Source organism: Urocampus carinirostris, chromosome 17 (genome assembly GCF_059441175.1).
Source record: "Urocampus carinirostris isolate Australia breed hairy pipefish chromosome 17, RoL_Ucar_1.0, whole genome shotgun sequence".
Lineage (NCBI taxonomy): Eukaryota > Metazoa > Chordata > Actinopteri > Syngnathiformes > Syngnathidae > Urocampus > Urocampus carinirostris.
In genome coordinates, this window is record NC_142365.1 from 3,423,030 (window position 1) to 3,495,118 (window position 72,089).

Sequence of the window (72,089 nt, forward strand, 5' to 3'; positions counted from 1 at the left end):
ATGTTAAATATGACAGAACTAGTGAACAATATTCTGATCTCTTGATCCCAAGACGAGCGCTATAAAACAACTGCGGTTTGAATCCGGCACAGAGCTCTTTTTGTGTGCCACAGAGGTACCAGAAAAAAAAGAGGGACAAATCCTGCTTTATTTCTCGAGTTTGTGCTGTATGGGGTTACAGTTCGGCTCCATTTATTTCCAGGGTTGGGTAGGGTTACTTGAACTGGATTACTTTCAATGACTTTAGGATTACTCCAATACCAAATATGCTCATAAAAGACAAAATAAACTCAATAGGAATCAAATGATGACTCACAACACGTGGTAAGCTTTCTCTCCTGGCTTTGATCTCTTTGATCTCCGGCAAAACTAACATCAAATGCCACAGAAACAAAATGAAAATAAATCCAAACCTCATTTTTGCCGTTCCATGTATTCCGTTACTCCCCAAGCCTGCACAAAATTGTATTCATTTTATGGTATTGGAGTAATCCAAAAGTAATTGAAAGTAATCGAAAGTAATCCAGTTAAAGTAACCCTACCCAACCCTGTTTATTTCATTGACTTTATCCAGTGGTCAGAGCGAGGCAGAGCCATGAGGTGGATCCCTAGGACTCTTGCGCCCCCTGCTGTCCATTTGTAGTATTGACTCTAGGCCGGGACACACAGTTTGCAAGCCGTCAGGTGGCGCCGTTCATAAAGAGACAGTGAGTGAAAAAACGTGAGACCCATTCAATGACATTGGCTCAAAGCGTTTTTCGAATTGGAGCCTGCAGAACCGTTGAAAACCGTCAGGTGACGCCATTCATGAAGGGACAACGTGTGAAAAAAAATCATACCTGTCATGCTTGCAAACTGTCGTATTTTCCCTTACAAAATACAAAATCATCTTACACCATATTTTTTTTTGCAAACGTGTTTATTTATGTAGTTTAACATGTTATGTCGTACATGTGTTTTCTTATATCATATATATTGTTAATGAACATTTTGTTGTGAGATACTGAGTTGCTCGACATGAATGAGCTTTTTTATCAAAAAAGTTCAAAAATGAAGTCGCTTGGACGTTCACTGTAGAAGGAAAAAAGACATGCAAATAGAATTAAGAAGAATAATACATTTTCTTATTCAAATTATGAATTCATTTTCTGCATTCAATTATTGTTGGTAACATACTGATTCAAGGGATAACTTTTTTCCTTTTTTCCTTTTATACTTTTTTTTAACTTCTTTATACAACATCATCATTCATAATATAATGCATCAAAGCAAGTGAGCCGTTTGAGAGCCGGCTCTCTTTAATGAGATGAGCCGAAAAAGCCGGTTCTCTAAAAAGAGACGGACTTCCTTTCATTACACAATGAAATGGTCTGCATTTATATAGCCCTTTTCAAGTCAATGACTTCCCAAAGCGCTTTACAATGTGCTCCACATTTCCCAATAGCGGCCTTGTATTGCAACCATGTAAGACGCTAACCTGCTTATTGGGGGTTCAGTGTCTTACCCAAGGACACTTCGACATGTAACACGGACGAGCCGGGATTCGAACTGGGATCCCTTGATCCCAAGACGAGCGCTCTACCTCCTGAGCGACTGCCGCCCCCAAACTACCACGGAATGATGCATGATGGGAAATCCCCAGGCGGCAGACGCATGCGCACAGTAACATCAAACCGCTCGCTTCGTTTGCAGCGAAAAAAAACCGATACCGAGATAGAGGCTACCGCGGCCAACTCGTTTGACTTGATGGATTTGCCGTTTGGTGATAGTCGGTGTATACCGGATGCTACCCATAATTGACAAATTTGCGTTTTTCTCTACGTATTTTCTTGTACATCGTGCATGTCTTAAAATGCGTAATAAATGTACTTTGTACGGCAAAAACATACACGTTAACAGGTATGACTACAAAATAACTACAAAACGAAATATCAAATATACTGCTTAAAAACAGAGACCTCATATATTTTTTTGCTTTCGTTCTGAAGATTAAGATATACTATAGATTTACTACAATTAGAATAGAATTACTAGATTACAAAATACTCATATATGAAATATACTGCTTAAAAACAGGGACCTCGTTTTTTTTTTTTTCTTTCATTCTGAAAATTAAAATACACTATAGAATTACTACAATTAGAATAGAATTACTCGATTACAAAATACTACTAAAGAATGATTAACTCCAAAATTACTACGATGGAAATACTACAAAAAAATTTAAAAATACTACTAAAATACTGCTTTGGAAATACTCTGCAGCACTTATACTTCCACTGAAATACAAAAAAAAATACCAATATATAATACTATAATATAAAGAACTCCTAGAGAAATATTACTAAAATAAATACTACTACAAGAGGATTACAACAGAAATACTGCAAACTACATCTATAGCGATACTACAAAAATTCTCCCATGGAAACATCACAGAAATACTTCAAAAATAAAACTACAGTAAACCTTTACTGTACTACAGAAATACTACAGATCTGCAGCAAACATTCTTAAATGGCAATACTACAAAATACAACTGAAATACAAAAAAATACTACAATGGAAATACTACGTAAAATGACTGCAGAAATACTACAAAAATACTATAATCATAAACTACTGTAATAATACAAAAATACCACACATACAACAAAAATCTTCTTTCGAAATACAACAAAAGTATTTCAGAAATACAAAAAAAATACTACTATGGAAATACTACGTAAAAATTACCTCGAAAATACTACAAAAACACTATAATTATAAAACTACTGTAATAATACAAAAATACCACATGTATACAACAAAAATCTTCTTTTGAAATACAACAAAAGTATTTAAAAAATACAAAAGAAATACTACTATGGAAATACTACGTAAAATTACTTCATAAATACGACAAAAATGGTACAAAAATAAAACTACTCCAACACTACAAAAACACTTCAGAACTTCACTAAAAATCTGCCTTTAGAAATACTAAAAAACCACAGTAATACTTCAAAAGTAAATAACAAATAAAGTTCTTAAAACAGGGACTCAATATACTATATTGCTCTTATGTAAAGTGAAGGAGAAGACACAAAACGGGGCTAATTCAAACTGCGTCCCTCCTGCAAGACTAAAATCAGGGATTGATTTCAAATATTATCAAAGAGCCCAGAATGCATTGCGGAAATGGTCGTTATCCTAACTTTCTATTTAGTTGTCAAGAGGAAGCGTCTTTCAAAGTGCACTTTTGCACATTTTTTGTGAAAGTTTATCGTGAAAACTTAAAAATGGCCACACTTTAGGGGAATGACTGGAATGGTGGCACATTTTACCACTTTACAACCAACGGAAGATTTTGAAAATGGACGAAAACGATAGCGGCAAAGAAAAGCTTAACATTCCTGCCGATTTTCTTCCAAAACAATCCGGTAAGTTGACACATTCGGTGTTAATAATACTTTTCCCCCCAAGAAATAACTATTTTTTAACTTTTTATTGCCTAATTGTACATACAAAAGGTATAAGTAGCTAAGCACCTGTTGGGCTATACCTCTGTATATTGTTCTCGCTCACCCCGGATAACCTCTAAAAGTGGAGAAATATTTACGAATAAAGTTTAAATACCAATCCAAATATTTTATATTTCGTGTCTAAAGTAAAAAAGGATATAAATAGTTTGACAGGATGTTGCATCTTCAAGTGTCCTAATGCCCTTTCCATGGTTATCATTATTTTTTACTTCTCCCGTCAGCATCACCGCAAGTCATGGGACCCCTAGCTAATTAATACGGTATAAAAAATACTGTATTCTATATCACTAACCTGCAAAGTCCTATCAAATGAAAACACGATTCTGAACTGAATAAACAGAGAGGCATTGTGGGCTGTAGTTCAGCCAATAGCATAAGTATTTTTACGATGCCACAAACCATTAGCCGACCTGCATTTTTTATGACTTCGGCCAATAGCAGACTGATTTCTTGGGGACGTATTTCATCAAATGCACAAATACTGTAAAGTTTACATTTCACGTAGCTAAGTACCTGTTGGACTATACCTCTGTATACTGTTCTCGCTCACCCCGGATAACCTCTTAAAATGGAGAAATATTTACGAATAAACACCAATGCAAACATTTAGGAAGTATTTTATATTCCATTTCGTGTCTAAAGTTAAAAAGGATAGAAATAGTTTGACAGGATGATGCAGCTTTATGTGTCCTAATGCCGATTCCATGGTTATCATTATTTTATACTCCTCTCGTCAGCATCACTGCAAGTCTTGGGACCCCTAGCTAATTAATACATTATAAAAAATACAGTGTTTTATCTCACTAACCTGCAAAGTCATAACGAAGTAAACACGATGCTGAACTGAATAAACAGAGAGGCATTGTGGGCGGTAGTTCAGGCAATAGCATAAGTGTATTTTCACGTAAGCCACTCAGTCGTTTTTACCCAACACCTTATGGCACAGGTGTCAAACAGGCGGCCCGCGGGCCAGATCAGGCACACCAATAGTTTAACTCCGGCCCGCAAGACAACAGTAAGAGAAGCGCAAGAGGAAAATGAGCCGCAGTTTTAAATATTTCCACCAGATGTCACCCTAGCCAGTTAACACTTGCAAAACAATTGTGGTCGTATTTCTCTATTTCTTTCTCACTCTCTTTCTATCTATCTTTCTCCTGTTCATTTTCTCTTTTTCTCTCTTCTCTTTCTCTTTCTTTTTCCTCTCTGTAACATACGCTGTAATTGTCTTTCTTTCTTTCTATTTTTCTCTTTCCTTCTCACCCTCTCTTTCTCTCCCCTTTTTTGATCCCTCTCTCACCTCACTTTGTCCCTTTTTCCCCTGCTCACTCTTTCACTTCTTTCATTCTCTTTATCTTTCTCTTTTTCTTTCTCTCTTGATTTCTTTCTTTTTTTTCTTTATTTCTCTCTTTATTTCTCAAGTATTATATCTCAATTCTGCTATCGTTTTCTTGATGAGTGTGAATGCAAGATTAAAAAACGGAAATCACAGATACTGTGGTACCTCTACTTACGAATTGAATTGGTTCTGGTTGTAGCTTTGTAACCTGAAACATTTCTAAGTAGAGACACTTTTAAATGTAAATGCGCTAATCCGTTCCAGGCCTTCAAAAAATATGATGTTTTTCTAATAATTTGTAATAGGGCATCCGAACATGAAACAAATACAAATTGAAATTAGATTACTGCACGAAAAACATAAAATGAGAGGCTTTGCCTGGCATTTGTTGAAAAACTGATTCAATGACGTCTGCTTTTATTAGTCTAAACTGCGTAAGGCAGACATCATCATAGTGAGCAGCAGCCCGACCTCTCAACACTTTTTCTTGGGGATTTCTTTTCATAAATTCTGAGACTTCATGGAATTTTGCCAACATATCTTTAATTTGGCCTGATGGAAAGATAGCTGCGTCCTCCTCCGTGTTGTCTCTGAACTCCTCCCGCACAGCAGTATGTTTCCATACCTTTCTATAATCTCTTGCTTTGTTTGGATGGCCAGAAATAGTCTCTTCCTCTTCTTTTCTCCTGTCAAATCATGTTTACTTGTATAGCCCTTAATTCAAGATCTCAAAGTGCTGCACAGATTAAAGACTTTTGGAAACTACAGACTATTATGACACCAACCCCTGATCTAAAACCTACATGAGGGCAAATAATGCACAGATCTTGTCAACATAAAATATTGGTTATTCATATACTATAGAATAGAAGTGTGTTTTAAGCTTAGATTTAAACATTTCCACTGAGGTTGCAGATCCAATCTCAGGGGGAAGAATTGAGAACGCTCAAGAACCTGCGGATTTCTTCTTGGCTCTTGGGATCACTAGTAGACCCCCTCTCCACTTTTTTGCATGTCCTTAATGAAGTCCATCAAAAATGATAGCTCCTCGTGGCGTTAGCAAACAGTAGACCGTTTACAGCACGGGAAGGGGACACGAAGAGCATGCCGGGATTCACGCGTTGCCAGGTAGAACTCTGGAAGCAGTGAAGGGCAACGCATACTGTACTGTATTTTTGACGTTGTATCCTGAAACACCTTTGTAACTAGAGGCAATAGCTTTACTGTTCAGGTACTTTGTAACCTGAAACTTTTGTATGTAGAGTGCTGGGAATTAAATATCAAAATGTACCGTTTACCAAATTGTTTGAATTAGTTATCTGACTCCGTTAACCAAACACAACCTACATTCACTCAACAATTTATGCGCGCTCGTTTCTTGATAGAAAAGATGAACAAGAAAGCCGACATTTCCACACGGGGGCAGATTTAATTAAATTAATTAATTAAAACAATTGAACTAAGTGTACTCCATCGAAAACGGACGAATTAGTGTCGTTGGAGTCTCTGGGAAGCCCTCTTCTGAAGTCCTTTAGCTCTCTCCTATTGGCCATCTTCTCCCCGCATAATGGCGTGCTGACTCCTCCCATGGGCGTGCCAAGGAAGCCCCCCTCTGGGCTTCACCATCTCGTCGAAGAGCGTCGCGATTTCTGGAATACTCAAAGCCACACCGAGCGTTTCTAATCCATCAGTGCCTTTTTCTCAAAACAACGCCTGCCGTCCTCCGTCTGGATGTGCCGATTATCTTATCAGCAGTACGTCCCGTTCTGTAAACACCACTCATGCCTGCCCTGAACTTTGACTGCTCATTGAATAAAGGCACAGTCCGTAAATAACTACAGCATTAAACTCAATAAATGTAACTTGTATTCAATCATATAAAATCCTTTATAGTCAAATGTATAAAATCCTTTTGTAAGTAGAGGTACCACTGTGAAATGAAATGAAATAATCTGCATTTCTATAGCGCTTTTCAAGTCAATGACTTCCCAAAGCGCTTTACAACGTGCTCCACATTTCCCAATAGCAGCCTTGCAGCCATGTAAGGCGCTAACCTGCTTTTTGGGGGTATTAGGGGTTCAGTGTCTTACCCAAGGACACTTCGACATGTAACACCGACAAGCCGGGATTCGAACCGGGATCCCTTGATTCCAAGACGAGCGCTCTACGTCCTGAGCTACTGTCTATTTGGGGCTCTGCAAAATAAATTGCACTGGAGAAATTGGAAGATAGGCTTTGAAAAATCCTTAAAAGTGTTGTTGTGGAAAATAGACTTGCATTTGTAGAATAGAGTTGCATACATTTAGAAATGTAGAAAGACTTGCTTACAGTAGTGAGGGAATGTTGACATCATTTCGAGAAGATCCTTGGCAAGACAGTTGTTTCCCTAAAAGGGCATGAGACCTGCAAGGTCCCTCTGTGCAAGGTCCCACTGAGCAAACTGAGGCGAACAACATGTCCTAATAAGGGCACGACAACATCTTCCTTGTTGAGACGTCAGATCTCCTCCGCCTCTTGGGTTGTACTCAAATTGAAGCTATAAAAGCATTGTTATGTCTGGAGTTCTCTGAGTTCTTTGGGATGACGAAATAAAGAGCTCCCCCTCATGGCAAGCCTCGGTGTACTTGATTAAATCACGTAAGAAGACTTAAAAGATATCGAACCTGCATTTTCTCCTACAGTGTTTGAATTTGTCCACGAAAAAGGTGTACAAACCATGAAAGATCCATATATGAGTGTTTTTTAGTTAAGTCAGAAATCATTTTCCTTTCCTGTCACTTAGGAAATTCCTGGAACGACCTTGTGCCTCCGTCCCATTTCGATTCGAGCGTTCAACCAGCCACCTCAGCCGCAAACCCACTCCCATTTATTTCCACGGTGAACTCAAATGACCCGACAGCTCCACCAAAGCATCCCTGGCTCTGTTTCTCTAGCGCCCAACCAGAAATCTTAACACAAAGAAGCGAAAATCAATGCGAGGAGACGTCCCGTTTTTGCTCCCGTCAGGGGACGAACGCAAGAGGAAAGACACCGGAGGAAAACGCGCAAGACTTGAGGACGAGGTAGCTCGCCGCGAAAATACCATCGACCGGGGGCATGCTAGGTACACTAATAACTCCATTTGCTCTGACGCAGATCCAAAGAGTGGTCCAGATGGGAAGACGAGTGCTATCTGGAGGCAGAAAAACACAAAGCGGAGGCTGAGTGGTTCAAGAAGCAGATGGAGGCCCTGAAGGACAGCGTGCGGAGATACAAGGCTGAGATTCAAGTCAAGAACGACACCATAAGCAGGTAGTTGCTATTTGCTATTTGGAGGTACTAAACCAGGGGTGTCCAACTCATTTGAACTCGGGGGCCACACCATAGAACAAATATTCTGTCGGGGGCCGGACTAGTAGATTAAAGACAAAGAAAAAGAGAAAGAAAGAAATAAGGGAAGATGGAGGGAAAAGAAGAAAGAGGGCGGGACAAAGAAAGAAAAAGAGGGAGAGAGCGTGAGAAACAAAAGATAAAAAGTCGTAAGAGAGGTTGAAAAAAAGGCAAAGGAAGAAAAATTCAAAGAGAAATAGAAAGACAGAAGGAGAGAAAAGAGAAAAGAAAGCGCGAAGGGTATGAAGAGAGAAAGCGAAAAAAGTCGTGAGAGAGAGGGAAAGGAAAGGGAAGAAAGTAATCCAAAGAGAAATAGAAAGACAGAAGGAGAGAAAAGAAAGTGCGAAGGGTAGGAAGAGAGAAAGCGAAAAAAGAGAAAAGGAAAAAAGGAAGTTAAAGCAAAAGAGGTTAAAAAAAAGCGAGAGAAAGAAACAAAGAACAACAAAGGAAGAGAAAAAGACACGGAGAGTGAAAATGACAGAGTGGGAGAAAGGGAGTGGAAGAGAGATAACCTCTTAAAGAGAGAGAAAAGGGGTGGAAGAGAGAGAGAGTGAGAGAGAAAAGGGGTGAAAGAGAGAGAGACTAAGAGAGAAAAGGGGTGGAAGAGAGAGAAATAGAGAGAGAGAAGGGGTGGAAAAGAGAGCGAAAGAGAGAGAAAAGGGGTGGAAGAGAGTGAGAGAGAAGGGGTGACAGAGAGAGAGACTAAGAGAGAGAAAAGGGGTGGAAGAGAGTGAGAGAGAAAAGGGGTGAAAGAGAGAGAGACTAAGAGAGAGAAAAGGGGTGGAAGAGAGAGAGAGAAATAGAGAGAGAGAAGGGGTGGAAAAGAGAGAGAGAGAGAAAGAGAAAAGGGGTGAAAGAGAGAGACTAAGAGAGAGAAAAGGGGTGGAAGAGAGAAAGAGAAATAGAGAGAGAGAAGGGGTGGAAAAGACAGAGAGAAAGCAAGAGAAAAGGGGTGGAAAAGAGAGAGAGAGAGAGAGGCACCTGGCTTTGGCAACATCAAGTGGACATATTTCAACCTGCAGCTTGTTTTTCTCTTGCGCTTCTCTGAGTGTTGTCTCGCGGGCCGGATTCAATCCCTTAAGGGGCCTGATCTGGCCCGCGGGCCGCCTGTTTGACACCTGTGTACTCAACGATACATGCTGTCCCTATGAATACATTTTTTCTCTCTTTTTTCTTTTAAAGCGATTTTAACCGGTATCGTTTGTAATGACTGATGTAACCATGATTTTTTTTTGTATATCGCCCAGCTTTAGGATTGAATCTTCTTCCTTAACATGATTTTAGTAATTAAATATTAAAATATATATTTTTTACCAAATTGTTCGAATGAGTTATTTGTCTACGTTAACCAAACACAACCTGCATTCTCCTAACAATGCGCGCTCATTTCTTGATGGGGAAAATATGGACAAGAGACCGGCATTTCCACACAGGGGCAGATTTAATTTCTTAAAGAATTTAGCTAAGTGAACTCCATCGAATTAGCCGAATTAGTGTCGCTGGAGTCTCTGACAAGCCTCCCCTCTCGATCTTCTGCCTTTCTCTCTCGACCCACGCCTTTTTGCAAGCCGGTGTGCCGGCTCCTCCCATGGGCGTGCCAGGAAAACCCCCCACGTGGGGTCCAAACACCTCGCCTTGATGTCTGGAGAAACTCAAAACAACACCGAACATTTATCAAAACGATGCCTGACGTCTTTCGTCAGAGTCCTGTTATCAAAATTCCCCAGCCAAAACATTCCGAATTTGGAACAGCGTGACCTGAAGCCCACTCAGTGAAAGTCTTCATCGCACTCGATAAATGCAACTTGTATTTAATCGTATAAAACCCTTCAATGACATATTTATTGTTGAAATCTCAGGCAATGTCACAATTTGGAGACGATTAATGAAGAAATGAGCAAAGTGAGAGCTGAACAGAACCAGCGAGAGGAGGAACTCCGGCACTGCTGCACACAGAAAGACCAAATAAGCTCACAGGTAATAACATGTGGCAAACATTCATTCGTTTTTAAAGGGACAGTGTATATCTTTTGACTTTTATGTCACCGTGTCGTGGAAATGAAAACAAGTGCTAAAAGCACAAAGAAGATAACAAACCCCGGCCATTCAAATGACAAAAGCCCAGTTTTTTTTTGTCATTTTTCATTTCTCACGTTGTAGTTAACTTCTGGACTTTGGAATTTCCAAGAAGCCGTATGTTTCACACGCTTGTGTTTTCCAGCTGGAGAGATTGCAGAAAGAGTCCGAAGAAGAAATTGCAAAACTCAAGGGTGAAGGTGAAGCGAGGGAGCTGGAGCTCAAGGCCAAAATCAGTGAGCGGCAAGCTGAGCATTCTTCTCTAATGGCGGAAAAAATGCAGCAGCTTCAGAAGAAGCAGGAGGAAGAGGTATCGTCAAATAGGTCAAGAATATTTAATAACGCATCCATATAATGCATTCTTTTACTGATACAGTAGACCCTCCGAACATTCGAGATACGAAAATACATTTTCAGGATGTCGAAAAATACCCGGACATCGCTGTAAGTTAGATTTTGTATCGTGTGCACCTTTTTTTGAGTATAGGACATGACTGTAGTGCTTCTTTCCGCCACTACCGGTGCGTGGCGCTGTGAGAGCTCACCCAGCATCCACCCCGAAGAAGAAATCCAGCTTCCTCTTTCTAGTTTGTGTGTAAACACACTGCACTATATCTCTATCGCGCTTAGAAATTTGACATTTGTTTTGTTTAAAATCTCCATTCAATATGGTTGGTGTAAAGTGTAAAGAGGCGAGCCGTTTCTTTTGAAATGAAAGTGGAATAAGAAAGCTCGATGCGGTTGAGAAAACGGTCGGAGCGCTTTTTTTCGGCCACGGAGGAGGACCTCTTGAAGCGCATCTTCCAAAAGTGAGTTAAAATCAACTTTATTTATCTTTATAGAGCATAATATTTTAGGAAATGTTTATTTTTTAGTACAAAACAATACAGGTTACCCATACGGTACTGTCTATATTATGTCTATACTATCTCCAGCACGCTAAGAACTATGTCATTTTCATTGTTAGTTTAATATCTCGTGCATCCATTCAATATAATTGGTGTAAAGTGTAAAGAAGAGGCGAGCCGTTTCTGAAAGTGGAATAAGAAAGCTTGATGCGGTTGAGAAAACGGTCGGATCGCTTTTTTTCGGCCACTTTTTAACCCTTGAAGCTCATCTTCCAAAAGTATGTTAAAATCAACTATCTTTATAGAGCATAATATTTTATTTAATTGTATATTTTTTAGTACAAAACAATACAGGTTACTTATACAGTACTGTCTATATTATGTCTACTATCTCCAGCGCGCTAAGGACTTTGACATTTTTATTGTTTAATATCTCGTGCATCCATTCAATATGATTGGTGTAAAGTTTAAAGAAGAGGCGAGCCGTTTCTTTTGAAATAAAAGTGGAATAAGAAAGTTTGATGCGGTTGAGAAAACGGTCGGATCGCTTTTTTCCAGCCACTTTTTAACCCTTGAAGCTCATCTTCCAAAAGTAAGTTTAACTCAACTTTATTTATCTGTATAGCGCATATTATTTTATGAAATGTTTATTTTTTTAGTACAAAACAATGCAGGTTACTTTTTCGAGCCTCAAACATACATTCCATCCGAAATATAGCACTGAAGCAACTTACGAACAAATCCAACTTACGAACGATCGTCCGAAACCCATCTTGTTCTTAAGTAGGGAAAAGTCTTGCACGAAGTACACAGTGCCTCGTACACATTTCTCATTAAATGTACACTTTCCGTAAACCTTTCCGTCCTGGATAGGGATGGGCGCCACCAGGCTGTAATTGCCAAAGACACACCACAGGAAATGGTGCCCCTACACCCATGGTTAAGGGATCCAACCAACCATGACTAGAGACCAGGTGGAAACATATGTTTGCCTGGATAGGGATAGGCGCCACCAGGCTGTAATTGCCAAAGACACACCACAGGAAATGGTGCCCCTACGACTTTTGTGGTTAAGGAATCCAACGAGCCATAACGAGAGACCAAGTGGAAACATATGTTTGCCTGGATAGGGATGGGCGCCACCAGGTTGTAATTGCCCAAGACACACCACAGGAAATGGTGCCCCTATGACCGTTGTGGTTAGGGAATCCAACCAACCATAACTAGGGACCAGGTGGAAACATATGTTTCCCGGAATAGGGATGGGTGCCTCCAGGTTGTAATCGCCCAAGACACACCACAGGAAATGGTGCCCTACAACCCTTGTGGTTAAGTAATCCAACGAGCCATAACGAGAGACCAAGTGGAAACATATGTTTGCCTGGATAGGGATGGGCATCACCAGGCTGTAATTGTCAAAGACACACCACAGGAAATGGTGCCCCTACGACCGTTGTGGTTAGGGAATCCAACCAACCATAACTAGAGACCAGGTGGAAACATATGTTTGCCTGGATAGAGATGGGCGCCACCAGGCTGTAATTGCCAAAGACACACCACAGGAAATGGTGCCCCTAAACCCTTCTGGTTAAGGGATCCAACCAACCATAACTAGAGACCGAGTGGAAACATATGTTTGCCTGGATAGGGATGGGCACCACCAGGCTGTACTTGCCCAAGACAAACCACAGGAAATTGTGCCCCTACGACCCTTGTGGTAAAGGAATCCAACCAACCATAACGAGAGACCAAGTGGAAACATATTTTTGCCTGGATAGGGATGGGCGTCACCAGGCTGTAATTGCCCAAGACAAACCACAGGAAATTGTGCCCCTTCGACCCTTGTGGTTAGGGAATCCAACCCACCAACCATAACTAGAGACCGAGTGGAAACATATGTTTGCCTGAAAAGGGATGGGCGTCACCAGGCTGTAATTGCCCAAAGACACGCCACAGGAAATGGTGCCCCTAAACCCATGGTTAAAGAATCCAACCATCGCTGACTTCAAGGTCTTTAAAGGGACAGCGTGTAATATTTAGTGCCTCCTAGTGGTACAAAAAACTTGCATTTAGTAAAAATAAAATAAAACATTGATTTGAATACCAAAATACATGATAGCAGGCTTTAAGAAAGCACACCAGATTCTGAATATAATGTGGAACGAGAATGGCATTGTGGGACGTAGTTCAGGCTAGAGCACAGGTGTCAAAAAGGCGGCCCGCGGGCCAGATCAGGCCCGCTCAGGGATTGAATCCGGCCCGCGAGACAACACTCAGAGAAGCGCAAGAGAAAAACGAGCTGCAGGTTGAAATAGGTCAACTTGATGTTGCCAAAGCCAGGTGCCTCTCACAAAGACACTCTACTTGTATTTATTTATCTCTCTCTCCCTCTCTCTCTCTCTTTCTCTCTTTCTTTACCCACCCCTTTTCTCCCACTCTGTCTCTTTCACTTTCTGTGTCTCTTTTTCTCTTCCTTTGTTGCTCTCTGTCTCTTTCTCTCTCTGTGTTTTTAACCTCTTTTGCTCTCACTTCCTTTTTTCCTTTTCTCTTTTTTCGCTTTCTCTCTTCATACCCTTCGTGGTTTCTTTTCTCTTTTCTCTCCTTCTGTCTTTCTATTTCTCTTTGGATTTCTTTCTTCCCTTTCTTTTCCCCCTCTCTCACAACTTTTTATCTTTTGTTTCTCACGCTCTCTCCCTCTCACTCTTTTTCTTTCTTTGTCCCGCTCTCTCTCCTTTTCCCTCCCTCTTTCTCTTATTTCTTTATCTCTCTTTTTATTTTTCTTGAATCTACTCGTCCGGCCCCCGACAGAATGTTTGTTCTATCGTGTGGCCCCCGAGTGTTAGGTTCATGTCCCCAACATTTTTAATAAAACGCTCTGCAATATAGGACAAAGAGAATCGGTTCTTTATAATTAGTTACTTTATTAATCATCATATTGAGAGCCGCCGACATTCCGTTGTTAGACATCTTTTCGCTCGCTCTGCCCTGCTTGCTGCGCTCTGGCTCGGCTCGGCTCTGGCTCTGAGAGTCTCCTCGAAAAACCTCCCTTCTAATATTCAGTTTTTGCCTTTGCTACGTAGAGTTGATTAGTCTTCTTTCGAAGGTCTGCTTTCCATCCAATGATGACAGGTGACCTTGGTCCTGGGAAACTCCTTTTTCCCAGGCTCTTTGGTGAAAAACAATCTTGAGTTATGGCATGAAGAGGTCATAGGTCAGGGTACATCCGTTGGTATGTGAGAACAAAACACAGTCTGTAAAAACACAACTCATGGCCCTGGAGTTTAGTTTACGGGCTGAGAACTCTTCAAAAATGGCTGAGAACACACATAACATATTAAATGTCAACTGTAGGATAAATACAACTCCATCATTCCCTCCTCTTTATCCTACAGGTGATATAATACTTCATTCAACTGTCACTTCGCAATACGATTTTCAACAGAGAAATCATGAACACAACAACAGTTGTTACACTTAGAGGTTGTCGTCATAATGACCAGGATCTGAGTAAAAATCATGAAAATGCAGAGACAGGCAATCATCATCAACATTTGTGTCATTACAATTTTCACCATTGTCATTTTTATGGTAATTGCCAGAGTCATCGTCAGCATCGGTGTCCGAGGGCAACAGAGCATACAAAGGTACCATCTTTGCCTGCATTGGGGCAAGAGCTGTTGTAATTAGTCTCATTAGCAATGTTCTTATGCACGGAATACAACAACATCCACACAATGTGAGAATTGCCGCAAAAACGGCTATAGCCATATATTAATATTTTTTATATTTCCCAAACGTATCTCCAAAACCATCCCACATTGATGTGTCAACTCCTGAGTGGTCTTTCATCTTGTTGTTAAGTGACCTGAGGCCTTCCAGGGCCTTTGTCAGACTTCCGTCTGCTGCCGTGTTGTTCGGTATGAACGTGCAACATTGGTCACCAAAGATAGAACAGACCCCTCCCTTTTCAGCCAGTAGCATATCAACAGCAATCCGGTTCTGGAAAGCCATGAGGGAGGTAGCAGAGAGTTGCTCGTGTATGGCGGAGAAACCTTGTTCTGTTTTGTTTCCTAACTTCTGCACATTGAAATGGATATAGTTTATTCTGTCAACATTTTTATTAATTGTACACCAATAACAAATCAAAGATTCAAAACCCGCTGCTACTTGATCTGCTAATTTGTATTCATCTGGTACGCCTCTTGGAACACCGATACTGTCGATGTATGTAGGATCATTGTCACTCCAGGCATAGGTAGACCTTTACTTTTCCATGCATGTGATAACAAGCTCTTCACAGATGTTAGCAATTCAGGGATTGTGGTGGCGGTTATAGACACAGGTAAAATAAGAGACACAGATGCACACAATCCCGTGGTATTGTACGGTAGTCTATCATACAACTTGTCTTCTCCACACCACCACCAGATGTCACTCCGGGAGAGTGGTTTAAATGTTATATTGACTGTCAACATTCGGTGACATTGTATATCATTCAGACTACACACAACACAATCATTCATGACAGCATGTGCCGCCTGCTCAGCCATTAGCAACCAGTTGTTATCTATCCTTGAAATTCCTGTGGTAACTTTGAACCACCCATTAATGTCTTCGACTGACATGCTTACTGATGTGATATTTGTTGTTACAGAGTAATTACTTAATTTTGGCTGATCAGTCGATTTCATACTGTCATTTACACACACTACGACCGGGAAAAAAGGGGTCCATGCCCGAGGACCAGGCCCATAACGTGAAACCCCAGCACGTGCTGTTAAAAAAAAATCTGATCCCGGAGGTCGAATTGTCTGGTTTGTAACGGTTATAGTCAGTTGTAAATTGCTTCCTTGATGCTGCAATTTAACCCGATTTTTTGAAATACTGGGCCTCAGAGCTGTCCCCTGGGGTCCAGTACTCCCCTGCTTCCGTTATAACCAAATACTCCCACCCTTGGAACGCTCCGTGTCCAAACACGTACCACCAGTACTCCTCCTACCCTTGCCCAGTAATATGTGTTGGCTGTCTCCCTAGACTGCCTCACTGGAACCCTTTTAAAGAGGTTATCGGTATGGACATCACAATGGTGGCATTTGGTGGCACAGTCACTGTCACAGAGTTGTTATAGGTCCACGATATTAACCAAGAGTGCATGTTGTGGCGTGTTTACTGGGGAGTCGGCACATTCCACTAACACCCCTGCTTATATTAAATTTTCAATCACTGGTTGTATCCCAGCCATAGCATCTGGCTTGAGTGGATATTGTTTTATTCTAGGGCGATGCTCTGTTTTTGGTCTGACTACTACAGGGGATGCCCCTTTTACAAGGCCCACGTCAGTAGGCCCCTGAGACCATAATTTCTCGGGAATCTGGTCAACAATTCCTCGTTCCTTTCCGGTTAAAAAGATTTGTCATTCTTGTTCTTCTATTAAGTGTACTTCTGACTGCACTGTCACCGACCAGAAAAGAGCCTTTCTCCTTTGTACACTAATTTTTCCAAGTCTTGCCATTTGATGCTCTTCTTTTTGCACAACGAGATATGCGGTACGCATCTATCCATAAGCCAGTTATGCTGTTTAAACAGTGACTTGAGTGGGTCAGGTAAGAATACTGCTGCTATGGCATACATTATTTTGTACACACAGTTACCATAAACACAAATCATTATTCAAGTAAGCACAATCAGTTTCATACTTATGAACAATTATTTTCCAAAGCAAAAACGCAACAGGATTTGCAATGAGCGTTCAAAAATTGGCATCTGAGCGTCCATTGAAGTTCCATGATTTTCATTTGTTTCCAAGAGGGCACTCGAAAACCACTCTATATTTTGCTCGAAAAAAGAACTGCTACCATATGCAATAATATTTTGTTTGTTTGTTTGTACATGATTCAAATTGAATCGTTTCTTCCGGCGCCGTCACGAATGGCAGCCACTCCAGCAGCTCCCGTGTTATTTTCGATTGTTCTCGATTGTTTGTTCTCAGCTCAGGGATGCTGCTGGAAATGTGAATTTCCCTTCGGGGATGAACAAAGTATCTATCTATCTATCTATCTATCTATTTGACTTTATGTCTGAATACTATCTTGGCCTAGTCACGCTGTTTGGTGTTGCTCAGCAGAGCTTTCTTCTTCACATTCAAAGGACATGTGACCTTTCGACCGCAGGCCCAACACTTTACGTCTCGCCGTGTGTGTTACCCCCACACTCCCGTGAGCTCGTTGTTTATGAGCGTAGCTGGGATGTGCTCCATATCACTCCCTTGGCCTCGCTGTTGATAAGCGGCACAGACAATGGATGACTGATGTCTTTGGCTCTTTCAGCAAATTAGTCCATGGCCTCTTTTTGACAGATTTATATGTCCTTTGGAGACTTAGAAAGAGTCTTTTTTGCGGAATTCACTGGCACTTGAGAGTCTCGTTAATTCCACTGTGCTTACGTAGTGGGATTTTTTGTAAATTAACCGGATTATTCAAATTTTTCTCAATTTAACTACTAGTAGACATTATCTTAGTTTAATTAATTTCTATTCATTTATTTCCCATGCAATTATTCTTAAATTAGCCCGATATGTCTCAAAATCAACTAATCCGTTTTTTCCTATGGCCCTCTTCAAGATTGATCAGTTTCTCATTGTCTTCTAAAAATGCTCTTCCATAGAAACCGTTCCCTTATTAACTTAACCAAACCATAAGTCAGTATTTGTTACACATTTGTTTATCACTTGTCAATCGTAACACTCATTCTAAAAAAATTCAGTGTGTAATCAATTGTCCTCCCAATTGTCCTTTGGGCTAAACTTGTCAAAATTCCAAACCCTCACACTAAACATCAAAAATCTCAAAAGATCAACAAAAATTTCTCAAAAAATGCCAAATCGAACTTAATGTCATAACTTCTCTAATTGTATTTTCTTCTCTCTGTAACCATAATCAATCTTTTATTGATTCAATATAGAACAATACATACTCGTCACTTATGTCTTGTTGAGTGTATTTATTTTATTTTCATAATCTTTATTCCGCGCAACAATCTTTGTCTTTACGCATTAGTCTTTGTTTTAAGCAGCCCTTCAAGATCCCCCGTGACCAAGGCTATACAGATCAACATGATCTGGTCCGACTATTAATACGTTTCTTTTTTCCTTTGTTTAAAGGAAACATTTCATTCATTGACTGAAATAGCTTCAGCTACGTTATTAATGATTTCTAATCTCGAATTTTCCTTTCTGTGTTAGTTTGTCGTCATTTTCAAACTTCTTTCAAAATTTTGATTATTTTATTGAGAGTAATGTATTATTTAATACGAGAACAACTAAGGAAATAATCTTTTTACGTCTTACGCCTCTTTTGAATTTGTCCATTTACGAACAAGAAGATTGACACTAAAATTATGGACCATTTTTAGTCAGCTTCATTGCTTTAATCGTCCTTTCTTTATTAAGAGCAAAACTACACGTCTTAAAGTTATTACCCTTTGCTATTCGCATTTTCAACGAAAAATGATTAGTTGTTCACTCAAATATTCTTTCTTTTTATACTATTCTGTATAATTATCTTGTATTATACAGTCAGTGTTTTCATTTTCCCGCTTACCTGTCCAAGACGCATCATTTATGCTGGGTACGCAACCTTTTTTTTTCCTTTAAATTTTCATTATCATTTAGTTTACTCTTTAACAAAGATTTAACGCATTTTTGAATTTGCTGTACGAGTTTTTATTTTCCTGCACGCCGATCTTAGCTAATGAGATCTCGTCGCTTCGAGATTACGTCATTGTTGTTGGTAATTCTTGTCGAGCGAAGGTCAGTCTTTTTATTAGACAAACGGCTTTTTTCCTTGTTCAATTCATCAAAGAGAGCTTACTTTTACGGCTCATTTGCTTTGATGATTGACATCACGAATTATGTTGTACTAAGATGTTAAAGAAAGAAGTACAGAAAGTAGAAAAATGGAAAAAGACAAGCCCGTTATTCGCAATCACCATCAACAAATGCAGAAAATAAATTAATAATTCGATGATCAAAACTGAATGAATACGCAGATATCTACTATATTTGTCACCGATTTATAAGTTCGATCTTTGTATCACTAAATTTCAGGGGTTCTGCCAAGATCTATAAATCTTTTAGCAAGCTAGTACACGGAATTCAAAATTCCTATCATATTATCATTATTGATAGTTCAGTTAAAAAAAATCATATATATCAGGGTGTCTCTTGCCCACTGCCTGATGATTGCTGGGATGGGCTCCAGCACCCCCGCGACCCTACTGAGGATAAGCGGTGCAGCTGCTGAGATGAGATGAGATATATATTATATATGTGTGTGCAGCACGGTGGCGCAGTGGCCAGCACGTGTGCGGCATTACTAAGGACCTGGGAACAGGTGTGTGTGTTCCAAGCCAGCCTGCATGCTCTCATTGTTACGGTTTACTTACCTCTTTCAAAAAAAAAACCATGCATTTCAAGTGGACTGACTGGTCCAAATTGTCCCTATGTGTGAATGAGCTAGTGAATTGTCTATCTTTGTGTGCCCTGCAATTGGCTTGCAACCAGTTCAGGGTGTCCTCCAATCGCTGCTCGATGATCGCTGTGATGGATTCCAACAAGATGAGATCTACTTATCATAGTTATGGTTCATACCGGCCGAATATGAACACAAAACTTTTCTGGTTCTCACCTGTAACGCCTTTATTGTTGACATATTCCTTTAATATCATAAAAATTGGTGTTTCACTTACCATCGTTCATCCCATTCAAATATCTTCATCATCGTTAGTAATGCTACTTTTTTTCCTCACCGTTCCTCCATTTTCTCCTCAGCGGATTATTGAGTCCAAATGAGACAAGAACCAAAATTCTGAAACTCAAAAACATCGTTAGAGCAACACTTTTGCTGTAAAATCAAACGTTTCCTTCCTTTGCAGTGTTTTCACGATAGTTCACTAATATATATATATATATATATATATATATATATATATATATATATATTTTTTTTTTTTAGTCTATAATATTTCTCATTATGGCAACAAAATAGTGTAGTTTTTGTATCACTACAGTATTTTTGTAGTCGAATTTATTATTGTAATACTTTGCAATTCTCTCATTTCTTGTTCTAAAGCAAAACAATATGTTATGTCTATGTTCATTTGCCTTCAAATAGATTTTCATCCTTTATATAATTTTCTTTTATTTTTATAGCTTATCTATAAAATTACTGTCACATGTTTTGACTATTTTTCACCAAATGCATATTACACAAATCTCAACTGTATGTAACATCTTACATGCAAATATTTCTGTGTAAATATTGTTTCACTATAACTTTATCTTCTCCTCAATTTAGTGTCCACTTAATTCCTGCGTCCTCATATTCACCTCTTTTTTTTTTTTTTTTTTTTTTTTTTTTTAATTATTCACAGCTTGCTCGGTGTCACGTGTGAATCCCCCTTCTAGATTTAAAACCATTATTCAACCCAGAAAAATAACTCCCTTTTTAATTAATCACTGCCAAGGCCGTGCTATGACCCATGATCTGACCTACTCAGGATTAATCAGTTTCTCGTTATCTATATCTATGTTTTACTCTGTCAATAAGGGGGTCCACTTGGCCTTTTAGCCATTGAGAATCGGGCGGTAAAACCCTACCCTCTTCACGGCTTCTCCTCGGAAGTGGGTAAATGGCCTGGGGGGTATTAGCGCATGTGAATGATATTTGGCATATTGTGGGGGCGGCGTGGAGCAAGGCGTATTACTGTGTGCCTGCTCTTCCTTCCTCAGTAAAGAGGCAGCAGCCATTAATCGACGCGGTTCACTATATGGCCCTGTATATTCGTTATCCTCCTTTTTAGGATACATTACGGTATTTCCACAAAGGTAATGCCATAAATCGCAAATGGTTTGCATCTAAACAACGCATTTCAAGTCAATGAAGATCTTCAAAAGCACTCTATAATGTGCTCCACTCTACCCATTTACTTACTCTAGATTTAAAACAGTTCAATATTGAAAAAGTTTTTTTTTTTCCAATCTATTGTATTAAGGTTAGTCTCACTTAATTTTCACCAAATTATCTCTCTTAATATTTAATTAACTTTCCCCTTTATGTTTCTCTCTCCCTTTTTTTTTTTTTTTTTTTTCTCTTTAAACCAATTAAATCTACTATTTTAGCTTCACCTATTTAATGTGAGAATGGCATCTATTTATTTATGAGTTATCTTACTCATTTGAATTTCACTCAATCCATTTTTTCCATTTTAATTGAAAGAGAAAAAAAAAGTATTTATAAACAATTTTTCCAATATTTTTTTGGTATAAAAATGCCCTTATCTCAAATTAGTGTATTTCAATTCACTCAATTAGATTTTTCCTATTCTTCCCAGTCCTTTTTTTACCAATTTTTTGAACTGAAAACAGGAATATTTTATCTTTTTCGGTATTATTCTGGCATTATTTTGATTTAACGCATCTAAATAGCTCATTTATATTTTTGTCTCTCCTTACTCTGTCCTTTCCCCATTTTAAGTCTGCAATTTAGTCTTGGTGGGTGTTAATACATAGGGTATTCTAACACCGGGTTATTTTCAACAAGACAACGATTAATTACTCATGTGGTAAGGCTCGCTCCTACCTTTTCAAGTGGAGCTTTCTTGCCTAGAAGCATCCACAGAAGCTCACTGTTGTTTTTGTCGGTGTTTTTTTTTTTTTTTTTTTATTAAATACAATTGCCTAGTGGCAACTTTATTTTCATTCGCTCTCTCTCAATCACACAGACGTCTTGTTTTTTATCGTGATCACGCTCTTACATCGCTTGTTCTTATTTTTTTTTTTTTTCCACTTATTTTCAGTTGACAGAGGACTCCGCACATCCTTGTGAAATTTAACTAACTTTAAAGCGCTGGGTTAGGGGAGTCCACGCCTCCCGCGGAATTTTAACTGTCTGAAAACTATTTACCTGATAGAGTCTAGAATTGTCAGGGTTTTTCTGTTAAGAATCTGCCCACCGTAATTTTCGTTTTCAACGGAGGATTCTTTAATCTTTGTCTCTGTTAAGATTTTATTCTTAATCTTTTCGACGGAGGATTCTTAAACCTTAAGAATCTACCCCCCCCCCCGCTCGCGAGTCAATTTCTTTTACCGGTTATCTACATGCACACAATGTTACGAATAAATTTTACTCACGATTCTCTAAGTCCTTGGCTTTCCGTCAACCGTCAGATCCCAGCCCGCGAGGGAAGGTCCAGTCCCGGAAAAAGGGTCTTTATGCTGTGGCCACAGTCTTTCCTGGATTTTCCTCTCGCGTCCTGGAATCATCTGGTATCTTGGAATCCGGTTTCGAAGGACCAATTAAATGTTAGGTTCATGTCCCCAACATTTTTAATAAAACGCTCTGCAATATAGGACAAAGAGAATCGGTTCTTTATAATTAGTTACTTTATTAATCATCATATTGAGAGCCGCCGACATTCCGTTGTTAGACATCTTTTCGCTCGCTCTGCCCTGCTTGCTGCGCTCTGGCTCGGCTCGGCTCTGGCTCTGAGAGTCTCCTCGAAAAACCTCCCTTCTAATATTCAGTTTTTGCCTTTGCTACGTAGAGTTGATTAGTCTTCTTTCGAAGGTCTGCTTTCCATCCAATGATGACAGGTGACCTTGGTCCTGGGAAACTCCTTTTTCCCAGGCTCTTTGGTGAAAAACAATCTTGAGTTATGGCATGAAGAGGTCATAGGTCAGGGTACATCCGTTGGTATGTGAGAACAAAACACAGTCTGTAAAAACACAACTCATGGCCCTGGAGTTTAGTTTACGGGCTGAGAACTCTTCAAAAATGGCTGAGAACACATATAACATATTAAATGTCAACTGTAGGATAAATACAACTCCATCACCGAGTTCAAATGAGTTTGACACCACTGGCCTAGAGCAAAGCTGTATTTTTACAAGGCCTCCCAAACCATGACTTAGCAGACAAGCATCCAGAGATGTAACTCGTCATACGCACAAACACAGCAAAATGTGATTTTTAGTGGAGAAAATGCCCTAAAGAATGACTAAAATAACATCTCCGTATCTCTCTGATTTCCTTTATCAGTTGCAACGACTGAACACCGAGCACTTTGTGGATTTATGCGGCGCCAGGAAATTAAATTGCGAACTGCAGTGTAAACTTGAGTCAGTCACCCGGGAAGTTCAGCAACTCAAAAGCGATTTCATCACGACATCCAATGAGAGAGATGAGTTGAAGCAACATCTCAGGTTTGCTAAAACTTTATTTAACCGGAGGACGTAACACTTCAATTTATCATTTAAAAGTTTTTGGTGGGGTGTGAATTGTTTTGCAGAAAAATGGAGACGGCGTACGACACTCAATCGGCAACCCTGCACAGTCTCCGGAATTACATCGGCCGGATCGTCTCGGACAAGGGAGAGACGGAGCAATTGAATGAAGCGGTCGAGGTTAGAAAAAAAACTGGCAATTTGGGCATTAAAATCGATTATTCACACATAGCCATCATTTCCGCTGTCAAGGTTAAACCCTGAGAAAATCGGAAATCAGGTAGTCGTTCCATCAGAGGCGCGTGCTTCCAAGATCGGCTCAGGAAGAAACCGCCCTCCCCGGATATTTGGGAACACAAACATAAAACAAAACATCTGATTGGTTTAAGCGAGGTCACATGAATACATGGAATGAAAATGTCAGGACCAGGACAGGAAGCAGAGAGCAGAACCCACTCGCGTGACGTAACTCACAGTTTATTGGGGAGAAGGGAAAGAAGTGCACACTCGATCCGCAGATTGTTAGTCTCGGGGAGTAGATTGCTCGAAACGCGGAAGTGGTCAAAATCAAACCGATCGTGGCGAGAGCAAAACAGAAGCAAAAACACAGGAAAAAAACGGAGATTCACAGGGCTTGGCAAATCAAGAGCAAAAACACAGGAAAAACGGAGATTCTCAGGGCTTGACGTGTCAAAACAGAGTTCCGCAGACACTCCGACCAAAAGGCGACTCACAGGACAGCATTTAAGTAGTGACAGGGAGCAATCTGTCAATGAGTTTCAGCTGGTTTACATGGGCGGGGCCAATTGGGCGCCATGGCAACCGAGGCAATATGATTGATTTAGACTGAAATCACATGTTTTATTGAAGTGAATAATGCTGGTCACAAGATGGCGTGTGAGCATAATAAATGAGCAGTAAGGAATCTTTGTCACACAAAAGGTACAATGCGTCACTGTGGAAGGAATGTTGGGTGAAAAGCTCTTCCCAGCACCAAAGCGAAGGCCATCTTGATTAACAGTGAGCGGACCCCAAGAGGATAAAATTGCTTCCCCGGACTTCCCAGCACCAAAACGAAGGCCATCTTGATTAACACTTAGCGGACCCTCGTTTTGCAGACAAATGGAGACAGCGTACGACACTCAATCGGCAACGTTTTGAGAGAGAAAATGACCAGGAGCACACGACGGGTTGTTTATTATTATTACTAACAGCAGATCGAAGTGTAACCAACAGGAGACGACCCCCATCCGAGTTGCCCCGGATCATTTTTACATTTCAACAAACAAATCAAAGACATCCTACTATTCCCCTATTGGCTATGTGTCATCTGCAGCTAACTTTAGCTTTCTCTCATTGGTTATCTTCTCCCCGCATGATGGCGTGTCGGCTCCTCCCCTGGGCGTGCCAAGGCAGTTGTTTTGTGCCCTACAATCTCTGGTCGTCCTACGTCAGCACACCCAGGCATCCTGTTATCAGAAATGTCCTACACAAAACATTTGCCATATACGCATTCCACACAGCCTGCCCTGACCTTTTATTGTACATTGAATTAAAGCACAGTCAGTAAATATCTTTATGACATTAAACTGAATATAATATAATAGTATATACCTTACCTTATTGTCATTGTTACAAAATGGGTTGAACATATTGTGACAACAAAATTGGACATGGCGCTCCAGTTTCACATTTTACAGTGAGGATAAAAGAAAACAGAGATCAAGGAACAAAGAAGATAAGGTCATAATTTACACAATATAAAGGAACAAAGAAGATAAAGGTTATAATTTACACAATGTATACACAAGAAATATGGGCATGTAGGATGTTACATACAGTTTTGGGATCGTATTAGTGCATGTTGTACATGTAACTTGTAGTCAATCGTATAAAATCCTTTACTGCCAATACGCCCTTTACGCATAAAAACAATCAATATGAAAATGTTATGCCTAATATTGTTTCTTTTTTTGTAGAGGCTCAACAAAGAGAAAGTAGCTTTGCAGAAAACTGCAGAGCTTTTAACCGTGAGACTCGACTCCATGAGCGAGATTGTCTCCCTTCAAGAAGAGAGGATGCTGAAGAAAGTAAGCATTTAGACATTTAGGTTACCGTTTTTTTAACACACGAAGCACGAATTTGTCATTTTAGGTTTCTTTCGATCCACTCACGGCCAACAAAGCTGAGGGTCTTCTTGTGCTTCACCTCTGGAGAGAGAAGGTCTTCAAACTATGCGTCCGGCTCCGTCTGAAAGACATCGAACAGCGAGATGAGAGGGAAAAACTTTTGTCGGAGGTGTCCAAAACAAAAGCAGGCTTGTTGAAAGTTGTGTGGTTTGGAAATTGAGGAACTTTCTTGGTTTTTAGATCGGACTCAGGGAGCAACAACTGCAAGAGGAGAAGCATCACGCGACCGTGCTCCAGCGCAGTCTTGATGCTAGGATGGCAGAGCTGGAGCAGGAGAAAGTGGGAAAGGAGGTGAGCTCCTCTGGTGGTACTGTGATTAGCGTGTTTAAATTGTGCGGCGCCCCCTATCGTGCAGTGTTCACTGTCTCTCATGCAGAGAAGCAGAAGGAGAACAACTCGGTGGCCTTAGGGTTGGCCACAGGTTCAATCATTGGCTGATAGATAGATAGATAGATAGATAGATAGATATTTTATTTATCCCCGTAGGGAAATTCATACTTCCAGTAGTATCCTTGTGTTGTTTATTAACAGGATGCCTCGGGGTGCTGTGTTGTAGTTTAGCAACAGCGGAGTGGATGACCTCACACGCTAGGCCAAAAGTTCGACGTCCCTGCAGCAGATGGAAATCTTTGTGCCCAGGGTTACACCACCTCGTGTTCACGTAGATAGCGAGTCCACCTCCTCTCCGCTTCTCGCAGGTTTTTGTGTCTCTGTCTGTCCTAATAGCGCTGAAGCTGCACATTTGTGTCCGGGATGCTAGACGTGAGCCACGTTTCCGTAAAACACAGCAAACTGCACTCCCTGTATACTTTGATGTTTTTCACCAGCACAGCCAGTTCGTCTGTCTTATTTGGTAGAGAGTTCACATTTACCATGATTATGGACGATACCAAAGGCTTACAACGCCGCTAGCCGCTTAGCTAGCTCCAGGTCTGCAGCCACGATAGGCCCCCTCATCACGCCGGCACGAGAATTCTTCAGGGCAAGGAGTTGATTCCTCGAATAAACGCATTTTTGTGCGTTAAAACCCATAACGATAGGATAGAAAGTCATCCAAAGTGTAGTTGTCAAACAGGACAAAAAACAAGATGGAAGCAGACACTTAAAACAATAAATCACGTGGCTGTGTCGAGCCTTACAACATTTTAGGGTGAAATCTCATGTCTATGAGTCTCTTGTGACTTTTAAGCATCTCTTGTTTGATTGCATCATATCTTGCTCGCGCGGAAGAAGACACGTGACGTCACACCCGATGCATTGTTTGCGGAAGTGCTCATGGATGCAAACTGCGTAGCGTATCTAGTGATTTGAAAGTGATTGTGCTACCGAAGGCAGAACAGTTTTCCCTCAAATATGACTGAAAACCAAAAGCCCACTTTCCCTCCATTGAAAGTTTTCCTCTGCAATGGTGTGTTGATGTCTACGTTACGCGAAAGAAAATGGAACCTGAGCAGCCGCTTTTGGAAAGGACGTCATTGGGCGTCGCCCCAAAATATACGCAGAGACAGAAATATGACAGAGAGGGAACGTCCTTTATTCAGCAATATTCGAGCCACGTTCAAAATTCGTCCAAGCGATGCTGGGCTTTTTATACTGTGTTCAACAAGATCTCGTGATGTTTTTCTCGGAATCTAAAGTATTTTTTCCGACCTCGGCTCGCTTAGTCAACAACTTGTGATTTCTTGCAATAACATCCTGCCAGACTTCCTGCAATAACATCCTGCCAGATGTCTGCACACAGTAGGCTATTGTCAACTCCTAGGCTGCTGATTTACAGTTAATCCACAACACCACAGGAGAATTAAGTATGAATAAATCGAAGATTCGCAAGTGGAGGAAGCTGAAAAACCAACTCGAGTTTTTATCTCTGTGTTTTACTTTGTAATCAATACTTGAAAATACGTTTTTTTTTTTTTCACATTTTTTGTAGCTGTAAATGTGTGTTTTCTTCTCAGATTTTGAAACAGGACTTGGCTCAGGCTGTCAAGGAGAACCAACAACTGAAAGATATGAGTCTCGGCTTGAAGGCTGTTCTCAAAAGTGCAACAGAGGCTTTGCATGGGTAAAAACGCTTTCCTGAAGATTTTACCGATACAGTTGTTGGCTTTAGAAAGCCTATTTTGGAATATGCTTGCTTTATTGTATCACCTACTTAAAAAGTAAACAAAATTCTGAACTGAATGAAGAGAAAGTCATTGTGGGAGGTAGTTCAGCGAATAGCATCTCAACATGTCCATGATACAGTGACGCAAATCAATAGCAGACTAGACTTTAATATAACGTCAACCAATAGCAGGAAACCAATCAACGTAACACTGCAAAGTTTGAATTTTATACCTTTTAGGTTACCTTATTTGTTAATGTCGTATATTGGGGGAATTGCCCTAACAAGGGGCCGAAAAAACATCTTATTCCACACCATGAAATGAAAATGACATAACGTGGGGTCTCTGTATCCCAGGGTTCCACTGTATCGGGCCAATATGTGATAATATTTAGAGTATTTACAATAACCCCTATGGTTGTAGGATCAAAAACTACAAATTGAAAATAATTTTAACCCCTAACATTTCTTTTAAAACCCAATCCAAGAAGTACCCAAAGTAATTTGAATGCTGTTTGTGAACTGTTTGGAGGATATGGTTCTAGTCTCTTGAAGGGTAACACTCTGAATTTTTGTCCCAAACTGAAATAATCACTGCAAATGCGAATAATATTGAGTAATCTGAGTAGGAACACCGGACATAGAAGGTTTTTATTCTCGCCTGAATCTTTTTGGGGCAATTAAATGCCAGCAGATGAGTGTAGCATGGGCATCTTAGCTGGGAAATTGGTGAGACAATAGCTTGAAGCCTTACCTGGTACATTGTCAAATATGATCATAATCTGAAAAACGAAACATTGTATTTTACACAATTTTCTATGGGCAGGCGTTTCCAAAATTGGCCATATGGATGATCAATTTACAGCGCTAAAACCTCTGTAACTTTGTATTTTACTTTGGCATTTTTTTTTAGACATTTTGATAGTTGTAAATGTCTGACTTCTCTTTGCAGAACTCAATCAATGATTGTGTACACTTGCGCGCAAAATATTATAAATATTACACTACTACTTTCTTGTTTTGGAATTTTTCAGCATGGGAATTGTATTGTTGAAGGCAATAATGTTAATGTGCTAAATTCCTTTATAGTGGTGCTGGATTATTTGACTATTAATTCCGCTATATTATATCTATGTGGATGTATTTATTTATGTTTGTATATTTTAGCACTATTTACATGAAAAATTTAAATCAGAAAATCATAGCATCACCTTGATCTCTTTAAACAGATGTATAAAACTAACTACTTATCTAACTGCCCAACTAACTACTACCTACCCACCTAAACGCTAAGAAACAAATTTGGACACCAATAGAATCATGGACACATTTTTGAGTTGTAACTGACTTGTTGTCCACTCGGCACGCTTTTCTGCGGGGATTTCGAACTAAGCCAAACAATCATCATTTGAACCGGTTACTAGTTTTCAGAGCTAAAGGAGGCAATGTTTGTGTTATTAATACAGGCCCTTAAAGGCTAATGCGGGCTATACACTATGAAAAAAAGCCTGCTTTTGGTCGAGAGTGGTGTCAATCAAAAGCTGAGAGGCTAACGGCCATGTTGGAAATAATTTTACGAGTCTGTTTATTTGTAAACGGTAATTATCTGGCGAAACAGCTTGATTGCAACAATGATGCAGAAATGCTTTCAGGCGAATTTCTTTTGTCTGTTGGCATTATCGTGTGTTTTGGAGTCACTATTTCACACGGTCTTAGATGTAACAAGTCCATGTTTGTGAAGAATCGTTTCATGAGTGGAATTCTACGTCGTTATAGTTTTCAAGTATCTTATTTCAGACAGATGTTGATGTTTCTGTGATGAGTACATTTTGGAATGGTCATTATATCTTGAATCCCAAGAGATTTCCAATGACATCTGGCATGACGTATTTCAGTGACCGGTGACATTGTGAAGACACCACCTTGCTTCTTAACAGTTGGTGGAGGGGTTATTAATCAATTGCGATTATTTTATTAGACAACTTAGTATAAAAATGTTGATATTATTAGTAGCATGACATTATAATCACCGGTCTGGACATCAAACCTCGGACTTATGCCAAGGCTGTGGCAAATAATAGTATTACAACGAATGTTGATCAAGTATCTGCTGAGCAACAGGTCATTGCTTTTATGCGTCTTAAAGGGATATCTATCAATGCTGAGGACATGGAAGCATTCCATTATCAAGAGTGTAGAACCAGCCTAAAGCTACCATAGTGAGGTTTGTCAAAAGGAAACGAAAACATGAAATCCTTAAGCAAGGAAAAAACTAAAAGGGACAAATGTTTATTTAAATGAACATTTAAGCAAAAAAAAAAACCTGACATTGCAAGACAAGCTCGATTTTTGAGGAAAACGAGATACAAGGAACTTGGACTTCAAATTGTAGAGTATACATAAAGTTATCGAGAAATGCAGGAGCTGGACAGATTTGCCTAAAGACCTGGATAGAGCAGTAAATACATATAATGACACTGGACAATCTCTGACAATGATGGATTCAAATGATACAATGGCATCCTGGACTGACAACATGGACACTTTTATTACAGATCATAATGAAAAAAATCTATCATAATATATTGGGCTATGGTCTACTGTAACTGAGCATCAGTCCAATTTAAATTTGATATTGTGAATTTCCAGATTCTTTGGTGGCGTGGCCGGGATAAATAATGGAGAGATTATTTGAGATATGAAAACGATTACAGGTTCAACTCGTATTTCAATGCGGCACTGTCGTAATCTTTGATGTTTCTGTTGTTCTCTGTCCGTCTCAGTTTTAGTGCGGAGTTCCATCGTAAAATAGCAGCGGTGGATGCAGCACAAGCAAAACTCAATAGTTTGGGTCCCAGGTTGAATTTCGCCAGAGGTCGAGTGGAAACGGTCCAAGGTGCCGTTACCGAGCCTATTTGTTTCTATTACCCGCCATTGTTGTACAGCTCAATGATTTTGCTTCACAGCTTTATTCATGAGGAGCGTCGCACTTCATAAAGTCCAGAAGACCAGCAAGCAAGAAGAACAGACTGCTGAAAGGTAGTCGTGAATAACTTTTCACCTCGGAGAGCCATCCCCGAGTCGCTCACCCTCCATTTCTTTTATCGCAGCTTCCAAAATTTACAAATGGAACTCAACTTGGTGTCCCAAGAGAGAAACAAGCTAGCTCAGGAGCTCAGGAGAACCCCGGAGTTGATAGAGAAAGCGTTGCTGGATATGAAGGAACAGCGTAAGTACAGCTATTCCTCGATTGTCGCAGTGATTGGGGACCAGGACCTCTCGCGAAACATGAAAATCCACAAAGTTACCTCGAGATGATCTCCTTACCGACTGAGAGTATACGACTCTCAAGAAAATAACAACTATAGCTCTACAATAGAATAGAATAGAATATACCTTTATTGTCATTGTTACAAAATGGGTTGAACATATTGTGACAACAAGATTGGACGTGGCACTCCAGTTTCAAATTTAAGAGGAGGATAAAGAAAACAACGAAGATAAAGGAACAAAGAAGATAAGGTTATAATTTACACAATATAAAGAAACAAAGAAGATAAAAATTATAATTTACACAATGTTTACACAAGAAATGTGGGCGTGTAGGATGTTACATACAGTATTGGGATCGTATTAGTGCAATAATCAACATTGTGCAAAGTGAGCATAGGCATACAATTTTACATCTGTATGAGGTAATGTGTTTGCAAGAGTTTCAGTTTTTTGTGCGGTGTGTGTTAAGGGTGGTAATGGCTCTGGGGAAGAAACTGTCTCTGAGTCTGTTTGTTTTTGTTTTGTGTGACCTGTAGCGCTTGCCGGAAGGAAGCAGGTCAGAGATGGTGGCCGGGGTGAGAAAAGTCCTTAATGATTTTTTCTGCTCTGCTGAGGTAGCGAGAGCAGGCAATGTCCTCCAGACTGGGTAGAGAGCAACCAACGATTCTCTGGGCTGTGTTGATGACCCTCTGAAGTGTTTTCCTGTATGCTGCCGTGCACCCAGCATGCCACACCGTAATGCAGTATGTTAGAATGCTCTCCACTGTGGCTTTGTAAAAGGACACCAGCAGCTGCTGTTTCAGATGATTTTTCCTGAGCACTCTCAGGAAATGGAGTCGCTGCTGGGCCATCCCTACCACCGCTCTGGTGTTCGCAGACCAGTAGAGGTCATCGGAGATGGGCACACCCAGGAATTTGAAAGAGTGGACTCTCTCTACACTGTCTCCTTTTATAATTAATGGTGCTGGGTTCTTGCCTTTCCTCCTGAAGTCCAGTATGAGTTCTTTTGTTTTTGTGGTGTTCAGTATGAGGTGTTTTTTCGAGCACCACGTTGTCAGTGACTCCACCTCATCCCTGTACGCCGCCTCGTCCCCTTCAGAGATGAGGCCGACCAAGGTGGTATACAAACACAGAACTGCATTAGAATGAATGGTCTTTTGGTTCAGAGCCCTTTTCGTGTTTGTCAACAAGCGTGTCGTAGCCAAGCATTGTTAAAGCAACACGGCAGAATTCATGTCAGTTTATAGCAACCCATTGACACAAAAAGATAATAGATCATAGTTAGGAACAGGTCAAAATAGCGTAAAGTATGTGATAGCAGCAAGATCGCGACTTAATTTTAGTCATCAACAGCAACAAAAAAAACAATGTTAATTTGCTAGATGCTGTCTTTTGAAGGTACTGAAAAAAATTAATTTGGCCTTGAAAGTGCTTTAAAAGTGCTTAAATTTGGCCATGAAAATGGTTGACGAATTCTTTAATAATCGGAGAGAAGGGGTGTCTTAGTTCCCAAGGATTGCAGTGATGCCACCACACCAGTTGATTATAATCGGGATGTCTCACTTTTCCTGTCCCTTCAGACGGAAACGAGCTGATGCAGCTTCGGGCGGAATTGGAACAGAGCCAAAACGAGACGGAAAAGGCTGTGTCGGGCCGAGAGCGGGTCCAGTGTGACCTACGGCGGGTACTGGACCAGCTGGAGGAAAGCAAGGTGAGGTTGGGGGAGTTCCAATCTGAGCTGCACAGCCACAAGGAGAACAGTGAGAAAGGTGAGATGGAAAGAGATGTCAAACATTTACAACTCTTTCAAAATGTCTAAAAAAAAATTGGGCAAAAGAAAATACACAGATACAGAGGTTTTAGTGCTGTAAACTGGTTGTCTCCAAATAGCCACTTTTGGACACGCCTAGACCTACCTTTAGGCAAAGCTTCAAACTATTGACTAACCAGTTTTCCAGCTAAGATGCACATGTTACACTCATCTGCTGGAATTTATTGCCCCGAAATGATTCAGGCGAGAATAAAAACCTTGTATGTCCCGTGTTCCCACTCAGATTACTCAATCTTAGTAGCATTTTCAGTGATTATTCAGTTTGGGACAAAACATGAGACCAAAAGTGTCCATATTCTCTAAACCACGGGTGTCAAACAGGCGGCCCGCGGGCCTGATCTGGCAACGTTCAGGATAAAGACAACACTCAGAGAAGCGCAAGAGAAAAACAAGCTGCATGTTAAAATATGTCAACTTGATGTTGCCAAAGCCAGGTGCCTCTCACAAAGTCACTGTACTTGTATTTATTTCTCTCTCTCTTTCTTCCACCCCTTTTCTCTCTCTCTGTCTCTCTTCCATTGTGATTTTCTTGGAAATGTGATTGATGAGAAATCATTGATATAAACAGTGTCCACAACTACATGATCGATTCTTCTATTTGCCTATAATTTGTCATGTCCTTTATACAAGGCAGAGGTTTTAGTGGTTGACTTACCCAAACTCTAATGATTACAACCTGGTAATGTCATTATCAGAACATAGTAATAACAAAACTTGTCATTTTTAAAGTGCATATCAAACTGATAGCCGGTCACACTAATCGGTACCCAAAAAAGTATCTCCCCGCTACAAAAAAATGCTGACCCCTGTACTAGGTAGTGTTAGGAATTAAACTATTAAAAATGTATCGTTTACCAAATTGTTCGAATTAGTTATCTGACTCCATTAACCAAACATCTCCTAACAATGCATGTTCTCTTTTTGTAGTTGTTTTGTTAGGGAAAATAAATTTGCCCCCTTGTGAAAATGTCGGCTATCCTGTTCATTTTTTCCTCAAGAAACGAGTGCGCATAAATTGTTGGGTGAATGTAGGTTGTGTTTGGTTAATGAAGTCAGATAACTACCGTATTTTCCGCACTATAGGGCGCACCGGGTTATAGGGCGCACCCCGGAAAAATAGTTTTTGGTCTATTTTTGACATACATAAGACGCACCGGATTATAAGGCGCTACAATGGGAACGTCGACAAAACAGTCAGATAGTTCCGTCCAACTTATTACCCCCTTAACATTCCCAAAGCTTGCAAATACGTGTCGAGAACACGTGCGGATGCGGTGTCCGTACGATGTCACTCAAATGCATCGTTCCATCATTCGGAAGGTTCAAGTCTTGGGATTCAAGAAATGCCAACCATTCCTTAGTTTCTATTTTCTTTTTCGCTCGCAACTTTACTGTGCATATGATGATAAACACTTGGAATTGAGTTGAATTTAAAAATAGACATTCCATTCCATCCATTATCTGCACCGCTTATCACAGAAACATCGAGTTCAGTCTGAAACAAGACACAGGGACAATATAAAACCCGGAGTAGCTCACCGAAGTCGTTGTGTTCATAATAATGTGCAGCCAATGTCCTCTTATATCCGTGAGTGTAGTAAATCCAGGAGAATAAAATATTTACAAATACAGAATAGAAAAAAATGCTTTCTGTATGCCGTCAGCCACGTGCTATACACATTCATCTTTTTCGGCCAATTGCAGGCTTTGTTTCGCCGTTTAAGCCAATGCCAGCCTGTAAATAATAAAAAGGATCCGCCCCTTGACCTCCGAATAACTTTAGCCAATAGTGATCGATTCAAATGATGATTGACACATTGGTTAGCCAATGAAACGCCGGTAAATACATCCCAGCATACACTGCGTACTACTTGGCGTTCGGGGGAAAATCTAGTCAGCGGCTGCAAGTTAGTTGGAAATTTTTTTAAATTGATCCATAAATAAGGCGCACTGTATTATAAGGCGCATGGTGAGCTTTTGAAAAAAATAAAGGCTTTTAGGTGCGCCTTATAGTGCGTAAAATACGGTAATTCGAACAATTAGGTAAACTGTACATTTTGATATTTATTTCCAACAGTCCGTATTTTGATAACCGAGGTTTACTTCAAGATCGGGTTTGGTTTTGTCTCTCTGTGTTTGAAAATTCCTGTCAGTCCTTTTTTGTGTCGGGTAAGAATTTCTGAGTGCATGCCCCCTACAGCCCTGAAGGAGCGTGTGCAGGAGATAGAAAGCCTCTATGCCGAAAAGCTTCGGGAGATGGAGCTGCAAGTCAGCGCCGCCAAGCGAGAGCACTCCAAAGCAGGTGGAGACTTCTTCAAACCGTCAAGCGTAAAAAGAAATATTTCACAGTTTTCAATTCATCACGTCGTTGTCTCACAGTTATGACTTTGCGGCAGTATGGTAGACCAGTTGCTGGGAAACACAGCGGCGGAAAAAAACATGAAAGCATCACAGATGTACCGGTACATCGTAAACAAAGACAAGAAATCGTGATCAACAAACAGATGGTGAGTGTAATGGAAATTATAGTTTGAATGTGCCTTTGTATGATTTTATCCTCTAAAGTACCATAACGCCAAAGATTATACCCTGGGTGCTGTTTGTATTCGTGCGACAATTGTATCCTCTTGGGGCCTGATAACTATTAATCAAGTTTGCCTTCACTTTAGTTCCGGGAAGCCTGCTCAAGAGCTTACCTCCCTTTCCACATTCCTTGACTTTACGCTGATGCATTGTACCTGTTGTGTTACAAAGTTTCACTTTCCTTTTTGTATCCTCTTGGGGTCCGCTAACTGTTAATCAAGATGGCCTTCGCTTTGGTGCTGGGAAGTGCTTTTCACCCTACACTACTTCCACAGTGACGCATTGTACCCTTTGTGTTACAAAGTTTCACTTTCCTTACTGCTCATTTAGTATGCTCACACGTCATCTCGCGACCAGCGTTATTCACTTCATTTAAACTGTGTTTTCTCTTTAAACCAATCAGATTTGTTTCATGTATTCGTGTGATTTTGCTTAAGCCAATCAGATGTGTTGTTTAATGTTTGTGTTCCCAAATAAATAAGTCTCTAACTATCTGTGGGGTCTATATCGACCTCTTACATGTCGTTGGAGAACTATTTACAAATTTGTTAAGGCTAAAAAAGACATTTGACATTTTTTTACAACTGCCAGTTGGAGAGGGGGAGGGGCCAGAAGAGGAGGAACTTACTCACGTCCGTCTCCTTGGCCGCGCTCCTAACTCTGGGAGGCCCTTCCCCCACCAACCTGCATTTATTTAGGCAGAACAATGACAGTAGTTGTTTTTTACGGGTAAGCTGAAGTCTGGATGTATCATTTTCCTCTTTACTAAAAGTCCCACAATGCTTTGGGGCATAAAAGAATCATGGATTACTTCAATGTATATACATGCACAAGTAATCAGAAAAGGAAAGAACTAATCCAACCATTGTAATCAGTATTTGGATCGTTCTGCATGGTTACTTTAAAATAATTGGAATATTAGCAAAATTCTGTTTCAAACCAGATTGTTGTCATCTCTCGCTTTATCAGTCTTCATACTTTGTGTCCTCCATGCTTCCCATGTTAAAAAAATTTTGGCATCTATTATCCCCGATTGCATTTTGCCGCAAATGGGGGCCAGCAGAGTCCATCTCTGCAAAGTCTCTGGTCCCCATTCATCCCGATAAACAAGTGATTACAGTATTTTCTGCATGTCTACGTATCCCCTGTCCAACCATCTATCAATGTGTCTAACAGACTTCAATTTCCGAGAGCGAATCAAGAAATGAATTTACTCAAAACGTGCAAAAAGACAAATCCGAGGGGGGAAGCTTCATAATGAGCCAACAGCTAGCAGCGGAAAGTGAGTACCGTGCAATTCTTGAAAAAAAAATTTGAGTCCGGATGTCTTTACTGCTTGATTGTGTCCATCCCGACAGAGAGACTACTTTTTGTTATGGAAGATTTGGGCACGCTCAGCTCTGCAGTGCTAAATAGCTCAGAAGACTTTGCAGAAGAGGCGAGAGAAGAGGACGGAGAACAGCAACTTGTGTTAAGGCCAGGCCAGTAATAGCATTTTTTTTTTACAATCCATAAAAGATGGACTCTCTTGACGTATGCTTCTCTAGTCAAGCTACACTTTTATACCCTCTCTGAGTAAACAACATGTAAATGTCAGCATTTTGTTTTTTATAGTATTTATCGAAAGGCTTTTGTAGCTGGAAATGTTCGTCATAGGATAAAATGTTACTTCTTAATATTGAGAAATAAATATACGTGCTTTTATATTAGAAGGTATTGAATCATGCTACCGTTTTGTCTTGTGAATTACTGTATATTCCAAACTATAATAATATACTATAAAACTCCAAAGTACTGTATTTATCTCAATTTTACATGATCTCGATTTTTACAAACAGGACTTTTAACACAGCACCTGATACTTATGTCGTGTTTTCATGTATTTGCCAAAATTATTTTGTTCTAGTAAATGTTGTGCATTTTATCGTTGATTTTTTTTCACTTATTTTGTTTTTGTCATGTGTTTCGTCGTGCATTTTGCTTATTTCATTAATGCATTTTGTTACACCTAAGCAGGGAACTGCAAAATGTGTTTTAGTGTAAGGATTACCTGTCTGTGTGGATCCCTTAACCACAAGAGTGGTAGGGGCACCATTTCCTGTGGTGTGTCATGGGCGAGTACAGCCTGGTGGTGCCCATCTCTCTGCAGGCAAACAAATGTTGTACATTTCGCGTGTTAGGTGAATGAAACGGAAACACAAGTGCAAGGATAACAAATGAAATATGGACATTTGTCACTGGCCATGTAAACGATTAACCCTTTCATTTCCATGGGGGCGTGGGCGCCCCCGTTTGACAAACGCGACTTAAATGCTCGCAGCTCCGTGACAATTGGGCAAATTGAATCAAAATAGCTCTTCAAAACACCCACAAGGTGGCGGCAACTTCCCACGATCTTAATCACAGGAATCCACGTGTGGCAATGGACCAATCACAGGCAAGAAATGACACACACGGGGAATAGTAAGTATTGCATTTTGTAAAGCATTTCTGTTATCCAACCAATAAAAAAACATTGGAATACTTTGAACATAACTTAATTAGTTTTGCTTGTAAAAGGGGCAATAAATTGGGGTCCTGATTTGCCATGCACGATTCCTGTCTATTCATAGGAGTTCATAGTTCCAGTTAATGTTGTCTTAGAACATGTTCAGTTCCAGTCTTTACTTTGTTATAATCCTTAAAAATCCAAGTCTGTGGTTTTTTTTTCCCATTTCAAACTGTTATTACATCGTCCTAACACGTATTTATGGTAGATATTGCCAGATATCGAAAGTTTAGGTTGTCCTGGGGAAAAAACAGGCCATAAGTAATCACTCATAACAGCATTTCTGACTCTTTCATGGCTGAATTAATCAAAAATTATAGTACTTGGTCAATAAAGTTTTTAAGGTAGCGTTTTCCAGTGGCAAATTGTATTGGGAAGAATTTCCTGCAACTGAAAATTTAAGCTACATATTCCTCTCATTTTACCAGAAACCTATATTTGGAAAGATTTGTCTCAAATATTGACACACAAATATTTTCTCTATTTATTCAAAATCTAAAAAACATATGTCCTAATAAATGCACACGCTTTCTTGTTTTAATCGGACTGGAGAATTTGTAAATTCGCCTTTGATAGTCCTTAAAAGTGCTTGAATCTGGCCATGAAAAGGGTTTATGGACCCTGATTATTCGAGGCTGTTTTGATGTCAATCAATGTAGAAATGAGCGAAAAATTATGAAAATATGTTGTTAGGTGTATAATACCACCTTTGTGAATCTCCATCGCAGAAATGTGTTTATTTTCCAGGCGATCAACTCAATTCCATTAAATCACTTATAGATCCGCTTGCGCAGCATTGCAGTGTTAGAGAAATTGAGAATAAATGCATACACGTTTACTTGCTACCAGTAGAGGCCGCTGTTGTCAAGGGAGAAAAAAACTAATCCTGATTTATATTTGACTACGTTTTTCCCACACGGGACTCAAATTAAAACTACAATTGTTCACGTCTGAAATATTTGCATTTAATTAATTAAGTTAAAGAAGGAGAGCAGGTACATTTGTGACACATTGTGCTTTTATGATCTTTTTCTCAAACCTTTATAGATGGTATTGTCATTTGTTCACACCAAGAACCTGTCACCAAATCTTGGAGCTTTCATATCAGAAGAGCGGTTGAAACCAGAAATCATGGCCAGGATAGCTTAAACCACAGTCCCACTTGCCAGACTTAAACCCATCAGGAGGGACAGGAACATAGCAGTGGAATCAAAGATCAAACTCATGCAAGCGCTGCTTACCTTCATCTTCCTCTACGCTTGCAAGACATGAACTCTCACGGCAGAACTAGAAAGAAAATCCAGGACATGGAGATGCCATGCTACAGGAAACATCTAGGCTGTATAGTGACTTGTTTACCTGACTGCCCATTTTGCACATCTGGTTAGCTGCTCCTCTTGCACTCCTTGCACTACTGTATAATACTATACATAGCCATAATTATTCAGTATATTATTAGTACTTCAATACTCCAACTCAATACAACATTTTATTTATATCAGTACATTCAAGGAAACTGCGGGTCAGATGTATCGACATTTCGTTCTGTATACACCTGTACAAGAATGACAATAAAGTAGATCTGAATCTGAATCTAGGCATCAACTACTTAGCCCATGTGACAAACCAAACCATCAGAGGGCCCATTGGACACTCCCAAGAACTGTTGTCAACTGTGCACATGCGGAATCTTCAGTGGCATGCTCAGGTCACAAGATCATCAGGATTGATCAAGATCATTCTCCAAGAGGGCAGAAGAAGAACTGGGCCTACAACATTAAGGAATGGACTGGTCCCAACGTTACCACGACCCAAGAACAGGCCAGGAACCGTAAACAATGGAGAAAGCTGCCCAGACTTAAGTCCTCATTAGTGCCCTGAAGACCCAGGAGGAAAAGGGATCTGTGACCCGTGAACAATGCTGGAGTGCTAAGTATCTCCAAAAGTCTGTGACACTCTCAAACCGCACACTGCTAGTGGAAGTTTGTAAGAGTGTGATTTATTACCACAAATAATCTACTGAAGGATTTTATACATTTGACTATGAAGGATTTTATTCGATCGAATACAAATGACATTTAATGCAAAAGATATTCACTGAGGCAGCACGGCGGCGCAGTGGTTTGCGCTTGTGTTCATGTCATGGGAACCTGTCGTGGGTTCAAATCCAGCTCCAGACTTCCTGTGCGGAGTTTGTATGTTCTCCCCGTGCTTGCGTGGATTTCCTCCGGGCACTCTGGTTTCCTCCCACATTCCAAAAACATGCATTTCAGGTGAATTGGCCGGTCCAAATTGTCCCTAGGTGTGAATGAGCGAATGAGTTGTCTGTCCCCGTGTGCCCTGCGATTGGCTGGCAACCGGTTCAGGGTGTCCCCCGCCCACTGCCCGATGATTGCTAGGATGGGCTCCGGCACCCCCGCGACCCTACTGAGGATAAGCGGTGCAGCTGATGAGATGAGAGATGATACTAATGTATTTATATTTTTTTGTTCGGTTTTTACTTAATGTTTCTCTGTTTTCACTGTAAAGCACTTTGCTACAACGAAAGTATTGTTAGAAAGGGCTGTACAGTATAATTTTAGGACATTTATATTTGGGACCATATTTTCCAGTCAAGGGGCAGCACGGCGGCGCAGTGGTTAGCGCATGTGCGGCACAGTTCATGTCTTGGGAACCTCCTGCGTGGGTTCAAATCCAGCTCCAGACTTCCTGTGCGGAGTTTGTATGTTCTCCCCGTGCTTGCGTGGGTTTCCTCCGGGCACTCCGGTTTCCTCCCACGTTCCAAAAACATGCATTTCAGGTGGATTGGTCGGTCCAAATTGTCCATAGGTGTGAATGAGCGAGTGAGGTGTCTGTCCCCGTGTGCCCTGCGATTGGCTGGCAACCAGTTCAGGGTGCCCCCTGCCCACTGCCCGATGATTGCTGGGATGGGCTCCAGCACCCCCGCAACCCTACTGAGGATAAGCGGTTGCAGCTAATGAAATAATAATGAGATGAGATATTCCAGTCAAGTCCTCCTTCTTTGCAAAATTCCATGCCAAAGTTTGTCGCTTGGCGTGACGGCGTTCGAGTCCCGTGAGCAATGCGTGCACAGAGAAGCGTGCGGGACTGTTGTGCCACCCAAAATTCAGGCCACGCTGAAGGCAAGGGGAGCAGTCATGACAGCGCACTCAAAGTTCATCAGCCACGTTGGTTTATTTTTACGGAAAATTCGGACCCTAAACCGCCACTTTCAACCCTGCGGCTTATGCAATGCGGCTAATTTATGCATTGCCCTAGCAGTAAAGGTAAGGATGGAATATATGTGTTGAGGAGAACTCAAATGTAATGTAACTTTGCGCTTTGTGCATGAATAAAACGAGCATGAAGGATTTTATACATTTGACTATAAAGGATTTTATACGATTGAATACAAGTTACATTCATTGAGTTTAATGCTGTAGTTGTTTAGTGACTGTGCCTTTATTCAATAAGCAGTGAAAGTTCAGGGTAGGCATGAATGGTGGAAGATGTTGTTTTACAGAACGGGACGTACTGCTGATAAGATAATCAGCACGTCCAGACGGAGGACGGCAGGCGTTGTTTCGAGAACAAGGCCATGATGATGTAGAGACGCTCGGTGTTGTTTGGAGTTTTCCAGACATCGCGGCGAGGTGGTGGAGCCCACGTTCGGCTTCCTTGGCATGGCCATGGGAAGAGCCGGCACACCATTTTGCGGGGAGACGTGGGCCAATACGGAGAGAGCTAAAGGAGTTCAGAAAAAGGCTTCACAGAGACTCCAGCGTCACTAATTCGGCCGTTTTCGATGGAGCACACTTAGTTAAATCGTTAATGAAATTAAATCTGCCCCCGTGTGGAAATGTTGGCTGTCCTGTTCATCTTTTCCGTCAAGAAACGAGCGCGCATAAATTGTTGGGTCAATGTAGGTTGTGTTTGGTTAATGGAGTCAGATAACTAATTCGAACAATTTGGTAAACGGTACATTTTGATGTCTAATTCCTAACAACCCTCATCATGGAAAGGTCAATCGAAAGGGGATGTTAACTACCATATTGGGAATAATTTGATGCGGAAATAATGTGGAGAAACCAACAGATTACAAGAAGTAACTTCCACTGATGCAGAGATGCTTTTAGGCGGATTTCTATTTATCTGTTTGCATTATTATGTGTTTTGGACTAAGTATTTTCTACAGGGTTGGATTCTACGAAATGTCCTTTATGTAAGGACGCCATTTTTGCATGGATTGAAAGAAGTTGCAGACGGCCAGGGGACATCATGGTGAGTTACCTCGGTTTTATAGTTTTCGGGTATCTTGTTTCAGATTGATGGTGATGTTCCCTGATGAATATATTTTGAAATGGTCATCGTATCTCGAATCCCAAGAGTTGAAATTTTCCCAAAGATAATATCGTACGGACACGTATTTGGAACGTTAAGGAGTTAAAGTTCCGCATATTATTAAAAAATCTTTCATTGTAAATATCTCATGTTTCAATGTGGGCTCATGCGGCTTATAGTCAGGTTCCGTACCATTGTTGGTAAGTTGAATGTGTTCGTGAGTTGCTTCAGTGCTGTATTTTGTATGTTTAAGGTTTATATAAGTATGTTTTAGGCTTGTATAAGTAACCTGTATTGTTTTGTACAAAAAAATAAACATGTCATGAAATAATATGCTCTATAAGATAAATAAAGTTGAGTTCGACTTACTTTTGGAAGATGGGCTTCAAGAGTGAGGCGATTTCCTACTCCGTGGTAAAAAGTGGCAGAAAAAAAGCGATCTAACCATTTTGTCAACCGCGTCAAGCTTTCTTATTCCACTTTCATTTCAAAAGAAACAGCTCGCCTCTTTACACTTTACACCAAATGTATTGAAAGGAGATTTTAAACAAAAACACGTCAAAGTTCTCAGCGCGCTAGAGATATAGTGCAGTGTGTTTACACACAAACTAGGAAGTAAAAGCCGGATTTTTTCTTCGGGGTGGATGGCGGGTGAGCTCACAGCGCCACACGCTGGTAGCGGCGGAAAGAAGCACTACAGTACTGTCCTATGCTCGGAAAACGCTGCATAATACAAAATCTTAGAACAATGTCCGGATATTTTTCGACATCCCCAATTTTTTTTTTCATATCTACCTTTTTTTGTAAGTCGACTGGTAAGTAGGGGAGCGTCTGTAGTTAAGTGGTGTAATTTGATAAAATCCATATATAGGAGCAATCTTGATAAAAATGAGCTGTACCTACTAAGGACAGAGTAATTGTGTTCCATCGAGTAAGGTCAGATTTGTACTGTTCTAGTAATGTTTGAAATTTGCGAGAGAATAATTATACGGGTGACTTCGTCACACTTATGCCAGCCAAGATATTTTAGACGTTTTCTTAAAAGGTTACATTTTTCTCTTGCTTGTGTTGGGTTTTTAAAATGTGTCACTGATTATGTTGTCACTATCGTCCGAGTTTTCCTACTTTATTGGTTTATGATATAATCATCATACGATTTATTTAGTTGTTATTGTCGGGTCTCAATTGACCTCTTACATGTGGGAGGGCTATTTAAAAATAGGCTAATGCTAAAAAAGATACACCAGGCATTGGACTTTTTACAACTGCCAGTTGGAGTGGGGGAGGGGCCAGGAGAGGAGGAACTTACGTCCATCTTCTTGGTCGCGCTACTAACTCTGGTGTCCTTCCCCCCTACACTGTATTTTATTTAAGTCACAACGGGTAAGACAAAGAAAGGAAAGAAACGCCCCCTTTGGGCAGTACCAATCTTGAGGAAATACACCCAAGCCTACTTTACAGTTATAAATGCACATCATATTTATCCACATATTTTAAAGAAGAATATACCGGCTGTATTCATATGAATGTAGTTATTTTTTCATTTGAGTACTTTCCCAGAAATGGTCTTACCTTATACAACTTTGAATATTCAGCTGTCTGCAGTTCTTCCACAAAGTTTCCTTATTTTTGCATTTATCTGAGTTCTGAGTGTCTGTTAGTGCTGCGTGATCCATTTTTTTGTAAATCTCTCTATAAGAGAGGGGCAGATACATTTTTGCGTGCCTTTGTCGGGATAACGTATCTTTGATCAATTGGTCAGGAGTGCACTCTGTTCTCATTTTTATATTGTAACTGTTTCTCCCCAGTCTCTGTTTATTCTGCGTTCGAATACTCGGTCCGGTCCCGGGAATTGAACATGCGGCGAGACAAGGATTGGCCAACGCTTGTTATTACTATTATCAGTGTCCAGGGTTGGGTAGGGTTACTTTAACTGGATTACTTTCAATGACTTTTGGATTACTCCAATACCAAATATGCTAATAAAACACAAAAGAAACTAAATATGAATTAAAGTACTCAATTTTTTGCAGGACTGGGGAGTAACGGAATACATGGAACGGCAAAAATGATGTCGGCAAGCTGTTAGGATTTATTTTAATTTTGTTTCTGTCGCGTTTTATGTTCGTTTTGCCGGAGATCAAAGAGATCAAAGCCAGGAGAGAAAGCTTACCAGGTGTTGTGAGTCATCATTTTATTCATATTGAGTTTCTTTTGTCTTTTATTAGCATATTTGGTTTTGGAGTAATCCAAAAGTAATTGAAAGTAATCCAGTTAAAGTAACCCTACCCAACCCTGTCAGTGTCTGAAATAACGTCTGCCCGCATGCCTGGGGCGTTTATCTTTTACTCCGTCCAACTTACAAAATGTCTCCGCCCTGGTGGCCGCAAACGTTTCAAAGAAGAAAAAAAACCCGAAAAATTACTTTTCAAATCAAACGTTTGCTTTATTCCGTTTTTGAAATATTTGTTCGGTTTGGAAATTTCGGAATTTCGGTTCGTTTGGCAAATTGCATACTCGGCTGCCAATCAGAAGCCCGCATCGAATAACTTCCTGCTTCCGGACTTTCCTGAGCGTTATTAGGTCGTGCATTTGCATATCATTTTGCAAAGTAACGGGAGATGGACGGACGGGTCGGTGCAGCGTCTGCCGTCATTCGGACCCTGTACCGGTCCGTCGTGGTGAAGAGGGAGCTGAGCCGGTCGATCTACGTTCCTACCCTCACCTATGGTCATGAACTTTGGGTCATGACCGAAAGAACACCATCCCGGATACAAGTGGCCGAAATGAGTTTCCTCCGCAGGGTGGCTGGGTTTTCCCTTAGAGATAAGGTGAGAAGCTCAGTTATCCGGGAGGGACTCGGTGTAAAGCCACTGCTCCTCCGCATTGAGAGGAGCCAGTTGAGGTGTGATAGGTTGGTCGTTTTGGTTGTAAAATTTCTCAATTCACTGTGTGAATATAATTTGTTTTTATATTCCTAAATATAAAAACAATCTTTCACACACACACACATGAAGTAAGGTTTCAATAATCAGTCTAATTGCATCTCTTGTACGTTTATCAGTTTTGTACTCTTTTATTTTGAAGTCGCATTTCCGGTGTATTTATCTGTTTCCTGTGTGACTAAAGTCAACTAGACACACGGGGGCGAGCAGTGTGGCCGGGACACTCGCCCGAGGTGGTGGCCGATGGGCCACCGGGAGTGCTATTAAATTTATTTACCTTGATGCTTGTTTTTATTTGAGTAATTCTGCCAACATAGAGTTTATATAAGTTTTAACTTTATCAATTGGCTCGGGCATCTAATAAGGATACCTCCTGGACGCCTCCCTCGGGAGGTGTTCCGGGCATGTCCCACCGGCAGGAGGCCCCGGGGGCGATCCAGGACACGTTGGAGAGACCGTGTCTCTCGGCTGGCTTGGGAACGCCTCGGGGTCCCGTCGGATGAGCTGGTGGAGGTGGCTGGGGATAGGGACGTCTGGGCTTCCCTTTTAACGCTGCTGCCCCAATGGATGGATTTTGGTACATACCTGTCAAGCTGTACGTTTTTGCCGTACAAAGTACGATTATTATGCATTTTAAGACGTGCACGACGTACAAGGAAATCTGTACGGAAAAACGCAAATTTGTCAATGATGGGTACCATCCGGTATACACCGACTATCACCAAAGGGCAAATCAATCGAGTCAAACGAGTTCGCCGCGGTAGCCTCTATCTCTCTCGTTTTCCAGCGGTTTGATGCTACTGTGCGTATGCGTCTGCAGCCTCCAATTTCATGTGGCACTTATGTAGTGAAAGGAAGTCCGTCTCTTTTTAGAGAAGCGGCTTTTTCGGCTCAACTCGTTCAAGAGAGCCGGCTCTCCAACGGCTCACTTGCATTGATGCATTATATTACGTATTGTGATGTTGTATAAAGAAGTTAAGAAAAAAAAAGGAAGTATAAAAGGAGAAAATGAAAAAACGGGTTTGAGGTTATCCCTTTAATAAGTATATTACCAACAATAATTGAATGCAGAAAATGAATTCTTGATTTGAATAAGAAAATTCTACTTAATTCTATTTGCATGTATTTTTTCCTTCTAAAGTGAACATCCAAGCGACTTCATTTTTGAACCTTTTTGATACTAAACCTCATTCATTAACGAAACACATGTACAATATAACATATTAAACTACATAAATAAACACGTTTGAAAAAAAATATGGTGTAAGATTATTTTGTATCTTGTAAGGGAAAATACGATAGTTTGTAAGGGCATGGAGCCCTGGAGCGCGACAGACAAGAAGAAAGATTCAAAAGAAGCTAACCAAATCGATGACGCTCCAAAACGTAAACGTGCATTAAAAGCATGGCGGAAAGAGGAGTTCACGTGGCTTGTAGCAGACGACGCAACGCAAAACATTGCACGAATGAAGATGAGTAAATACAGGTACATACTGAGTTTCAGACGCTGCTATTATTCCTTTTGCAGTGTACCAGTGTATTATTTTTGTCAGTTGACAGTAAATGTCGGCCATTCCTTTTGTTGACGCGATCATTGCATGCACGGGCGAGTATGACTGTAACTAGGTTCTGTGTTTTAAGTCTGCTCCATATAACACCGCTTCCTATTGAGGCCACCCGGCTCCCTCGGGGCTCACAACTCGTGTACGGCCCTGGATTATAACAAGCAACCACCAGGCTTGGGTAGGGTTACTTGAACTGGATTATGACTTTTGGATGACTCCAATACCAAATATGCTAATAAAAGACAAAAGAAAATAAATAGGAATAAAATGATGACTCACAACACGTGGTAAGCTTTCTCTCCTGGCTTTGATCTCCGGCAAAACTAACATCAAATCAGGGTTGGGTGGGATTACTTTAAATGGATTACTTTCAATGACTTTTGGATGACTCCATTACCAAATATGCTAAAAAAAGACAAAAAAAAGTAAATATGAATAAAATTATGACTCACAACACGTGGTAAGCTTTCTCTCCTGGCTTTGATCTCTGGCAAAACCAGGGTTGGGTAGGGTTAATTTAACTGGATTACTTTCAATGACTTTTGGATTTCTCCAATACCAAATTTGCTAATAAAAGACAAAAGAAACTAAATATGAATAAAATGATGACTCACAACACGTGGTTAGCTTTCTCTTCCGGCTTTGATCTCCAGCAAAACTAACATCAAATGCGACAGAAACAAAATGAAAATCAATTCAAACAGCTTGCCGACATCATTTTTGCCGTTCCATGTATTCCGTTACTCCCCAAGCCTGCACAAAATTTTGTATGATGATCTTTATTTCTTTCTTCATTTTGTAAATACGCTTTTATTAATCGGCGACAGACTGCAGTCACAGTCTTGTTCCGCAGAAAGACTGAGGAGATAATTTCTTCCTCATGCCATGAGGCTCTTTAACTCCACCTGGGGTAGTAAATATCTCTATCTAGACATCTACACATTTCTCTAGACATCTACACATCAAGACATCTATCTATCTCTCTATCTAGACATCTATTCATCTATCCTTTTAGACATCTAGCAAACTATCTAGATATCTATTTATTTATCCATCCAGACATCTAGCGAACTATCTAGACATCTATTTATTTATCCATCTAGACATCTATCTAGACATATATCTAGACATCTACACATCTATCTAGACCAGACATGGGGACTTGAGACTTAGTGACTTGGACTCGAGTCGACTCGAGTCGCTGTTTTTATGACTTGTGACTTGACTTGGACTTGGCAATCTAAGACTCGGGACTTGACTTGTGACTTGACTTGCCCAAGAAAAAAATACTTGGGACTTACTTGGGACTTGAAGGTGAAGACTTGAGACTTACTTGAGACTTGCACATGTGTGACTTGGTCCCATGTCTGATCTAGACATCTATCTATCTCTATCTAGACATCTAGACATCTATTTATCTATCCTTTTAGACATCTAGTGAACTATCTAGATATCTATTTATTTATCCATCCAGACATCTATCTAGACTATATCTAGACATCTACACATCAAGACATCTATCCATCCATCTAGACATATATCTAGATATCTATCCATTTATTTAGACATCTATCTAGACATCTATCTATCTATCTATCTAGACATCTATTTATCTATCCTTTTAGACATCTAGCGAACTATCTAGACATCTTTTTATTTATCCATCTAGACATCTATCTAGACTATATCTAGACATCTACACATCAAGACATCTATCCATCCATCTAGACATATATCTAGATATCTATCCATTTATTTAGACATCTATCTAGACATCTATCTATCTCTATCTATCTATCTAGACATCTATTTATCTATCCTTTTAGACATCTAGTGAACTATCTGGATATCTATTTATTTATCCATCCAGACATCTAGCGAACTATCTAGACATTTATTTATTTATCCATCCAGACATCTAGACATCTATCTAGACATATATCTAGACATCTACACATCTAGACATATATCTAGACCTCTAGACATCTGTCTAGACATCTATCTAGACATCTATCTATCTCTATCTATCTATCTAGACATCTATTTATCTATCCTTTTAGACATCTAGTGAACTATCTAGATATCTATTTATTTATTTAGACATCTATCTAGACACCTATCTATCTCTATCTATCTATCTAGACATCTATTTATCTATCCTTTTAGACATCTAGTGAACTATCTAGATATCTATTTATTTATCCATCCAGACATCTATCTAGACTATATCTAGACATCTACACATCAAGACATCTATCCATCCATCTAGACATATATCTAGATATCTATCCATTTATTTAGACATCTATCTAGACACCTATCTATCTATCTAGACATCTATTTATCTATCCCTTTAGACATCTAGGGAACTATCTAGATATCTATTTATTTATTCATCCAGACATCTAGACATCTATCTAGACATATATCTAGACATCTACACATCAAGACATCTATCCATCCATCTACACATCTATCTAGACATCTATCCATTTATTTAGACATCTATCTAGACACATATCTATCTCTATCTATCTATCTAGACATCTATTTATCTATCCCTTTAGACATCTAGGGAACTATCTAGATATCTATTTATTTATTCATCCAGACATCTAGACATCTATCTAGACATATATCTAGACATCTACACATCAAGACATCTATCCATCCATCTAGACATATATCTAGATATCTATCCATTTATTTAGACATCTATCCAGACATCTATCTATCTCTATCTATCTATCTAGACATCTATTTATCTATCCTTTTAGACATCTAGTGAACTATCTAGATATCTATTTATTTATCCATCCAGACATCTAGACATCTATCTAGACATATATCTAGACATCTACACATCAAGACATCTATCCATCCATCTACACATCTATCTAGACATCTATCTATCTACATCTATCTAGACATCTATATCTATCTAGACATGTATCTATTTAGACATGTATCTATTTAGACATCTATCTATTTTATCTCTATCTATTTTATCTATGTCTATCTAACTCATTCCATGCCAAACAATTCTCTGGATACAGGAAGCAAACCTAGGTGGTGGGGGCTCCCTAGATGTCAAGTCCAGTCACGTTAAAATAGTCTCAAAGGCCTGCAGAGGCCGCAGTGACACCATCCCCTGATCTGAAACCGACATGCGGGCAAGGAAAAACTTTAACAGAAATCTTGAGAAAAGGCCTTACAAGTGGTCATCCCTCCTCCTGGATAACCAAGGTGCCATCGTTTTCGAATTTGGTAACAATACTCAAAACATCGTGAACATCGATAAGAAAAACATAGGTAATATTTAAAAATTGTCCATAAAGTCCACGTGTGTGGACAAAAATCTGATCAAAGCCATTCCTGCCCGCTAATGGTGATTTTTCACACTGAAATCATCCCCAGAGGCTTGATACTCACTGATATTTTTATGTTTTGGCATTCATGGACAATTCTTCTGAAACCGTATTTATACGTTATGGCACCGAACGAGTTAAGGGTTTTCAAATCGTCTGTCTTTTTCCACGATACAGCCGCATTTCTGATTTATTTCCTGACACATCATACTCTTCGTATAGCCGGAATTGTATTACTCTCCTAATCTCACGGAACAGGCAGCACAGCGGCAATAAACAAGCCAATAAAGCGCTCTCAATTATATTCCAAAAGTCTTTACCCTTCCCATTAACTTCATTCCTCAAATGAAATCATATCCCATACAGCAGGGATGTCAACCAGGCGGCCCGCGGGCCGGATCAGGCCCGCTAAGGGATTGAATCTGGCCCGCGAGATAACGCTGAGGGAAGCGCAAGAGAAAAACAAGATGCAGGTTGAAATATGTCCACTTGATTCTGCTTCTCACAAATGCTTTACTTGTATTTCTTTCTCTCTCTCTCTCTTCCTCCCTTTATGGCTCACTCTCTATCTCTCTCTCTTTCACACTCTTCATCTCTCTTTTTCCCTTTTTTGTTCCTCTGTCTCTTTTTTTCTGTGCCTTTTTTACCTTCTTTTGCGTTCTCTTCCCTTTTTTGTTTTCTATTTCTTTTCTCTCTTTCTCCCTTTATCTCTTTCTATTTCTCTTTAGATTTCTTGGTTTCTCTGTCTTTCTTTCAGCCTCTCTCTTACTCTTTCTCCTTTTTTTCTCACATTCTATCGTTCTCCCTTCCTCTCTTGTTCTTTCATGAAAAAACATAATTTTGGATACTTTAAAGCCCGTGTGTCAAACCCACGGCCTTGTCTTTTTATTTGACCTGCAAGACAGTGCCGAGAGAAGCACAAGAGAAAAATGAGCAGCGTCTCATTAACCACTCACAAAGCATTTAGCTGTATTTGCTGACTACTGTCACAATTGCCACAGCAGTCTCGTGGTTAAGATTTAGCACTTTTTTTTTCTTTTATTCTCTTGTTTCTTTCCCCTGCCTTTTTCTCTTTTTTCCTCCTACGTTTTAATATTTCTTCTTTTTCTTGATTTTTTTCCTGCTTTTTTCATCTTCATGTTCCTTTTTTTCCTTTTGATCTTTGTACATAAGTCCTAACGCCCTTGATAGGCATGCATGGCTGACTCCACTGTCAGTGTGTGAGTGTGTGTGTGTGAATGGGTAAAGTGGGATGCAGTTATGTTACCAACAACCATTCCTTCTGCCCTTCTTTCTGTCTTTCATTAATTTTTTTCTTTTTTAAGTCCCCTTATTTATTTTACTCATTCTTTTTCCTCTTTAATTCTTTCTCACTTTCATCTTCCCTTTCTTTCCTATCTCTATTTCTTCTCATCTTTGTTCTTTTTCACTTCTTTCTTTCTTCTTATCTTCTTTCTTTTAACCTTTTTTTATTCCATTCTTTTTTTCTTCTCTTCCTCTGCATTTCTTTCTTTATTTCTCTTTACTAGCTTTCTTTGTACCTTCTTTCTTTCCAATTCATTCCTTCTTCACTTCTTTCTTTTTTCCCTTCCTCTTTCATTTCATTTTTCGCTTCCTCTCCTTTCTTTCTGCCCTTCATTTTTCCTTTCCTTCTCCCCTTCTTTTTTCATTTATTTCTTCCCTTTCTTTGTACCTTCTTTCTGTCTACTTCCCTTCTTCATGTCTTTCTTTCTTCCCTTCCTCTTTCATTTCTTTATTCCCATCCTCTTTTCTTTCTTTCTTCCCTTTTTTGTACCTTCTTTCTGTCTACTTCCCTTCCTCTTTCATTTCTTTATTCCCATCCTCTTTTCTTTCTTTCTTTCCTTTCTTTCTATCTTCTTCCTGTCTACTTCCCTTCCTCTTTCTTTTTTATTCCCTTCCTCTTTCATTTCTTTATTCCCTTCCTCTTTTCTTTCTTTCTTCCCTTTCTTTGTACCCTCTTTCTGTCTGCCTCCCTTCCTCATTTCTTTCTTCCCTTCCTCTTTCATTTGGTTTTGGCTTCTGACATGTGACCGGGAGGCGGGGTTTGTTGGCAGTCTACAGAGAGAGCTGCCAACGGTAAGACACATCTTTTGGTGCTCCACAAAAGAAGTTAATTTTAAACAATAAAACCACAGCTGACAAATCTCTCAACATGCTCAGTAATGTGATTGATGTTGGCAAGCTGTTTGGATTGATTTTCGTTTTGTTTCTGTTTTACTAAAATGTTAATTCCCCTTGTAGAGATCAAAGAAATCAAAGCCAGCAGAAAAGCTAATGTTGTGACTCATTTCATCTGCAGGTAAATTGTATCCGTTTTTATACTCATTATTGTTCTTATTTCTATTTTCTCTTATATATTAAAAAGGATGATGTTGGTTAAAATTCAGACTAAAGAAAAATATGTTGCATTCATTGTCAACGTTAAAAATCCACTACACGATCTCTTGTTAAAAGGGATGTGAAAATGTATTGTGATATTCTAAAATGTATTTTTATGTAAATTGAAAAGAAAGCTCTTTGATATGCTTTGTTGGGCAGTCTACAGAGAGAGCTGCTAAAGAGATCAAAGCCAGCAGAACAGCTAATGTTGTGACTCATTTCATCTGCAGAAACTGTGATAAAAACCTCATCATCCAGTCCAGCGTGAATGTGGATCTTTGGTGGGACAGGTACACCGCGGTTACACATATTCTTTCCTTTTTAAACTATTCTATATATTACTTTGTATTATATACTGCAATATATTTTTTACTCTATCCTTTTTATTCTTTTAAATCTATTATTTTATCATTGTTGATAAAATTGTGGTTAGCGCTTGTGCGGCACAGTTCATGTCATGGGAACCTGTCGTGGGTTCAAATCCAGCTCCAGACTTCCTGTGCGGAGTTTGTATGTTCTCCCCGTGCTTGCGTGGGTTTCCTCCCACGTTAAAAAAAAAACCCCATGCATTTCAGGTGAATTGGCCGGTCCAAATTGTCCCTAGGTGTGAATAAGCGAATGAGTTGTCTGTCCCTGTGTGCCCTGCGATTGGCTGGCAACCCGTTCAGGGTGTCCCTTGCCTACTGCCCGGAGATGGCTGGGATGGGCTCCAGCCCCCCCGCGACCCTAATGAGGATAAGCGGTACGGCTGATGAGATGAGATGTTTATGGTTTATACTGGCTGAATAAATAAATACAATACTGTAAATTCTATGGGTGGGCAAAGCTCGTTGGCGGGTGGGCACTGCCCCCTTAGTAACGCCCCTGACGGACGCATCGATAGTTTTTTTTTTTTTTTTTTTTTTTCTCTTCAAAATGTGAATGGAGGGTGTAGAGGCGCACACGCGCACTGCAGCGAGCGGGCACTCAAGTTTGGGACCTCCTCTCGCTTCTTTTTCCTCTCTCTGCGTCATTCGAGCGCTCTTCGCCCACGGAGCAGGAGCTCTTCTCCTTTTTTTTCTTCCTTTTTTTCCTTTTTTTCCTCCTCGCGCATCAGCACCTCCTCCGGCCAAACAACAAAACCGTCTTCAGTTTTTTCGCAATCTTCAGCAGGACGCATCCGTGGGCGTGCGCACTGCACCGCGACGCGTGGATTTCTCTCAGTTTCTTTCTTTTTTTTTTCTCTTTTTTCTTTTTCTAGCGTTCATGGTGCGCCGCTCTCCTCGCTCATCCTCAGTAGCCGCAGCGGGAAAATGTGGCCGGGAATAGTAGCCGCACTTTGCTGGTGTACGTGCAAAGAGGCGACGGCTGCCTTCCCCAACCAGATCAACATCGGTAAGTTGAGCACCACTCGCGCGTCCCGCGGAATCGATCCGGAGTCGGCGTGCACGCTTTCAACTTTGCGTGCGAAATGCATGCTGGGGGGGTCGTGGGGGGTGCAGCCTCTTGCAGGATTAAAATGGAGAATGACGTCAGATAGGGTGACTACAGAACAGTCAAGTCACATGAATTCAGAAAGATATGGCGCTTATTTTTATTCCTCAGAGTTTAAAACAAGAGTTCTCATTCGTCTAAGAGACAATCAGCTTTTTTATATCCTCAGACAACATCTCGTGTTACTTAGCGCGTCCCCTGGCGATGACGCCCTTGTTTTTCCCTCCATGTGCATCCTATCCGGGAATTGACAATGTTTTTTCTAAATGTTTTCGTCCTGTTTCGATTTTCCGAAGTGACACAATTTCCGAGGAACTCGTTGGGTTCGGCATGACATCCAAATTCCTGGCTTGACCGTATGTTCCATGGCAAGAAGAATGTTTTTACTTGGCAGCCCAAGGCGATTAATAATAACATTCGTTGACATTTACACTCGGGAGAAACAAGCCTGGAATTTCCTGTTTCAAACTAATGTGTTCTCCTTATGTCAAGCACGACTACAATACACCGCAGTTACACATTATTGTGGTTTATCTGTCCCACCAAGGATCCACATTCAGGCTGGACTAGATGATGAGGCTTTTATTTCAGTTACGTTGCAACGAGTGACACAACATACACACACCATGGGGTTAGCACCTCCGCTGGTTCTCAACATCGTCAGCAGCACGCTGGAGACTGCTCTAAATATATCAAAGTTTTCTTTTCAGTTGACATACAATCAGGTTTGGGTAGGGTTACTTTAACTGGATTACTTTCAATGACTTTTGGATGACTCCAATACCAAATATGCTAATAAAAGACAAAAGAAACACAATATGAAAAAAAAATAATGATGACTCACACCACGTGGTAAGCTTTCTCTCCTGGCTTTGATCTCTTTGATCTCCGGCAAAACGAACATAAAATGCAACAGAAACAAAATGAAAATAAATCCAAACAGAGTCATTTGATTTATATTTAGTTTTTTTAAAAAAAACAAGCTTAAAAAAATATGCCCAATATGGAGAAATAAAGTGAAGTTTAACTTACTTTTGGAAGATGAGATTCAAAACGTAGGTGACTTCCTCCTCCGTTGTAAAAAGTGGCCGAAAAAAAGCGTTCCGACGATTTTCTCAACCGCATTAAGCTTTCTTATTCCACTTTCGTTTCAAAAGAAATGTCTCGCCTCTTCTTTACACTTTACACCAACCTTATTAAATGGAAACAATAAAAATATCAAAGTTCTTGAGATACAGTATAGAATGTTCACACACAAACTAGAAAGACAGGTGCCGTATATATTAATACGCCCACCTTTTTTAAATATTTCAAATATTGTATATAACATCAGGAGCAAAGTAGGAAAAGGAAAATAATACTTCAAAACAGGAATATCCAGGGTTTGTATGGATGCTTGAAATCCTAGAAAATGCTTGAATTGTAAAAGTTCTGTTTTCAAGGTCAGGAAAATACTTGAATTTTGGGCTAAGTGCTGGAAAATGCTTGAAATGATTCCCATTGCCGAGTTTCCTGGCAGTTTGACCAGATAAAGCGTGCTTTTAAATGAAGAAAATTGATTTTAAAAAGTGTGTAAAAATGACGCGGATGGTGGCTCCAGCTCCCAAACGGATCCCTGCAAAATATGTGAAATATAAATTCAAATATTTACAGATGTACAAAAAGAATTGGGAAAAATAATGAACTCTTCTGTGCTATAAATGAATGACAAAAAGCAAAAAAATACATACCGGTATATATATATATATTTGTGTCGAGCATGGTGTTGGGAATGTCATAGCTTATTGATAGAAACATCTCAAAATAGCACAAAGTATGTGTTAGCAGCAAAATTATCAACCAAAAAAAACGCGCTGGATAACATCCTTCAAAAGGACCCTTCTATTTAAGCTCAGTACTCTCACTCACCTTTTGTCAGTCCATCAACAAACCTTTGCGCCCGGAAGGCGTGGGTTTTGACTCTGTCCGGTTACCCGTTTGTGTATCCCGTCCAGAATCGATCCCGTCTGTTTTGTCCGGTTTTGATTTCGGTGTCTGGTATCGTTCCCGTCTATCTCGTTCTGTCTGATATCTGTCTCCAGTCTTTTATATCTGTTTTCAATCCTTTCTCGCTTTCATCTTCCCTTGGTTTCCTATCTTTATTTCTTCTCATCTTTTTTCATTTTTCCTTTCTTTCTTTCTTCTTACCTTCTTTCTTTGTACCTTCTTTTTTATTTCTTTCTTCCGTTTGTTTCTTTGTTTCTTCCTCTGGATTTCTTTCTTTATTCCTCTTTCCTTGCTTCCTTCCCTTTCTTTGTACTTTCTTTCTTTTCAATTCATTTCTTCTTGACTTCTTTCTTACTTCCCTTCCTCTTTCATTTCTTTTTGCCTTCCTTTCCTTTCTTTCTTCCCTTCCTCTTTCATTTTCTTCTTACCTTCCTTTTTCATTTCTTTCTTTCTTCCCTTCCTCTTTCACTTCTGTATTCCCATCCTCTTTACTTTCTTTCTTCTTCTTTGTACCTTCTTTCTTTCCAATTCATTTCTTCTTTACATCTTTCTTTCTTCCCTTTCTCTTTCACTTCTGTATTCCCATCCTTTTTTCTTTCTTTCTTCCCTTTCTTTGTACGTTCTTTCGGTCTACTTCACTTCTTTCTTTCTTCCCTTCCTCTTTCCTTTCTTTATTCCCATCCTCTTTTCTTTCTTTCTTCCCTTTCTTTGTACCGTCTTTCTGTCTACTTCCCTACTTCACGTCTTTCTTCCCTTCCTCTTTCATTTCTTTATTCCCATCCCCTTTTCTTTCTTTCTCGCCTTTCTTTGTACCTTCGTTCTGTCGACTTCCCTTCTTCACATCTTTCTTTCTTCCCTTCCTCTTTCATTTCTTTATTCCCATCCCCTTGTCTTTCTTTCTCGCCTTTTTTTGTACCTTCGTTCTGTCTACTTCCCTTCCTCATTTCTTTCTTCCCTTCCTCTTTCATTTCTGTATTCCCATCCTCTTTTCTTTCTTTCTTGCCTTGTTTTCAACCTTCTTTCTGTCTACTTCCCTTCTTCACGTCTTTCTTACCTCCCTTCCTCTTTCATTTCTTTTTCCCTTCCTTCCTCCCTTCATTTTTCATTTCCTTCTTCCCTTCCTTTTTCATTTCTTTCTTCCCTTTCTTTCTGTTTACTTCCCTTCTTCACGTCTTTCTTTCTTCCCTTCCACTTTCATTTCTTTATTCCCATCCTCTTTTCTTTCTTTCTTCCCTTCCTTTGTACCTTTTTTCTGTCTACTTCCCTTCTTCATGTCTTTCTTTCTTCCCTTTCTCTTTTATTTCCTTCTTCCCTTCCTTTTTTATTTCTTTCTTCCCTTCCTTTCTGTCTACCTCCCTTCTTCACGTCTTTCTTTCTTCCCTTCCTCTTTCATTTCTTTTTCCCTTCATTTTTCATTTCCTTCTTGCCTTCATTTTTCTTTTCTTTCTTCCCTTCCTTTCCGTCGACTTCCCTTCTTCACGTCTTTCTTTCTTCCCTTCCTTTCTGTCGACTTCCCTTCTTCACGTCTTTCTTTCTTCCCTTCCTCTTTCATTTCTTCATTCCCATCCTCTTTTCTTTCTTTCTTCCCTTTTTTTGTACCTTCTTTCTGTCTACTTCCCTACTTCACGTCTTTCTTACCTTCCTTCCTCTTTCATTTCTTTTCCCCTTCCCTTCCCTTCCTTTCCTTTCTTTCTTGCCTTCATTTTTCTTTTCTTTCTTCCCTTCCTTTCTGTCGACTTCCCTTCTTCACGTCTTTCTTTCTTCCCTTCCTCTTTCATTTCTTCATTCCCATCCTCTTTTCTTTCTTTCTTCCCTTTTTTTGTACCTTCTTTCTGTCTACTTCCCTTCTTCACGTCTTTCTTACCTTCCTTCCTCTTTCATTTCTTTTTCCCTTCCCTTCCCTTCCTTTCCTTTCTTTCTTCCCTTCCTTTCTGTCGACTTCCCTTCTTCACGTCTTTCTTTCTTCCCTTCCTCTTTCATTTCTTCATTCCCATCCTCCTTTCTTTCCCTCTTTTGTTTTCCTTTTTTCTTCCCTTTTCTCTTTTCTTCCCTTTATTTTTTGTTTTCTACTCTTGGTCTTTTTTGAGCGTTGACATATATCTCTCCTTGGCGACGGCCTGACAGGCGGTCTCTTCACGCGCTGGACGGTGCAGGAACACAGCGCCTTCAGGTTCGCGGTGCAGCTGTACAACACCAACCAAAACGCCAGCGAGAAACCTTTCATCCTCAACTACAACGTGGACAACTTGGAGTCCTCCGACAGCTTCTCCGTCACACACGCCTGTAAGTCACGTTCCCTCTAAATTTCCCTCCCAGGGGTCTGAGCCTTCACACAAAGTCGGTGAGGAACCCTCGAAACAACAGCGAGCAACGGCAATCCCCAGTGTGGCAACTGAGTCATGATCAAACATGTCCAAAACTTGACGTTTTGCGGAGTTTCCGGCAATGCAAAATTAATTTTCTCTTTAGAATGAATTGACTCATTTTTTTTCTATATCTCATTGTGTTTATTTTTTCCTAGTTCTTACTTTTTTTTGTTCTCTATTTACTTTTTTTACTTTGTTTCTTTCTTTTCGTTTTTTCTGGCTCTTTTTCTGAAATTTTCCTTCTTTTTTCTCTTCCTTTTGTTTTTGTTTTTCTCAGCTTTTCACTACTTTTTCATTTTGGTATTTTTTTCTTTTTGTTCTATTCCCCCTTCCTTTAAGTCATTTTGTGCACAATTTTACATCATATTTGGTCGTGTAGGGATGAAAGAAGCAAAAACAACCTGAAGAGCCGTTTAGGACTCGAAAGAGCCGGTTCTCTTTAGTGAGCCGAGCCGAAGAAGCCGGTTCTCGACAAACTCTACTAACTTTACTCAAATTCGTTCTACTTCGACTCGACTTCAAAATACCGCATTTAGAACACAGCGTCAGGGGAACCCGTGTATTCTCATTGTGTTTATTTTTTCCTAGCTGTTACTTTTTTCTTGCTTTTTTGGTTCTCTATTAACTTTTTCCCTTTATTTGCTTCTTTCTTTTCTTCTGGCTTTTTTTCTAAATTTTTCCCGCTCTTTTTTTTCCTCAGCTTTTCTCTACTTTTTAATTTTGGTATTTTTTTCTTGTTTCGATTTTCCGAAGTGACACAATTTCCAAGAAACTCGTCGGGGTCGGCCTGACATCCAAATGTTTCGCGCCGAGAAGAATGTTATTACTTGGCAGCCCAAGGCGATTAATAATAACATTCGCTGACATTTACACTCAGGTGAAACAAGCCTGGAATTTCCTGTTTTAAACGAATTCTCTCTCTCTCTCTCGTTCTTCTTTATGTTTTTTGTTTCTTTTTCAAATTCCCACTCTTTTTCTCTTTCTCTATGTCTCATTCCCTTACTTTTTCTCTTTTTTTCTAATGCTCACTCGTTTTCTCTCTTGTCATTCCCTTATTTTCTTTTTTTTCTCAAGCTCACTTTCTCTTTCTCATTCCTTTTTATTTTTCTCTCTTTGTCTAATGCTCATTCTTTTTTCTCTCTCTCTTTCTCTCTCTCTCTTTCCCTTTATGTTTCTCTTTTTTTCATGATCACTCTTTTTCTCTCATTCCCTTTTATTCTCTTTTTCTCATTCTCTCTCTTTTCTCATTCCCTTATTTTCATTTTTTTCTCAAGCTCACTCTTTTTCTCATTCCTTTTTATTTGTCTCTCTTGGTCTCATGCTCATTCTTTCTCTTTCTCTTTCCCTTTATTTTTCTCTTTTTCTCATGCTCACTCTTTCTCTTTTTCCTATTTATTGTTCTCTTTTTCTCATTCTCTCTTTTTCATTCCCTTATTTTCTTTTTTTTCTCAAGCTCACTCTTTTTCTCATTCCTTTTTATTTGTCTCTCTTTGTCTCATGCTCATTCTTTCTCTCTCTCTCTCTCTCTCTCTCTTTACCTTTGTTCCTCTTTTTCTCATGCTCACTTTTTTTCTCTTTCCCTTTTATTCTCCTTTTCTCATGCTCACTCTTTTTCTTATTCCTTTTTATGTTTCTCTCTTTGTCTCATGCTCACTTTTTTCTCTCTTTCTCTTTCCCTTTATTTTTCTTTTTTTCTCATGCTCACTCTTTCTCTCTTTCCTATTTATTGTTCTCTTTTTCTCATTCTCTTTCTCATTTCCTGATTTTCTTTTTTTCTCAAGCTCACTCTTTTTCTCATTCCTTTTTATTTGTCTCATGCTCATTCTTTCTCTCTCTTTCTCTTTCCTTTTTTAGTCATCCGCTTTGTGTCACTCGGCCCGCCGGTTGTTTTGAATGTTTTTGGGGGGGGGCCGCACATTTTTATTCTCACCCGGAGCGATCGAGTTACTCATCCCTGAGCTTTCGTAAGAACAAAAACCGCGTTTCGTCCTCTAGCCGGGGTCGCTTGATAACGCTCGTTGACAAATGGCCGCCGGCGAGCGCCATTGACGTTTCGGGGATCGATCCACGTGACCCGATTCCTGATCCCTTTTTGTCCCCTCGTGGAAAAAAGGGAAAAAAAATCCATTCTCGCCAATGTCACTGGAACCAGGTCCTAGATCAGGGGTGTCCAACTCGTTTGAACTCTGGGGCCACACCATAGAACAAACATTCTGTCGGGGGCCGGACGAGTAGATTAAAGAGAAAGAAAAAGAGAGATAAAGAAATAAGAGAAAGAGGGAAAGAAGAGAGAGGCCGGGACAAAGAAAGAAAAAGAGAGAGAGGGAGGGAGCGTGAGAAACAAAAGATAAAAAGTCGTGAGAGAGGAATAAAAAAAAAAAAAGGGAGAGAAAGAAAGAAATCCAAAGAGAAATAGAAAGACAGAAGGAGAGAAAAGAGAAAAGAAAGCGCGAAGGGTAGGAAGAGCGAAAGAGAAAAGGGAAAAAGGAAGTTAGAGCAAAAGAGGTTAAAAAGACACAGAGAGAGAAAGAGACAAAGAGCAACAAAGGAAGAGAAAAAGAGAGACACAGAGAGTGGGAGAAAAGGGGTGGAAAAGAGAAAGAGAGAGAGAGAGAGAGAGAGTTAAAAACGTGTCAGAGTTGGGTTTTCAGTTTCCATCTATCCATTCCATCCATTCTATCTCTATCTATCTCTATCTATCCATTCCATCTATCTATCTAGACATCTATCTATCTATCTATTCCATCCATTCTATCTATCAAACTCTATCCATTCCATCCATTCCATCCATTCTATCTATCTATCTATCTATGTCTATCATCCATCCATTCTATCTATCCATCTATCTATCTCTATCCATTCTATTTATCCATTCTCTCCATTCTATCTATCCATTCCATCCATTCCATCCATTCTATCTATCTATCTATCTATCTATCTATCTATCTATCTATCTATCTAGACATCTATCTAGACATCTATTCCATCCATTCTATCTATCAAACTCTATCTATCTATCCATTCTATCTATCCATTCCATCCATTCTATCCATCTATCTATGTCTATCATCCATCCATTCTATCTATCAAACTCTATCTATCCATTCTATCTATCTATCTATCTTTCTCTATCTCTCTATCTCTATCTTTTTATCTATCTATCTCTTTATCTTTCAATCTCTCTCTTTCTCTCGATCTCTCTCTCTCATCTCATCTCTATTTATCTCTATATATCTATCTATTCCATATATCTATTTGTTGTATGGCTTTTCACGCCACATTTTAGTTTTCCGATATCGGACGGTTCCTGAATCAGTTGTGCATTTTATCCTCGACATGATCTAAAACAATTCTTTTCGAGCACTTCTCATCCCGCTTTCTCCGCCTCCTTTTCGCGGCGATCGTACGGCTGAGCATGAAAAGTCGGCGTAGGTGGCGCACTCATCTCCTTTTCACTTTTGCTGCAGTGGAGAAAAAAAGGGAAAAAAAGAAGAAAAAAAGAGAAAAAAAATGAAGTGGATGCTAGTTTGCTAAGCTCGGACCGCCTCGGGCCCCGTCTGATTTCCGGGATAATCCGAGCATTGGGTAAACAGGCGGCGAGTCCGCGTTTTGTGAAAATTATCTAAAGTGGGGAGTAGACGACGCTCCCGCCTGAGGGGGGAGACGCGTATTCTTTGCCGGCCGCTTTGGAACAATTTGCTCCGCTGTGTGTGCAGGGGGTGTCAAACTCATCCCAGCCCCGGGGGCCACGTGCTACGAGCAACATATCACCGGACGAGAAAATTTAAGAGAAGAGAGGGAAAAAAATGGAGAGAGAAGGAAAAAGTGAGAGAAAAAGAGAAAGAACAATAGAAGAAATGGAAAGAGAGAGAAAGAAATAAAGGGGGTGTAGAACTGATCCCAGGCCATGTGCTACAAGCAATATCTCACCGGGCTCGGACGAGAAAATTTAAGAGAAGAGAGGGAAAAAAATGGAGAGGGAAGGAAAGAGTGAGAGAAAAAGAGAAAGAACAATAGAAGAAATGGAAAGAAAGAGAAAGAGAGAGAAAGAAATAAAGGGGGGGGAACTGATCCCAGCCGGGGGCCACGTGCTACAAGCAATATCTCACCGGACGAGAAAATTTAAGAGAAAAGAGGGAAAGAAATGGAGAGAGAAGGAAAGAGTGAGAGAAAAAGAGAAAGAACAATAGAAGAAATGGAAAGAAAGAGAAAGAGAGAGAAAGAAAGAAAGGGGGGGAACTGATCCCAGCCGGGGGCCACGTGCTACAAGCAATATCTCACCGGACGAGAAAATTTAAGAGAAGAGAGGGAAAGAAATGGAGAGAGAAGGAAAGAGTGAGAGAAAAAGAGAAAGAACAAGGGAGAGGAATAGAGAGAGAGCACATTAGAGGAAATGGAAAGAAAGAGAAAGAAAGAAAGGAGGGGCGAACTAAAAGAGAGAACATTCAAAATAATGAGAGAAGAGAAAAAGACAGAGAGAGAGAGAAAAAAATGAGCAAGACAGATAAATGGAGAGAGAAAGAGAAGGAAATTAAGAAAAAAGAAGAATAGAGTAAAGGAGAGAGGGAAAGAGAATGAATGAGAATGGATGAGGGAGAAAGATAGAGAAATAGAAAAAAATGAAGAGGAGAGAGTTAGAGAAAGAGAGATATAAGGAAAGAAGGAAAGAGAAAGAAAGACAAGGACAGAAAAAGAAAGAAAGAAGGGACGAACTAAAAGAGAGAAAAGTCAAACTAATGAGAGAAGAGAAAAAGGCTGAAAGAGAGAAAAAAATGAGCACCAGGAAGAGAGCAACATAGAGAGAGAAAGAGAAGGAAATTAAGAAAAAAGAATGAAGCAAATGAGAATGAGAAAGATAGAAAGAGAAATAGAGAGAGAGATAAAGAAAAGAGAAAGAAAGAAAAAAATAGTGAGAGAGAAAGAAAGAAAAGAAAAAGTTAATGAGAGAAAAAGAAAGAAAAGAAAAAGTTAGCGAGAGGGAAAGAAAGAAAAGAAAAAGCTAGTAGGAAAGAGAGAAAGAAAGTAGTGAAGAAAGAAAGAAAAAAAGTTAGTGAGAAAGAAAGAAACAAAGGAAAGAAAAAGTAAGCAAGAAAGAAAGAAAGAAAAAAAAAGTTGCTGAGAAACAGAGAAAGTTAGAGCGAGAAAGAGAGTGCAAGAAAGAGGGAGAAATAGATTTTTAATGTACATTAATTCTTATTATCTTAATATTCGTTTTATGGCTTTAAATTAGGGGCGGGGAACCTTTTCGACACAAAGAGCCATAAAAGAAAATATATTCAGAAAAAAATTAAGAGAGCCACACCATATATATAAGACCACATTCAACAATTCATTTTGACTGTCCTAAATAATGCTTTCAAAACAAGGTGCAAGCAAAGTTCCTTTGTAAAAATGTCACCAAATACTGCAAACGATAAGCAGTTTGTCGTATTTACCTGTGACGCCGACCACAACGGGCGAGGGAGCGAACGCTGTGTGCCGAGATCCGCCCACTTCTACCGCTCACCCAATCAAACTGCTCTGAGTGGTTTGATGGAGTTTTGGGGTGTGTTCTATGGGTTTTCATTCAAAAGTATCTCAACACCGAACATACATAGTTTAATGAGCTTCCATTTAAAGCAGGGACCCTAACCCTAATTTAATGAGCTTCCATTTAGAGCAGCGGTCTTGAACCTGCGACCCCGTGGCCAATTGTGGCCCCCATGATGATAGTTTGAGGCCCCTCTGCAATGGAAATAGACAAAATATGTAGACTCAAATTGCCCAAAACACACTTTATTACTTTCAACAGTGAACATACATAATTTGATAAGCTTCCATTTAGAGTAGGGGTCTCAAACCCATGACCCAGGGGCCAATTGTGGCCCCCATGATGAAAGTTTGAGGGCCCCCTGCAATGGAAAAAGACAAAATACGTTGACTCAGAGACGAAAACTGACCTTATTACTTTCAACAGTGAACATATGTAATTTAATAAACTTCTATTTAGAGCATGGGTCTCGAACCCATGACCCGGTGGCCAATTGCGGCCCCCATGATGATACTTTGTGGCCCCCCTGCAATGGAAAAAGACAAAATAGGTAGACTCAGAGACAAAAACGGACCTTACTACTTTCAACAGTGAACATACATAACCTAATGAGCTTCCATTTAGAGTAGGGGTGTCCAACCCATGACCCAGGGGCCAATTGCGGCCCCCATGATGATAGTTTGAGGCCCCGCTGCAATGGAAAAAGACAAAATACATTGACTCAGAGACTAAAACACACCTTATTACTTTCAACATTGAACATACACAATTTAATGAGCTTCTATTTAGGGCAGGGGTCTCGAACCCATGACCCAGGGGCCAATTGCGGTCCCCATGATGATACTTTGAGGGCCACACATAATTCAATGACATTTCCTAGCGACCTACTGCCAAAACGGGGTAGGCCAAGACGACACCTATACTGTGAACGGTAATAAAAATGTGCAATAGTCATAATGGACTGAACCATTGTTGGACTCAGTGTTGCTTCAAATCAGGATGTAGGGCAAAACCTTCAAAAGAGTCGTTTGGGAAAAGAAGATCATGGCTTCGTTATTTATGGGAAACACACGAGAGACCTCCCGCTTGTGTAGAAATAGGACAGGTTGTGTATGACCCCAAAAACAGGATCTGTGTCCTCTCAACAATAGAGGACAGGTAGCATCTGCTTCTTCGTGTCTCCTTCCGACCAACCTTCTGCTTCTTCTTCTTAACTTTTGAGTCTCTTACTGAAGGATTTTAGACATTGGACTATAAAGGATCTTATACGATCGACTACGAATGACATTTAATGCTGTGGTGCGAGGTCAGGGCACCCTGGTGGAAAATGTTGTTTACAGGATAAGATAATCCATCCAGATGCAGAAAGGCCCTGATGACGTAGAAACGCTCGGTGTTGTTTTGAGTATTCCAGATATCGCGACGCCCAGGGGGGGCTTCCTTGGCACACCCATGGGAGGAGTCGGCACGCCATTATGCATGGAAAAGATGGCTAATAGGAGAGAGCTCGGGGCGGCAGTAGCTCAGGAGGTAGAGCGCTCGTCTTGGGATCAAGGGATCCCGGTTCGAATCCAGGCTCGTCCGTGTTACATGTGGAAGTGTCCTTGGGTAAGACACTGAACCGCTAATACCCCCAATAAGCAGGTTATATTCATTCCCAACATTACATTAATTTCCATCTTGAGGAAAAAGACGAGCCGCTTTTTCTCACGTTTTGGTGCGAGATGGCACACTTGAGTCTTCTAACCTCAAGTGTGAAAACCTCCTCTGACACTTTTCCTTTCTCTTCCCATCCGAACGGAAGACATCATTCTTTTATTAGTGTTAGGGGAAAAAATTATTACAAATGTAGAGTTTACCAAATTGTTCGAATGAGTTATCTGACTCCATTAACCAAACATAAACTTCATGCACCCAACAATGCATGCTCTTTTCTTAATCTAGGGAAAATATGGGCAAGAGACTGGCATTTCCACACGGGGGCAGTTTTTTTTTCTTAAAGTACCGTATTTTCCGCACTATAGGGCACATCGGGTTATAGGGCGCACCCTGAAAAATAGTTTTTGGTCCTATATCTTCCATACATAAGGCGCACCGGATTATAAGGCGCTACAATGGGAATGTGGACAAAACAGTCAGATGGTTCAGTCCAACTTATTACCCCCTTAACATTCCCAAAGCTTGCAGAGACGCAAATACGTGTCGAGAACACGTGCGGATGCGGTGTCCGTACGATGTCACTCAAATGCATCATTCCAAATATCATTCGGAAGGTTAAAGTCTTGAGATTCAAAAAATGCCAACCATTCCTTAGTTTCTATTTTCTTTTTCGCTCGCAATTTTACTGTGCATATGACATTAAACACTTGGAATTGAGTTTAATTTAAAAATTGACACTCCATTCCATCCATTATCTGCTTATCACATGAACATCGAGTTCAGTCTGAAACAAGATACTCGGAAAATGTATAGCCGGAGTAGCTCACCGAAGTCGTTGTGTTCAATAATAATGTGCAACCTCTTATATCCGTGAGTGTAGTAAATCCAGGAGAGTAAAATATTTACAAATATAGAATGGTAAAACATGTTTTCTTTATGCCGTAGACAACCAAACTTGCTATTCACAATCATCTTTTTCGGCCAATTGCAGGCTTTGTTTTGCCCCTTAGCCTATGCGAGCCTGTAAATGATCAAAAGGATCCGCCCCCTTGACCTCCGAATAACTTTAGCCAATAGTGATCGATTCAAATGATGATTGACACATTGGTTAGCCAATGAAACGCCGGTATATAAATCCCAGCATACACCGCGGACTACTTGGCGTTCGGGGGAAAATCGAGTCGGCTGCTGCTTGCATAAGTTGCAAGACTTTGCGACTTAATATTGATCCTTATATAAGGCGCACTGTATTATAAGGCGCATGGTCAGCTTTTGAAAAAAATAAAGGCTTTTAGGTGCGCCTTATAGTGCGGGAAATACGGTAATTAACTAAGTGAATTCCATGGAATTTAGCCGAATTAGTCTTCGTCGAGCCTCCCTCTCACGATCGATCTCCCATCTCTTCTTAAGATCTGTCTTTTGAAGTTCTTTTCACAAGCCGGCGTGTCGGCCACTCCCCGTGGGCAGGCCAGGAACTCCCCACATGGCCTCCACCTAAATTCACATAAAACTGTATGTAAAACACGCACAAAACGTACGCAAACACATAAAACATACGTAAACACGCAAACAATCACGAGCGGAAACGCGCACAAAAAACGACGTTAACGCGCTAAAAAATATAAGGAAACACTCCAAATCGTACGTAAACACACAAAACTCACCATTCACATAAAACCGTACGTAAAAACATATAAAAATGTACGTCAAACCACAAAACGACGTAAACACGCACAAAAAAAATAGTGAACACACACAAAATCGTACGCAAACACATAAAACAAACGTAAACACATAAAATGTACATAAATACGTAAATGCGTGCACCAAAACGTACGTAAACACCCACAAAAACATATTAACACGCCCAAAATATACGTAAACACACAAAACGCAGTAAATTCACACAAAACCGTACGTAAAAACATATAAAAATGTACGTCAAACTACGTAAACACGCACAAAAAAATAGTGAACACACACAAAATCGTACGCAAATACATAAAAGAAACATAAAATGTACATAAATACGTAAAAGCGTGCACCAAAACGTACGTAAACACCCACAAAAACATATTAATAGCTCAAAAACATACGTAAACGCACAAAACGCAGTAAATTCACATAAAACCGTACGTAAAAACATATCAAAATGTACGTCAAACCACAAAACTACGTAAACACGCACAAAAAAAATAGTGAACACACACAAAATCGTACGCAAACACATAAAACAAACGTAAACACATAAAATGTACATAAATACGTAAAAGCGTGCACCAAAACGTACGTAAACACCCACAAAAACATGTTAACACGCTCAAAAACATACGTAAACACACAAAACGCAGTAAATTCACATAAAACCGTACGTAAAAACATATAAAAATGTACGTCAAACCACAAAACTACGTAAACACGCACAAAAAAAATAGTGAACACACACAAAATCGTACGCAAACACATAAAAGAAACTTAAACACATAAAATGTACATAAATACGTAAATGCGTGCACCAAAACGTACGTAAACACCAACAAAAACATATTAACACGCTGAAAAACATACGTAAACACACAAAACGCAGTAAATTCACATAAAACCGTACGTAAAAACATATAAAAATGTACGTCAAACCACAAAACTACGTCAACACGCACAAAAAAAATAGTGAACACACACAAAATCGTACGCAAACACATAAAACAAACGTAAACACATAAAATGTACATAAATACGTAAAAGCGTGCACCAAAACGTACGTAAACACCCACAAAAACATATTAACACGCTCAAAAACATACGTAAACACACAAAACGCAGTAAATTCACACAAAACCGTACGTAAAAACATATAAAAATGTACGTCAAACCACAAAACGACGTAAACACGCACAAAAAAAATAGTGAACACACACAAAATCGTACGCAAACACATAAAACAAACGTAAACACATAAAATGTACAAAAATACGTAAAAGCGTGCACCAAAACGTACGTAAACACCCACAAAAACATATTAACACGCTCAAAAACATACGTAAACGCACAAAACGCAGTAAATTCACATAAAAACGTACGTAAAATCATATAAAAATGTACGTCAAACCGCAAAACTACGTAAACACGCACAAAAAAAATAGTGAACACACACAAAATCGTACGCAAACACATAAAAGAAACTTAAACACATAAAATGTACAAAAATACGTAAAAGCGTGCACCAAAACGTACGTAAACACCCACAAAAACATATTAATAGCTCAAAAACATACGTAAACGCACAAAACGCAGTAAATTCACACAAAACCGTACGTAAAAACTTATAAAAATGTACGTCAAACCACAAAACTACGTCAACACGCACAAAAAAAATAGTGAACACACACAAAATCGTACGCAAACACATAAAACAAACGTAAACACATAAAATGTACATAAATACGTAAAAGCGTGCACCAAAACGTACGTAAACACCCACAAAAACATATTAATAGCTCAAAAACATACGTAAACGCACAAAACGCAGTAAATTCACACAAAACCGTACGTAAAAACTTATAAAAATGTACGTCAAACCACAAAACTACGTCAACACGCACAAAAAAAATAGTGAACACGCACAAAATCGTACGCAAACACATAAAACAAACGTAAACACATAAAATGTACAAAAATACGTAAAAGCGTGCACCAAAACGTACGTAAACACCCACAAAAACATATTAATAGCTCAAAAACATACGTAAACACACAAAACGCAGTAAATTCACATAAAACCGTACGTAAAAACATATCAAAATGTACGTCAACACACAAAACGACGTAAACACGCACAAAAAAAATAGTGAACACACACAAAATCGTACGCAAATACATAAAAGAAACGTAAACACATAAAATGTACAAAAATACGTAAAAGCGTGCACAAAACGTACGTAAACACCCACAAAAACATATTAATAGCTCAAAAACATAAGTAAACACACAAAACGCAGTAAATTCACACAAAACCGTACGTAAAAACATATAAAAATGTACGTCAAACCACAAAACGACGTCAACACGCAGAAAAAAAATAGTGAACACGCACAAAATTGTACGCAAACACATAAAACAAACGTAAACACATAAAATGTACATAAATACGTAAAAGCGTGCACCAAAACGTACGTAAACACCCACAAAAACATATTAACACGCTCAAAAACATACGTAAACGCACAAAACGCAGTAAATTCACATAAAACCGTACGTAAAAACATATAAAAATGTACGTCAACACACAAAACGACGTAAACACGCACACAAAAACTAACGACACGTGCACGGAAACTTGCACAAAACACAAAAACATTCGTAAAATAAAACTTACTCCAATGACAAGACATTTGGATATATGGATTTATAGCTAGGTCATTTAGTCTCTCTTTAGCATTAGCTTAGCATAACCCTTGTCAAAATGGGCAGCCTATCAAATAATTACAACATTTTTGACCCATTTAAAGCAGAATTCTAAAACCGGAAGTCACAAAAACGCCACAAAAACTCTCATTATGAAGTCTCCGTTCCGCCGGAATAATCATGTCCATAAAACCTTTTTAGTATTCCGGGCGTCCGTACAAAAACTGTTCAAAAGGTGATCAAAATAAATGAGGCATGTTATCTTTTGTAAAATGGGCTTTGTGGTTCAGTTTTCCCGACTGTAAAAAAATTATTTTGCGCAATTGGGTGATTTAAGTATTGAGAGAGGTTTTATGAATGGATTTCGTTCAAGAGTTGTCGGCTAAAAACTGAGGACCTGGGAATCGTTTTGTCGGAAATGGTATTTCTTTTCTTTTTTTCCTACCTACCAACCCAGCTACCTACGTACCTACCTAGCCAGTTACCCAGCTACCTATTCAATTACTTAGCTACCTACCTACCCAGCTACCTACCTACCCAGCTACCTACCTGCCCAGCTACCTACCTACCTACCTAGCCAGCTATCTACCTACCTACCTAGCCAGCTACCCAGCTAGCTATCCAGTTACCTAGCTACCTACCTACCCAGCTACCTAGCTACCTACCTACCCAGCTACCTATCTGCCCAGCTACCTACCTACATACCTACCTACCTATCTTCACAGCTACCTACCTACCTACCCACCTTCACAGCTACCTACCTACCCAGCTACCTACCTACCTACCTAGCCAGTTACCCAGCTACCTATCCAGTTACTTAGCTACCTACCTACCCAGCTACTTACCCAGCTACCTACCTACCCAGCTACCTAGCTACCTACCTACCCAGCTACCTATCTGCCCAGCTACCTACCTACATACCTACCTACCTATCTTCACAGCTACCTACCTACCTACCCACCTTCACAGCTACGTACCTACCCAGCTACCTACCTACCTACCTAGCCAGTTACCCAGCTACCTATCCAGTTACTTAGCTACCTACCTACCCAGCTACTTACCCAGCTACCTACCTACCCAGCTAACTACCTACCTACCCAGCTACCTACCTGCCCAGCTACCTACCTACCTACCTAGCCAGCTACCCAGCTAGCTATCCAGTTACCTAGCTACCTACCTACCCAGCTACCTAGCTACCTACCTACCCAGCTACCTATCTGCCCAGCTACCTACCTACATACCTACCTACCTATCTTCACAGCTACCTACCTACCCAGCTACCTACCTACCCACCTTCACAGCTACCTACCTACCCAGCTACCTACCTACCTACCTAGCCAGTTACCCAGCTACCTATCCAGTTACTTAACTACCTACCTACCCAGCTACCTACCCAGCTACCTACCTACCCACCTACCTACCTACCTACCTACCTACCCAGCTACCAATCCAGTTACCTAGCTACCTACCTACCCAGCTACCTACCTACCTACCCACCTACCTACCTACCTACCTACCTCTGTCCCTCTTACAGTAAATGAATATCTGCTACAAATATTGGTTATCGACCTCCTCTTGATACTAATTATCGTACCAGATTCGATCCTTAGCGCTATCCAATTTCCCATGCTGCATTAGCTCAGGAGGTAGAGCGCTCTTTTTGGGATCAAGAGATCGCAGGTTCGATTCCCGGCTCCTCCGTGTTATATGTTGAAGTGTCCTTGGGCAAGCAGGTAGCGTCTTGCATGGCTGACTCCCTATTGGCGTGTGAGTGTGTGTGTGTGAATGGGTCAGTGTGAAGCACATTGTAAAGCGCTTTGGGAGGTCTTCCGTGACTTGAAAAGCGCTATAGAAATGCAGACAATTTACCATTTAGCATCTTGATTATCCTCAAAACGTTTGGAGGCAGACTCCCTATTGGTGTGTCAGTGTGTGTGTGTGAATGGGTAAGTGTGAAGCAGATTGTAAAGCGCTTTGGGAGGTCTTCACTGACTTGAAAAGCGCTATACAAATGCAGACCATTTACCATTTACCATGCTTTAAAAGGACATTGAAAATGTAGGTCAGCAGTATTGGGCCCCATTCACAACC

General features: G+C 40.0%; 2 protein-coding genes across 5 annotated transcripts in view; both read left to right on the forward strand.

The window, feature by feature from the left end:
- The first annotated feature begins 3,171 nt into the window (after positions 1–3,171).
- On the forward strand, positions 3,172–37,337 carry cchcr1 (coiled-coil alpha-helical rod protein 1). Its single transcript, XM_088321388.1, has 19 exons — positions 3,172–3,422; positions 7,643–7,922; positions 7,996–8,151; positions 10,089–10,206; positions 10,451–10,615; positions 23,249–23,412; positions 23,499–23,613; positions 25,413–25,523; positions 25,588–25,731; positions 25,803–25,913; positions 27,578–27,684; positions 30,510–30,622; positions 30,693–30,765; positions 30,837–30,955; positions 32,580–32,768; positions 35,031–35,132; positions 35,210–35,337; positions 36,590–36,695; positions 36,772–37,337. The coding sequence occupies exons 1-19, from the start codon at positions 3,356–3,358 to the stop codon at positions 36,900–36,902; spliced, it is 2,499 nt and encodes an 832-aa protein (XP_088177514.1). The 5' UTR covers positions 3,172–3,355; the 3' UTR covers positions 36,903–37,337.
- Positions 37,338–53,564: 16,227 nt separating this feature from the next.
- gria3a (glutamate receptor, ionotropic, AMPA 3a) overlaps positions 53,565–72,089 on the forward strand; it is a 118,141-nt gene continuing 99,616 nt past the window's right edge. For all 4 annotated transcript variants that reach the window (XM_088321331.1, XM_088321332.1, XM_088321334.1 and 1 more), the window contains exons 1-2: positions 53,565–53,954; positions 58,164–58,322. In XM_088321331.1, the coding sequence (XP_088177457.1) occupies positions 53,873–53,954; positions 58,164–58,322 (241 nt within the window). In that variant the 5' untranslated portion in view covers positions 53,565–53,872. The remainder of the gene's footprint in view (positions 53,955–58,163; positions 58,323–72,089) is intronic.

Excerpts from the sequence above, each read along its gene's own strand:
- cchcr1 (XM_088321388.1), top strand. The coding sequence starts at position 3,356 with ATGGACGAAAACGATAGCGGCAAAGAAAAGCTTAACATTCCTGCCGAT. Across the intron at positions 30,766-30,836 it reads GAAGAACAGACTGCTGAAAG|CTTCCAAAATTTACAAATGG; the intron begins GTAGTCGTGAAT and ends CTTTTATCGCAG. Across the intron at positions 32,769-35,030 it reads CAAGGAGAACAGTGAGAAAG|CCCTGAAGGAGCGTGTGCAG; the intron begins GTGAGATGGAAA and ends TGCCCCCTACAG.